Source organism: Stylophora pistillata, chromosome 13 (assembly GCF_964205215.1).
Source record: "Stylophora pistillata chromosome 13, jaStyPist1.2, whole genome shotgun sequence".
NCBI lineage: Eukaryota > Metazoa > Cnidaria > Anthozoa > Scleractinia > Pocilloporidae > Stylophora > Stylophora pistillata.
The window spans coordinates 15,974,183-16,035,130 of record NC_142531.1 but is presented as its reverse complement, the minus strand read 5'-3'; the positions used below and the strand labels follow the sequence as shown (position 1 = coordinate 16,035,130).

The 60,948-nt window shown below is 39.0% G+C and overlaps 1 protein-coding gene and 2 pseudogenes across 2 annotated transcripts; 2 read left to right on the top strand and 1 right to left on the bottom strand.

The window, feature by feature from the left end:
* Positions 1–20,131: 20,131 nt before the first annotated feature.
* LOC111327652 (uncharacterized) lies at positions 20,132–29,285 on the top strand. Of its 2 annotated transcripts, none has more exons than XM_088743010.1 (6): positions 20,132–22,185; positions 23,102–23,219; positions 24,985–25,134; positions 25,749–25,839; positions 26,871–27,146; positions 27,683–29,285. In XM_088743010.1, the coding sequence occupies exons 1-5, from the start codon at positions 21,850–21,852 to the stop codon at positions 27,115–27,117; spliced, it is 942 nt and encodes a 313-aa protein (XP_088599136.1). In that variant the 5' UTR covers positions 20,132–21,849; the 3' UTR covers positions 27,118–27,146; positions 27,683–29,285. The 2 variants fall into 2 exon arrangements, with proteins under 2 accessions (XP_088599136.1, XP_088599137.1); XM_088743011.1 differs by having other exon boundaries at positions 26,871–27,097; positions 27,683–29,282.
* Positions 29,286–34,354: 5,069 nt separating this feature from the next.
* Positions 34,355–36,139, bottom strand: LOC148717845 (uncharacterized; annotated as a pseudogene).
* A 3,285-nt stretch (positions 36,140–39,424) lies between these two features.
* LOC111327653 (uncharacterized) lies at positions 39,425–40,315 on the top strand (annotated as a pseudogene).
* The last annotated feature ends 20,633 nt before the right edge of the window (positions 40,316–60,948 follow it).

Genomic DNA, 60,948 nt, shown 5'->3' with positions numbered 1-60,948 from the left:
AACTGCAGAACTAAAGTTGCTTATTCATCCTTAAAATTGTCATTTCTTTTTCTGCGTTTGTCAGTCGAGCGGAGGCGAGCCTTAGGCTCGCCAAGTGGGGAGTCGCATGTATTGGGGAAGTTTGTTTCTAGGCGGGAGAGAACGAACTTACGACATCGTTCGTTAAGAGGACATTTGAATTCGCCTTTGCTTTCACTCACTTTACAAACGAGGAAAAAAGAAAACATATGTTCTTCAAGGTTTATGCATGATAGCCGGAAAACGTTGAAAATCTTTTTTGTCCTTGCAACCACTATCCGAACCTTTCGCGAGCGGATTGCGAGCGAGTGTCAAAATAAAACAAACAATATAAACAAGTGTCCCCCCCACCCCTACTTCAAGCTATTGTTCACTTTGTTTTATAAATAACAGAAGTTCGAAAAAATATGTAATAATATAATGCATTTTATGTACAGGTGCCTTCCTTGCAGCAAGAGCATTTGATACTCATGCAGATAGTTCGAGCGGCAATAATTTGAGAGACTACCTCAACGGCCTGAACGGCAAGTATGTTACAACCACATGTAATCAGTAACTGCATGTTGTTGTACGTAACACGCTTTAAGCTCCTTGAGCAGACATTGGGTGCTCCTGATCTGAAGACAATGCTATCCTCTACTATTCTTTTCGATCATCGTGCTGGAGTAGAAGGACATTCTTTTCTTCATTGTCTTTTACCCGCCACCGTTTTCTCACCACTGAAGCAAGGTCTGCTCTAGGAGGCTACCCTGCCAATCTATTATTTATGATGCCCTGTCAGAAACCTGTCAACGGGAGTTTCTATCTCCACTGATTCCTTTAGTCAAACCTTTCTCAAGTAGCTGTATTTTCGAACCAAAGCTTTTTTTCCTCAAAAATTATTACATTTCGTTGAATTCCGGCAACAGCGAATCGCTATTCGCTGTTCAATGTAAATGAGCGGATTTTTGAAGTGGAACAGTAGAATTGTCACAGCTATGTTTTGATTGGGTCTTAGAACACAAACTTCCCCAAGGAGACTTTCCATTAATAGACTTACTCATGAGAGGTTGACTTCAAGGCTTAGTATGGGGAATAAAGGCTCCTATTGAGGGAAAAGGGCTCTATTTGAAATAAGAAATAGATATATATGCATATCTTTTCTGAATGTCACGTGATATCCCCGACCCGGAACAGGCATCTCATCGAGGCTTTTTTATATTTTTGCTTCAGCTAAGGGGGTTTCATTTTGTTTCGCCTTTTCCTTCACCCTAAGTTTTGACTGATCTCACCACTTGCATTCGTTTCTTTACACTCGATACAGTAAGATCATTTTAGTTGCTATTCAAGATTCAGCCGCCACTTACATGTCACCAGCAATTTACGCTCTCGAGAGACTGGGTGCGACTGATCCTCTACAGGCAAACTTCCGAGATTCCTTTGCTTTTGCGGGATACGCAGGAGTGAACAAGCCACAATGGATTACACAAAAAAGAGCAGACAGATACCAAGGACCTAGTGAGATATTTCCGCAAATACCACTGTCAGTTAATCAATAGATTGGAACCACTTGAAAAAGCAAGGATGAAAACAGAACGTCTCCTAATGACTCAAAACTGTAACATAATCTACTCAAAAAAGCTGGAGATATTTTGGACACCATAGCAAATGTGCAGTATCACTCGCCATTTTGGAGACCTGTGATTGGTTGTAATGAAGCTTTTAACTTTTTTCATGTTTTTTTTTTTTTAGTTTAAAAATTGCAGGAAATACTGTCATTGTTGTGGCTTTTCTTCGATAACATATCCTTTTTCTCTCCTCGGTTCTCGAAGTATTAAACCTTTAAAGTTCGTGTGACTTCCAATAATGATTGCTACCATATTGCTTATTTTAAGAAATTTTCATTCAAGAGTTAATTTTATGCATTTAGGTCGCTCAAAAGGTGACTTGTAGAAACTTGCGCCAAGAGCCCTGTCACCGTCTTGGTTGCAGCGGTTGTACAGGTAGTTTGGACAGCTCGTCTGTTATCTCCTGCCCTACTGTTCGGGAAGCTTTTAAAATGAATGAGGACATGTGGTTCCAATCATTTAATTCTCTAGATTTATCATCGCAAAAGCAGGAAAAATCAAAACAGTCTCTTGTCTTTAAAATGGAACCTATACTCCACTGAAAATAGATATGAGTTGTTTTCCACTAGGTTAACATCACTAACTTTACATGATTTAAAGCTAACATGATCAAGATTTAAATTTAAACTCAAACATTACCTCACCAGAAAAAAAAATGTCAATACTTTGACATAATAAAACATCTCATCTTGATCATCCGATGCTCTGAATTGTATTAGTAGTTGTAGTAGTCTTTATTTCCTCACAAAAAAGCTACATGTCTTATGTTACAAAGTAAAAGGTTGAAAAGTAGTGAAAAGGTAAAAAAGAATAAAACAAGAAAAAGGTTATAAACTTACAATGCTAACTTGTGTTTAGAAATTAGGCAATATATGCAAGAATCTCTAAGAAGGTCTGTATTAAATAATTGATTATATGAATTTGTGTCCTTGTTCTTCGCGACTGATTTTCTAAGAGGATTGAAATCCAACTTTGCCACGTCTTCGAAAATATTTTTTCCTGTTTTTCCTGTACATGTAGTTTATACGTTCACTGCCATCCCCTGAAAAGTCATGAGAACTCTGACGACACGTACTTGTGACGATCCAATGTCAGTAATGGTCCAGTTGCCCCAGACCAGCATTTTTAGACAAAAGTGAGAAAATTTATTAACTTTACTGAGAGATATTTTCATTTGCCAGCCAGTAACTCTTTCAAGAAAGCAAGAAACAAATAGAGCGAAACTTTCTGAAAATCGGAATCTGCCAAACAATAATCCGGTGTTTGAAAGAAACAGCTTAAAAATACATTCCCCATGTTTCTTATCACGACATTAATGAATATTTACGTGAAATACGATCAGGCTTAAGTCAGTCCAAGCCACACATGACCATGGACCCGTTTCTCGAAAGTCCCGGTAACTTAACGGCCCGTAACGCAGTTCTGTTTTATTCAAGATAGGGATTTCTTATCATTTAAATTTGGATTTTAAAACATGACTTCGGGCCCCTGGATCGAATTATGTCACCTGCTGTCTGCTTCTTGCCAACTGAAAGACAAGGCCTTGTACAAATATTCAGATACGTGTGAAACAAATATTCAGATACGTGTGGAACAAATATTCAGATACGTGTACGATCATGATCAGGCCTAACTTTGAATTAAAAATTTACTCTAATTCGTAGACTTTTCCACTAGTTTTTGACACAGTTATTATTATGTTAAATGATTCAGCTCGTCTGACAGCTTTAAAAACTTCATACGTATGATGCACGATCCTCGCAGTAGAGAGCGCTATTTATGCAATAGCGAAAATCAGACCTGAAAAAAATCAGGCCTGTACGGGATTCGAGCCACTGACCTCTGCGATACTAGTGCAACGCTCTACCAACTGAGCTAACAACCCAACTGGGAGCAGGCCGTTAAGTTGATTCGTAATAAACCCGTGATGATAAATCAGATACGATAAATATATGAAATTCACATATTTTGAACTGAGGTTATAGATACGTATGATGCACGATCCTCGCGGTAAAGAGCGCTACTTATGCAATAGCGAAAATCAGACCTGAAAAAAATCAGGCCTGTACGGGATTCGAACCACTGACGTCTGCGATACTAGTGCAATGCTCTACCAATACATTAAAAACCAATACATTAACGCTCTACCAATACATTAAAAACTTCAATAAACTGGAAGATGAATTATGTAGGTTTAAAAATAAAATCCGTCACCTCAGGACATCCAAGGCAGATTTGATAAAGATTAAAAATAACTTGCCAAGCAAAAACGTGATCAAAGCTGCAGGGAGTGAATCGAATATTCTGGTTTTTCATAACTTAAAAGTTTGTGTCCAGCAGGTTATTAGTTTTGATTCTTTTCAACGTCATGACTCCAAATAGTCTAACTAACAAAGAAACTTCCCTGAAGCCTGTCGTTCCTATCACGTTAATTAAATTGTGGGGTTAGAAATTTCCTTCGTGATCTTTGATTATAAACCCTTATTGTAAAGACAAGTGTAGCTTACAACAAGTAGAGACCTTAAGCAAACCGCGACGACAACGCCAACGAGGACGAAACAAAATAAGGTCCCTATTAGAGGAAGCCTTCCTTATAATTTACACGCCTTACTAAAAATTAAAGGCATCGCGGCATGTATCAGATAACTTTAACTTTTCGCCGCCAACACTGCATAATCAGACGAGATGTTTAGTTTGGCTCGATGTTCTTTATTAACTGACGAGAATTAGCCGTTCGTTACAATAGCACAGTTGTTACAGAAGACTTGGATTTTTGACAAGAAATCCTTTCAAAAATTAGCTCGCCGTAGGTGCTCAATTCACTAGCTTTTTTTGGTACAGATGGAGAGAGAAGAACTGTATGCAACCCTGTTTCTTATATCACTCCTACGCGTACCTCAACCAAACAGCGCCAAGAACTTCAGACGGGGTGGGAAATACGGAATAGATTACGCTCATTTTATGAAGAATCCCTTTCAAAGACTAAATACCGCAGTCCTTGATAGTATAATAGTGTCGAACCCTGGAATGTACTTACCGCTATGTCAATCAACAAGAATGTTACTCAGTTAAATTGAATACTGTCTTTGATATTAACAGTGAACCATTCATGTATACGTTGTGGCCAGTGCGCTGGCTGCTTTCTTACGGTCCCAGCATGAAAGACCATTACGTTTCAGGCTTCACATTTTTTCCCACTGTAAAAATGTGGAATACAATATGCAATGTAGCTTTATAACATAACTAAAGCAAAGCGCGCGCTCTGATTAGTTAATTCAGCATCTACTATTTGCCCATGGGTGTATGCTACTGACGTGAGCAAATGCTAAGACTATTTTTCCACCCGCGCTTGTTTTTTTCTGATCCCGTAGGATTTGTTAAATAAAAGGGAACTCTTGTTACAATGTATCAATGTTATGTTATAAAACAAATGGTAAACACCACAGTTTGTTCATAGTTCTGCTGAACTCTTTCACCGGTTGTTGGATACAGACCTTATAAAGAGGATTTTGGTCGGTATTTCAGGAAGCATGATTAAACTTTATTGAGTTGCTTGTGTGCAGTCGGTTGTTATGAATGAATTTTCGCGCGCTTGTTTTCTCTTGTCATGTAAGACTACACGAACATTTTTTTGCGATGTAGCTCAATAAGTTATGTTATAAAACAAATGGTGAACGCCATAGCATGCACTATTGAGTTATGGATGCATTTGGGAGGTTTGCTAAGCACTCAAGAAGCTAGAGTCGCACTCTGCTATCGCCTAGTGCGACTCTTACGCTTCTTTCGTGCTTAGCAACCTCCCGCGTGCATCCATAACTCAATAGTACACGCTATGGCGTTTACCATTTGTTAATTCTTTTAATAATCTTGTCTCCTCAGGTTCTTCGGATCAGTTTTGCAAAATACTTCTACAGGTCTCTATTAACGTCATTTTTTTAATGTGGACTTGGTCTGTTCCTGGCTTATCTCACGGGATTGCATGTGCATGTCACTATCGTTAATATAATTTCTTAGTTTGTATATATGTAATCATAACCCACCCATTAATTTTCGCGCGACTCTATTGGCTTCTTTACATCCCGTCGTACAAATCACTTCACATAGAAATACAACGACTCGTTTTGAAGAGTCCACTGGTAGTGACGTTAAAAAGCTGATCTCAAATGCTGCTCCAACAACAAAAAATTTCTGTCCACGTGCGACACGAAAATTAATTGAGAGGGATATAGAATAAATAAACCCACTCCTAACTTGCTGGTATGACGCCTGATTATGCCTTGAGGTGAGAGATTGCCCTCAAAATTTCACAATTGCCCTCGGAGCTTAGCCTCTTGGTCAAATACTCATTTTTCAGACAATATCTCAGCCATGGACATTACCAGCCGACTTACAAGTCGCCTTACTAGACTTTAATTCATTTCCTTGGGTGGGCGCCTTGCATGGGTATGAATTTGCGCCTTTCCCTTTTTGGTTTTTAATCGCTTTGTTATCCTTTTTATCCTTCTTATCTTGTCACGATTAAATAAAAGATTAGTGAACAGAGTTATCAGAGGGAACGGCTGCCTGAGATTTCCACTTGAGACCTTTAATAATATTTGTCAAAAAAAAGCAAAAACCACAGGAGATTAAGAATGCAAATGCATCCACTTTCAGTCAGTAACATGGTAATCATGACCGTTATTTTTTTGAAAGAAATTGCTGATCGACTGTTTCTGCCCTGACTGTACATAAACCGTAATTATAACTAGTCTTTTACCGCCTCTTGAATGCGAAACTGGTTCTTATGAGAGGCATTTGTAAAAGTTGTAACTGTAATATATTCCTACATTTACGGCTACTGGGTCTGTCTAACCAAAAATTTATCCTTTTTCCTTTTCTTGCAGTTCGTGTTTTGGACATTTATATTCGAAGGGAAGGTCGCGACGACCCAGGAACAGTAGACGGTTGCGGCAAAGCTTACATTAAGGTGGATGGGACAGATTATTCTCTTCAAAGAAGAGGACATAACGTTGTTGTTGTGAATGGTGAAACAGATGATTGGTAGACTGCAGAACTGGAGTTGCTCATTCATCATTAAAATTATTATTTACTTTTGCTGCGTTTCTTAGTCGAGCGGAGGCAAGCCCTTGGCGTGCCAAGGGTGAGTCACGTGTAGTGCGGGGGAGGTTTTTTTCTCGGCGGAAGAGAACGAATTTACAAAATCGTTCATTAAGAGGCCACTTGAATTCGCCGGATCGCGAGCGTTAAAATAAAAAAAACGTATGGACAAGTGTCCCCCACTACCACTTCAAGCTGTTGTACACTTTGTTTTATAAATAACAGAGATTCGAAAAACTCTACATGACATTTTTTCGGATTTATAGAAAAGCCGAAAAGATATATAATAATATGGTGCACTAACATATTTTTTTTTATGTACAGTTGTCTTCCTTGCAGCAAGAGCATTTGATACTCATGCAGCTAGTTCGAGCGGCAATAATTTGAGAGAGAGACTACCTCAACAGTCTGAGCGACAAGTATGATACAACCACATGTAATCAGTAACTATTGTTGTACGTACAACGCTTTAATTAGCTTCTAACCTTGAGCAGACAATGGGTGCTCCTGACGTTAATGCTATCCTTCACTACTCTTTTCGATTACCTTGCTTAAGTAGAAGGACGCTCCTTTCTTTATTGTCCTTTATCCGCCACTCTTTTCTCACCACTGAAGGAAGGTCTGCTCTCGGGGGCCACCCTGGCAATCTATTATCTGGGGCAGATCCAGGATTTAATCAAGGAGGCGTTCGGAGACTTGCCCGAGGGCATGCTCTCCCGGGAGATTTTGAAAATTAGGTCTACGGAAACATGATCTCCAGCATTTTGAGGGATAATTTAGAGGGTTCGACCGCGCCACCCGAACCACCCCTGGATCCGCCTTAGATTATTTATGATGTCTCTGTCAGAAAACCATCAACGGGAGCTTCTACCTCCACTGATTCCTTGAGTCAAACCTTTCTCGAGTAGAAGCTTTTTTCCGCCAAAATTATTACACTCCGTTGAATCAGCAGCGAATCCCTATTTGCTGTTCAATGTAAATGAGCGGATGTTTGAAGCAAAACAATAGAATTGTAACAGGTATGTTTTGAATGGGTCCCAGAACTCAAAACTTCCCCTAAATGAGGAGCCTTTCTCTTAATAGACTTATTCGGAAAAGAGTTAACTCCAATGCCTAGTACAGTTTCCTCACCCTAACTTTTGACAGATCACCCCACCTTGCATCTGTGTCTTTACTCTTGACAGAGTAAAATCGTTTTGATTGCCGCTACTCAAGATTCAGCCTCAGAGTACATGTCACCTGTAATTTACGCACTCAAGAGACTGGGCGCTACTGATCCTCTACAGGCAAGCTACCGAGATTCCTTTGCTTTTGCTGGATATGCAGCAGTGAACAAACCCCAATGGATTTCACAAAAAAGAGCAGACAGATACCTGGGATCTAGTGAGATATTTCCGCGCATCACTCCGTCAGTTAATCAATAGATTGGATGTGCACTTAGAACAAAGAAGGAAACATAACGCAGCCTAGCCATCCCAAACTGTAACGTAATCCAATCAAAAAAGCTTGAGATATATTGGATGCTATAGCAGTTCTGCAGTATCAGTCGCCATTTTGGAGACCTGCGTTTTGATGTGTTAAGCTTTTAATCTTTTATTTGTTAGTATTACGTTGTTTCTGTTGTATAAGGCTAAAGCAGGACAAAAAATTGCAAGAAATGCTGTCACTGAATGTTGTGACTTTTTCTTCGATAAAATTTTCCTTTTCTCTTCTCGGTGTTCGGAATATGAAACCTTGAAATGTCGCGTGAATTCCAATAGCGATTGTTGCCATATTGCTTATTTTAAGAAATTTTCATTCAAGAGATAAATTCATGTATTTAGGTCGCCAAACGTGGCAGAAATGTGCGCCCAGAGCCCTGACACCGTTTTGGTTGCAGCGGTTGCACAGGTGATTTGGACAGCTCGTCTGTTATATCCCGCCCCACTGTTCAAGAAATATGAAAACAAATGAGAACATGCATTTGAGTTCATCTAATTCTCTAGAATTATTATCGCAAAGTCTAGAAAAATCAAAAACTTACTTTTCTGTAAAATTGAAACTATACTCCGCAGAAAATAGACATGTGCTGTTTTATACTAAGTTATCATCGCTAAATTTATACAATTTAATGTGATCAAGATCTAAATTCAATCTTAAACATTAGCTCAACGATAAAAATATATCTATGCTTTTACTTAATATCACATCCCATCCTATCCATCCCATGCTCTGCACAGTAATTGTAGCAGTCTTTGTTGCCCCCCCCCCAAAAATAAAAGCATATTTTATGTTCCAAAGTAAAACGTTAAATGGTAGTGAAAAGGAAAAACAAAATAGCAAAAATAATAAACTTAATAATTTGACGTTATATGTAAGAATCTTTGAAACAGTCTGTATGGATTACTTGATTTATAATAATTTAGTCTCCTTGTTCTTCGGGATAAAATTTTAATTCTAAGAGGATAGAAATCCAATATTTTCACTTCATCGAATAGTTGTTTTCCTGCTTTTCTGGCTCATGCAGCTCATATGCGTTTAGTGCCATCCCCTGAAAGGTCTTGAGAACTCTGACGACACGTGTAACGATCCCAATATCAGTGATGATCCAGCTGCTATAGACCAGTTTCTTTCAAAATTTGAGAAATTTCATTAACTTTACAGAGAGATATTTTCTTCCGCCGGCAAATAACTCTCTCAAGAAAGCAAGAAACAAATACAGCTTGAATTTATGAAATCTATCGGGTGCAGACGACAAGTTTAGTGTCTAAAAGTTACAGTTGAGAAAAACATTCCCCACGTTTCTTATCACAAAGTAAATAATCGCGTTAGGAAAATATACACAAAATAGGATGAGGCCTAAGTCAGTCCACGCCATATATAGTTAATTATTATCATGTCCTGAATCGAATTATGTCACATGCAGTCTGCTTCGCGCCCACCGAAGCACAAGACCTTCTACGACTTGTGAAAAAAAAAAACAAACACCGAAACAAAAAAATAAAAAAATAGATGTGTACGATCAACACGCCTAGCTCTTTATGGAAAGCTTCCTCTTATTTTTTTTACACTGGTCTTATTTTGTTCAAGGATTCAGGCTCTTCTGATAGCTTTAAAGACTTCAGTTACCTGGAAGATAGATAATAAAGGTCTATAATTAAATTTTTCGCTTCAGGGCATCAACAGCAGATTTGTTATGGTTTGAACATAACTTGCCTCGCAAAAAAGTGATGAAAGCTACAAGGAGTGAATCGAGTGTTCTTGTATTTCGCAACTAGAAAATTGTGTCCAGCGGATTATTTTTCAATTCAAAGTCATAATTCTAAAAGTATAATATCAAATTCTAACTAGCAAACTAAAGAAATTTCCTGGAGCCTGCCGTTGCCATCGAGTTAAGTATATTACTTATTGATGTGATCTTTCAAAGGAGAAAAATGAATTATTTCTTCTATGCTTAGTATGGGGAGTTACAACTTAGAAACTCCCTTTACGAACTTTCATTTTAAGCCCTAACTGTACAAAACAGTGTGGCTTAATTAGAGAGTTAATTGATAAGCAAACCACGACGGCAAGGCCAACGAAAACGTATCAAAACAATTATGGAGACTTAACAGCAAATTATTTAAGTTTCCGTCTGCAACTGAGCAGGTTTTTTTTACGTTATGCTGAAGCCGAGGTGTCGAGCAGTAGGAGACGGTGAACACATCAAGCTATTCGCGAAATTCTGACCAAAACTGTAAATTCACTTTTGAATCGACGTCTTCCCTAACTTTGCTTCACTGACTTCCTGAGGTCCCTTTTCAAAGGACGTCTTCATAATAATTTTCACGCAAAACTGAAAAGCCATCGCGGCATGTATCATAAATAAATTACCTTTTCGCCTCTAACACAACATAATTAAGTGGGATGTTTAGTTTGAGCCAGCCGGTTGGCTTCTTTAATCAATTACGGAGGACAATTAGTCGTTCGTTACATTGGCACAGTTGTTGCAGAAGGTTTGAATTTTTGACCAGCCATCCTCTAAAAAATTAACTTGCAATAGGTGCTCAATACATGTGCTCTGTATCGATTCCCTAGCCTTTTGGTACAGATCATGGAAAGAGAAAAAAAGCTTTATGCTACCCTATTTCTTACATCACTCCTGAGCGGCTTACCTCACTCGAACAGCGCCAAGAACTTCAGAAGGGATGGAAAATACGGAGTAAACTACGCTCATTTTGTGAAGAATCCCTTTCAAAGACTAAATACTGCAGTCCTTGATAGTTTAATAGTGTCTCGAACTCTGGAATGTACTTATCACTGTGTCAATCACCAAGAATGTTACTCAGTTAATTATGGCGTAGCTTCATTAACGTGTGAGCTGCTAAACGCAAATAAGTTTCAAAACTGGACCGATGTAGTTCATAGTGAAATCTGGGACCACTATAACATTAAGGTAAGTCGCAATCTATTTCCGTTTGTGACAGAAATTTGTTTTTATTTCCATATATTACGTAATGAAAGTCTTTGTGTACTGGCGAATGGAGGTAAACCGACAACTTTGGTTTTGTTTTGGAAAGGTAGCGGGTGCGACGAAGGTTGACCCGCACCACATTCCTTCGTAAAACGAACGATTCATGCTTTTCCTCTTACAATAATGTGTTAATAATACTTATAATATTTTGCCTCAATATCATGTTATAAATAAAAGAGACTGTTTAAAAAAAAAATACTCCTTCTAGGGACATTTATCCAGTTATTATAATTAATTATTGTATTTTCCACTTTGGCAGAGCCCGTGCATAAGCAATCCTTGTAAAAATGGAGCTTTATTTTGTCGGCCGAATTACAATCAAGACGATTCTCAGTGCGTTTGCAAACCAGGTTATGGTGGAATATTCTGTGAAACAGGTCGGTTACGATTTTTCCCGATAATCGATGTATAGGCCTGATTTTTTTCAGGTCTGATTTTCGCTATTGCATAAATAGCGCTCTCTACTGCGAGGATCGTGCATCATACATATCTAATACCGCAGTTCAAAATATATGACCTTCATATATTCATTGTATCTGATTTATCATCACGGGTTTACTACGAATCAACTTAACGGCCTGCTCCCAGTTGGCTTGTTAGCTCAATTGGTAGAGCGCTGCACCAGTATCGCAGAGGTCAGTGGTTCGAATCCCGTACAGGCCTGATTTTTTTCAGGTCTGATTTTCGCTATTGAATAAATAGCGCTCTCTACGGCGAGGATCGTGCATCATACGAATCGATGTATTCTTGGCCCATTTAACAAATAAAAATTTGGTCCAAACGTAGCTAATACATGCAGCATGTACTTGTTTACATGACAGTATAATTTCAATTTGTAACCGGCCTTTCATTCGTGATACTAGGCCACACACTCCACAGCAGATGTCAAAAGTTATGAAAACGATGAATGTGAGAATCAAAATAAACATTCTACCAAGCAAACGGAGTGTTCGTCATCATCGTCGTCATCATCATATTCACGTTCATTTTTTCTGTTGTTGTTGTTGTTGGTTGTTGTTGTTGTTGTTGTCGAAGTGATTATCATCAATCGTGCCTTTAATTTTGTTGCAGCATCCAGAAATATCTAAATTGTTCGAATATGTCACTAAATCACTGTATATTTACATATTTATGTTTTTGTATTGATTATCACTAAAACCAATTTACCACATGCAGATATCGATGAATGTTCCAGTTCTCCCTGTGATAACGAAGCCACTTGTATTGACAAAGTTGACGGATATATTTGTGTGTGTCAACCAGGATACGAAGGACTGCATTGCGAGACTGGCAAGTGTGACCTATCTTTTGCTTATGTATACGGATCTTTTGTCATACCTGGTGTTTTATGTAATGAATGTCAACTTTTATAGCTCACCACATGGTTGCATAACAATTTGATACATAAATAGCCTAATGGCTATCGTTTGTAAATCCTAGCAGCAAAAATTTGTCCCAAGTCAAATAATATAAATATATTTTAACTTTATATTGTAAATTGTCGCGGTAAGAAAAGTTCCTGAAGCTGACATTTTGAGCGTTAGTTTTTCGTCAGTTAATGAAACAAAATTGTCTTGTAAAAACCCTCCTAAGACGAAGCACCACAGTTTCTTTATTTAACTCCTAACTCATTTTTCTTCAAAAGACCTCTTTTCCATATGTTCTCCATAATACTTTTTCTCGCTCCGCGAAAGTGGTTGGCCTTTTTAAAGGGTCTTATTCCGACTCTAACGGGAATCGTTCATTTTGAAAATTTTAGGTGAATATTCGGACATTCAGCAATATTTCTCGATTATAAGCAGATAGCAACGAGTGCTTTAGCAACCCTTGCTAAAATAAGGCGACATATGAAATCTGAAAGAGCGTTAACTAAAAGAGATTAGAATTTCATTCAACTTCAAGTGTTTTTCTTTTCGTCTCTAGGAAAAAAATAGGGCTTATTATTTTATACCAAATTCAAAATCAACGAACTTCAATTAAATCTGTTTACACAGATATCAACGAAATTTATTGTGCATGGATGCGAAATTATTTAAGTTGTTATATGCTAAGTTAGTACTGAGGCAAATCTGAGCGTTCTGAATGGCTCGTAATTGATCGGCATATTTTGCAATGTTGACTGTTCACACGGAAACGGTCATAAGTTGTACATTTTTGTACGCGAAAGCAAGCAAATTTAAAGTAAAAAAGTTTCGTTCGAGTGCCAAGCAAGAATAAAAACTGTAAGGTTTTATAGTTTCCTCAATGCAAACCTTGTAAAGCTCGGGTCAAACAAAGCAGCTTAAGTGTATGTATACTTTTACTTTAAAAGATATCAACGAGTGTTCCAGTGATCCCTGTGTAAACGGTGGTAGTTGTACTGACCGAGTGAACAGTTACGTTTGTGCTTGTCAGCCTGGATTCGAAGGACTCCGTTGTGAGACGAGTAAGTATGAAATCTTTTCAAACAACTCCACCAAATTACCTCAGGCCCAGCCCTATCACTATTTCTTCAAATTGCCCTTTTCCTTATTTTCTCCATAAAACGTTTTTGACTCCCCGAAGGCATTCAGCTTTATAGGTATCTCATTTTTTTCCAACAGTATCAATATAAAAATGTACCTTATATATTTTGATATTTGACGTTTAAAGCAGCAGCTTGAAGCAAATAAGAGAAGTCTTAATTCCCGTACTACTGCGTCCACAGCCACAGGAAAATTGATTCATTTCATTTATCAACCTATATCACCTTCTCATTGATAATCAAATTATTAAATTTTTTTTATCAAACTCACTTACGACAAATGTCGTTTCTTCTTTTCACATTTATCGACACTGAATTCCATCCATCTCACTTCTGCGATGAAACATCTTACAACTGAGTAAACTCAACATATACACTTATCAAACAACAAATATATATGAAATACATATATATGAACTGCGGTTATGAAACGTATATGTGCACGATCCTTCGCAGTAAAGCACTATTTAAGCAATAGTGAAAATCAGACCTGAAAAAAAAAAAAAAAAAGGTAGAGCGCTGCACTAGTATCGCAGAGGTCAGTGGTTCGAATCCCGTACAGGCCTGAATTTTTTTCAGGTCTGATTTTCACTATTGCTTAAATAGTGCTTTACTGCGAAGGATCGTGCACATATACGTTTCATAACCGCAGTTCATATATATGTATTTCATATATATTTGTTGTTTGATTTATCATCTACGGGTTTATGTCGAATTAATTTGATGGCCTACTCCCAGTTGGCTTGTTAGCTCAATTGGTAGAGCGCTGCACTAGTATCGCAGAGGTCAGTGGTTCGAATCCCGTACAGGCCTGAATTTTTTTCAGGTCTGATTTTCACTATTGCTTAAATAGTGCTTTACTGCGAAGGATCGTGCACATATACATATACACTTATATATGTTAACGAATCCCTGATTAAATGGGGGAATAATATTTATCATCCAACTACACTCCGTAGAGTACAAATAACGCCCAAGGTGAGTACAAATACCGCGTGATATTTGTACTCCAGAGTACCGGTTAGACAGGTTTTCTCGCATCGCGCAAGCGACGAAATGGATCGAAGTTAAGAAAAAAAAATGGCGGACAATTTAAATCATTTTTCTGACGGCGAAGAGTCGGAATTGCTGGCGAATATTGATCCAAATTTATTAGATAAATCGAACGGTCAAAAGTGGTTAGATGACAATGAAATCTCACGATTTATTGAAGGAAATAGAAGCAGCAACACGGCAAACGCGCCAATTCCGTTCCGCTTCGCATACTTCTGTCATGCACTCCCCGTCAATAAATATCCACGAAATTCGCCCGCACTGAAATAAAAATTTGGCGTGTTGGATAATAAATAACTTATTGGAAGTTTTGTAGTTTCGTATCGCTGAGTGTTTTCACTTGTTACTTTTATTTTGACTCACCCTACGGGCGCGTCAAAATACGGCACAACTCGTAAAAATACTCAACGATACTACAAAACAAAGCGTCTAATAAGAGATATATATATATATATATACTGACCGAGTAAATAGTTACTTGTTAAGTAGCTAGCCTGGATTCGAAGGACTCCGCTGTAAAATAAGTTAGTGAGAAATCCACTGGAATAACTTCGACTAGATAAGGTCAGATTCCCAGTAACAGTATTTCGTCAAAAGAGCTTGCTTGGTTTCCTCTCCAAATAACGTTTCTTCAGCTCCCCGAAAGTGGTCAGCCTAAAAAATGTAAGGCATCTGATTCCGAAAATAAGATGCACTATTCGGAATTTACACTAACTATTTAAATATTCAACAACATATTTTTATTGATTCTACGCAGATATCAACGAATGCCTCAGCAGCCCTTGCTCAAACGGGGCGATATGTGTTGATCAAGTAAATAGTTACGTATGTAATTGTCAAGCTGGATTCGCAGGCATGCATTGTGAAACAGGTATATATGGTCATTAGATCAGACGTCTGTAACCTCAAAATCTGATTCCTTGCCTCTTTCTTTAATGTTATCATTCCCTGATTCTTTATTGTGTCAATCCCATTGCAACAAGTTCTGGAATCTAATTCCAACGTTTTTCTTGGGAAAAGAACGTTGGCGAAGGAGATAAAAATTTGACATTCAAGAGTTAATCTTCGGAAAGGTTTTTTTGTTTCTCTTATCATCTCTGAAAAAAGATATTCCAGCTATTACTAATTTTATTTTCTCTGACTGTCAATGAAACATTTTTACACAGATATCAACGAATGTTCCAGTAATCCGTGTTTAAATGGAGGAGTGTGCAATGACCAGGTTAATGGGTATGGTTGTGCCTGTTCCGCTAAATACACCGGAGCGCGCTGCGAAACGAGTAAGCACACACATTAGCAGTAATGTCGCTATCTGATTGGCCAATTGCTATTTTTCCTTGAGAAACGTTCAATGCAGCTGAGAGGAAATAAGACACGTTTTAACTTCTGTACAGCAGCGTCATCCTTATCACCGTCAAGTTAATGATCAAAATTTTTATGATCAACTTTCTTTTAAAGTCGCCAACGACAATAACTGTTTTCTTCGTTTCACATTCTCACTTCTATCAAAAAAATCTTAGAAATAAACCCTGCTGGCTCGCGAGATTTACACTCATAGTTACTAGTCTATTGATTGGTTCTGAAGCTTGGAAAACCAAAATCAGGGAGCTGGGGAGCCGATTTCGATAGATAAGTGTAAAGAATTCAGCAGTCTGAGTCACGCTCCTCCTGCCGTGTTACATTTCATAGATCTGGAAAAAACCTTGTTTATCATTAACCCTTTTTCCTGAGATATAAAGTTTAAATCCAGATCTAACGTCCCCTGCCTAACTAAATTAACTTGTAACTACATCCAGGAGACGGGACCTACGGTTTATTTGTCCTTATCCGAGAAGACTAGAATGTCTTTCCATTTCTTGATATTATAGAAAGGCAGCGCATTCTCCTCAGTTATATTAAGACCTTGAGTGTTTGTCCGGCCGTGGCTCGAACCACCGACCTCGACCTCCCGCACAACAGTCCAGCGCTCTAACCAATTGAGCTAACCGGGAGGCGGTTAGGAAGATAAACCTATTCGAGGAAGATAAACCATTCGAGGAAAAAAAACCGAAATCAAAGTAATATGCATTTTTTCTCGCTTATTTTCTCTCAGAGCGCTTTGTAAATATTTTCATCCGAAGTGAAGGTTGCAATGATCCAGGAGTACCTCCCAATACATGTGGTATTGCTTACATCAGGGTGGACGGCACAGAATATTCACCACAGAACCGCGGACACAACGTTGTTGTTGTGGACGGTGCAACAGGTAGTACTGACTATATGGCCTGCACGGCTCGCATCCTTGTGGCTCTATTCACAGGAATAAAGTGAATGAAAGAGTTAACTGCGGGATAGGCGGTTTCATAGGCGTTTGGTTGGTGAGGTGGCGCTGGATCCGTTCTGTGTATTACGTATGGAAAAATAATCATCAATTTTTACATCTTTTCGTCGCGTTAAATAGAAAGATTGTAATGTCTGTTTACCTTGCTATGTGGGACAAACCCGTTTCATCCAGGTAAAGGAAGGCCTTCTCCCCCCACACATCCAGAGTGGTCGTCTCTAAAAAAAGAAATTCTGCTGCCAAAAACTCTCACAAACCGGCAGGGTACAGAGGCAAAAGGGAGGGAGAAAAACTCCGCGACTCTCTCTCTGTGGATATCAGCTCTTGCTTAGCAAATGGCGTAGTAATGAGACCATATACCTTCTTCAAGTTTCATAATAGCTGGAAAACGTTCGAAAACATCCTTTTCTCGCAACCCCTGTAACCACTGTTCGAGCCTTTCGCGAACAGATTGCAAGCGTTAAAATAAAACAAACAATATGGATAAATGCCTCCCCCCCCCCACTCCCACTGCCACTTCAAGCAAGTGTCCACTTTGTTCTATAAATAAAAGAAATTTGAAACATTTTACATGATTAGACTAGAAGAAAAACGAAAAAATTATATAATAATAGGTACACTAACACATTTTTTTATGTACAGGTGTCTTCCTTGCAGCAAGAGCATTTGATACTCATGCAGATAGTTCGAGCGGAAATAATTTGAGAGACTACCTCAATAGCCTGAGCGGCAAGTATGTTACGACTAAATGTACTTAGTTGTACGCTTTTTCCGCAAAAATTATTATAATCTGTTGAAACAAAAGTGAAATGCAATTCGCTGCCCAATGCAAGCGAGTGGATGTTTAACGTAAAACAATAGGATTGTCACAGCTTTGTTTTGAACGGGTCTCAGAACTCGAAACTTCCCCTTTGAGCCTTTCGACTGGCGGACTTACTCAGGAAAGGGTTTGACTCCAAGGCTTAGTACGGAGGATAAAGGCTCCTATTGAGGGAAAAGGGCCGGGCTTTAGTTGTAATAACACATAGAAATGCATAACTTTGCTGAATGTCAAATAATATCCTCGGCCCAATTAAAGGCATCTCGTCGAGGCTTTTTTTATATATTACAGATAAGGGGGTTTCATTTTGTTACGCCTTTTCCTCTACCCTAATTTTTGACTGATCTCACCACTTGCAATCTTGTCTTTACTCTTCACACAGTAAGATCGTTTTGGTTGCTATTCAAGATTCAGCCTCCGAGTACATGTCACCTGCAACTGACGCACTCAAGAGACTGGGTGCCACTGATCCTCTACAGGCAAACTACCGAGATTCCTTTGCTTTTGCTGGATACGCGGGAGTGAACAAACCACAGTGGATTACGCAGAAAAGAGCAGACAGTTACCAGGGACCTAGTGAGATATTTCCGCAAATACCCTTGTCAGTTGATCAATAAATTAGATCTACTCTTGAGAACAAGGATGGAAACATAACGTGACATAACAATCCCAAACTGTAACGTAATCCACTTAAAAAAACCTTTCGCCATTTTGGAGACCTGCGTTTGGATGTAATTAAGCTTTTAACCTTTCATTTGTCAATATTGCGTCATTTCTGTTGTAGAAGGCCAAAGCAAGATAAGCAATTCCATGAAATGCTGTCAATGTTGGGATTTTTCGCGATAAAACATTTCCTTTCTCTCCTCGGTTTTCGGAGTATTAAACCTTGAAACGGTCGCGTGAATTCCAATGGCGATTGCTTCCATATCGCTTATTTTAGGAAATTTTCATTCAAAAGTTAATTTTATGTATTTAGGTCGCCAAATGGTGGCCTTTTAAAAACTTAAAACCCGAGCCCTGACACCGTCTTGGTTGCAGCGTTTGAATAGGTAGTTTGTAGAGCCCCGTCTGTTATCTAACGCCCCACTGTTCGAGAAGCTTTAAAAATAAATGAGGACATGCGTTTCAATTCATTTGATTCTCAAGACATATTATCGCCAAAGCTACAAAAATCAAAGTAGGTACTTTCTTTAAAATTTAAAGTAAACTCCACAGGAAATAGTTGGGCGTTGTTTTACATTGAGTTATCATCGCTAGTTTTATACAATATAAAGCTAACTTGATCAAGATTTAAATTCACTCTCAAACTTTACCTCACCGAAAAAAAATATATACATATCAATGCTTTGACATAATAAGACATCTCATCTTACTTATCTGATGCTCCGGCTGAATAGCAGTAGTAGTTGTAGCAGTCTCGCAAAAAAAATTACATAACTCATGTTACAAACTAAGTAAGATGTTATATGAAAGTAGTAAAAGGTAAAAAATAAAAATAACAAAATATGTAAAAGATTATAAACTTACAACGTTGCCTGGGTTTAAAAATCAAACTATTTATGCAAGAGTCTTTAAACTGCTCTGTATTGATTAAATGATTAATAATGATTTCGTCTTCATGTTCTTAGGGATAAAAATTCTTAGAAGACAGAAACTTGCCACTTCGTCCACAGGGGGCCCTAGCGTACTGTGCGTGATTTTGGCATAGGGTCTAAAGGTCGTTAACGGGAATACCGGTACCTAACATATTAATAGCGAATTTTTAGCGTAAGCATGGACCGTTAAAAAAAGAGGGAAATTATGAAAAAATAAAGAAAAATAAAAAAGGGTGATAAAAGCGAGGAATATAACGTGTCTAGTCTCCTTACCTTATTTCCGTAGCCGCTTTGCCGCTTACGGTCCTTTTAAAGCTCTTTTGGCGACTTTCTTTGTAACGCGTGTGCTACTTGTCAACTGTATATAGAAAACACAAGACTGATCCGCTTCCACCGGTCCCGAACACCAACCATCGCCACTTGAAGGCCGATGAATTCCGTTTTAGCATCCATTCTGGCTAAATCGCCTGTAGGCACGATTAATCCGTTTGGCCTTACTACTGGATTCAAATATCGAAGGGCATCTGACCAAATAAATGACTCTCCAGGGGATTGATAGGATGGTTGTTACGTTTTCCCTATTGCCAAACAACACTGTCTGGGGAGTCGTGCGTGTAATTCGACCGGATGCGCTTCGATATCTGAATCCCGTAAAAAAGGCAAACAGATTACGAGTACCTACAAAGCGAATTAGCCAAAATGGTTGGTAAAATGGAGCGTCTCTCGGATCGTTGCAGTGGAATTCGGAAAGCACTCTCCCGGGTGTAAATCTGAGGGAGGTCTGTCGACTTTTGAGGAATTTATCGGCCTTCCACACACGTCACAAAGAAAGTGGCTAAAACAGCGTTGAAACGACTGTTGGCGATAAAGCGGCTACGGAAACAAGGTAAGGAGACTTCACACGTTATATTCCTCGCTTTTATTATCCTTTTAAATTTTTCTTAACTTGTTTGAATAACTTTTCCTTATTTTTAACGGTCCACGCTTACGCTAAAAATTCGATATCAAAATGTTAGGTATTCCCGTTATGACCTTTAGACCCCAAAATCACGCACAGTACAGTTGGGCCGCCCATGCTTCGTCGAAAATCTTTTTCGTGATTTTCTATTACATGTAGTTCATATGCCATAGCCCAGCTTTTTTCAAAACAATTAGGAAATCTTAATAGCTTGGATGTGAGATACTTTCTTTTGCCAGAAAATAACTCTGAAAAAACCCCCTGTTTCAAGTTTGTCCGGATAGCTTTCAAACTAGCCTCAGTTAGCTGGAAGATGAATGACATACGTTTGAGAATTAAATCCTTCCCTTAAGGACATCAACAGCAGATTTGTTATGGTTTAAAAATAACTCGCCAAAAAAAAAATAATAAATAAAAAAACTGATAAAAGCTACAGGGAGTGAATCAAATGTTTTTGTTTTTCGACTAAAAATTTGTGACTAATAAATTAATTCCATTTCAAAGTCATGATTCCAGAAGTATAATATCAAATTCTAACTAACAAAGATACCTCCCTGGGACCTGCCGTCGTCATTGAGTTAAGTCATTAACTTTTGATATGGTCTTTCAAAGAAGAAAAAAATTATTTCTTCTATGTTAATATGTGGCATTAGAAATCTCCTTTATGAATTTTGATTATAAACCCTAACTGTACAAACAAGTGTAGCTTACAATAAGTAATTAAGGACCTTAAGAAAACCACGGTGGCAAAGGCAGCGAGGCCGAGACGAAACAAAAGTTCTAATGGGCAGAACAATAGCTCAGCACGTGTATTTTAAAACTTTGCACATTTCTTAGCCGTCCTCTGCAAAACACCAACGTGAAATCATCAAAATCCGCCTGGTCCGGGAACCAAAACCTTCACAGCAAAATATTTAAGTTTCCGTCTGCACCAAATCGCCACTAATATTTTTCACGTTAACATGAAGCGGAGGTTTCGTACAGTAAGAGACGGTGAAAACATCTAGCTATTCGTGAAATTCTGAAAATATATATAAATCAATTTTTTAATCGTCGTCTTCCTAGGCGTTGCCTTCCTGACTGCCTATGGTTCCTAATAAAGAGACGCCTTCCTAAAAATTTACGCGCCTGACTGAAACGTCATCGCGGCATGTATCATAAATAAATTAACTTTTTGGACAATGCAGGTGACTTAGGTGGGATGTTTAGTTTGACTCAATGTTGGCTTCTTTAATAAACTACTGACGACACATAGTCGTTCGTTACAGCGCGGCACAGTTGTGATATAAGGCTTGGATTTTTGACAAGCAATCCTTTAAAAAAATCAACTTGCTGTATGTGCTAAAGACATTTGCTCCTTTTCAATTTACTAACTTTTTGATACCGATGGAGAGAGAAAAACTGTATACAGCCCTATTTCTTGCCTCACTCTTACGCGTGCCTCAATCAAACAGCGCGGAGAACTTCAGACGGGATGGGCAATCCGGAGTGAATTACGCTCATTTTGTGAAGAATCCCTTTCAAAGACTAAATTCTGCAGTCCTTGATAGTTTAATAGTATCTCGAACTCTGGAATGTACTTACCGCTGTGTCAATCACCAAGAATGTTACTCAGTTAATTTTGCCACAGCTTCATTAAAGTGCGAGCTGCTAAATGCTGACAAGTTTCAAAACTGGGCTGATGTGGTTTATAGTGAAACCTGGGACCACTACAATATTAAGGTGAGTCAGTAAATCTATTTCTGTTTGTGGCAGAAATTTGTTTTTGTTTCAACGTTTTTACGTAACGAAAGTCTTTGTACGCCGACGGATGGAGGCAAACTGATAGCTTTGATATTGTTTTGGTAGTAGCGAGTGCTACGAATGTTGACTACAACACTTCTTTGTAAAACGAACGATTCATGCTTTCGCTCTTAAAATAATGTGTTAATAATACTTATAAAACTTTGACTCTAAATCAATATCATAGCATGATCAAAAAGACGTTTTAAAGAAGACTCAATTCTTCTTTGGGTATTTATCTAATTAACAATTGGTTCATGCTTTAGCGTGGTGCACTATCGAGTTATGGAGCACGCGGGAAGTTTGGAGAGCACGAAAGAAGCGTAAGAGTTGCCCGAGGCGATAGCCGAGGGCAACTCTAGCTTCTTGAGTGCTCTCCAAACTTCCCACGTGCTCCATAACTCGATAGTGCACAGCTGAAAGCATGAACCAATTGTTTTAGAACATAGCCGGTAGAATTGTGCATCAAATCCGACGGGAAAAATGGACAACAAATATCAGTTGAAGCGAATCGTGACGGCGCTGATGCCGAGTCTCCTTTTCTTTTGTTTTTCTCTTTTTCTGCCTCATTTAAGAACTCTAGCCCAAGGGAAAAGGTCGAAACATTGTCTTCGTTTTCGGACTAGTAGGCCGAGTTTCTGTTTGTATACATTATTGTCGCGAAATTTATTATTTTTCTCGCGCTAACAATAGGCCGCTCGCGCGAAAAAAAATTTTCTGGCGAAGCGATTTGCTGACGCTGTCAGCGTGCACTATCGGGATTTTGAGCACGCTTACAAATATTGAATTTCATTGCGCGGTTCTGCTAGCTATGTTCTAATAATCATTAGTGTTTTTGTATTTTCCACCTTGGCAGAGCCCGTGCATGAGCAATCCTTGCCAAAATGGAACTTTATTTTGTCGGCCTAACTACGATCAAGACGATTATCAATGTGTTGGCAAACCAGGTTATAGCGGAATATTCTATGAAACAGGTCGGTTTCGATTTTTCTCGGTAATTTTAATGCTCAACCGTCTTTTCAAGTCGCCTACGAGGAATGTTTCCTTCGTTTCACACTCGCACTTCCATAAAACATCTTCGAAATAAACCCAATATATATACATTTTCAGATATCAATGAGTGTTTCAGTAATTAACAATTATTGAATGAGGTTGAGCATGATAGCGATAATTATCAAGGCCAAAGTTTGTGTTATCTGCCGAAGCCGAAGGCTGAGTTGGATAGCACAAACTGAGGGCTTGATAATTATCGCTATCCTGCGAAAACCGAGTCCAATAATTGTTTTATTATGCATAATCCAGAGCTGCACTTGTAAAGACAAGAGCGCATAAAACTATTGCCTGTAGGTATGACGTCACTTCTACAAATATAAAATCTATTGTAAGTAGGTACGACGTAAAAGAATGTATCCTTGTTTTTTGTAACGGAGGTGTAGGAGTGAGTTATGCAAATCCAATACCTTTATTTTTTCTGTGAATGTAGAAATTAACTTTGAATTCGAATTTTTTCTTCAGAATCAAATTTTTTCTCTTTTTATTGTTTAGTTCTAGTCATCAATGCTTCGTTTGCTAGAGTGCTAGCCCGCTTTCAAGCGAGTCTGGAGGCTCCATCCAGAATAATAGATTCGAGCGATGAATCTCGGAAAGATAGTTATAATTAGATAGGCTTTCTTCCCGGTCCATGAACGTGATCAACTCGCTATTAGACTACTGCCAGTGTACTTCAATTTGCTAGGGAGCTGATTTCGAAAGATGAATGGAAAGAATTCAGCGGTCTGAGTCATGCTCTTCATACAGTTTTAAGTCCGTAGATCTGGCCTCGGTTGTTCAAAGGATGAATAAATTTATCCACTGGATAAGCTTATCCGGAGGATAAAAAGGCTATTCACTGGATAGTTATCCAGCGATGAAAAGTTGTTGCAGAATGCACGGATAGCGAGGCGTATAACTATCCGATGGATAACTCGCTATCCAGGCATTTGCCATGGTTATAATCCATGCATTTTGTGATCTATTCGCTCGCGCGTGCTTGTGGCGAGACAACATGGCAGAAAATGTCGCTCCTTCCCGGCCAAAGCGTGCTAGAAAGCTGAACTTTACACCTGCCGAATGTGCAGCGATTTTCGAAGAGGTGGAAGACAATATCAACATTATTAAGAGTAGATTTTCCTCGACACTTTCGAACAAAGACAAAACTCGAAAATGGGAGGAAATAACCGACAAAGTCAATGCCCTCGGAGTTTCCAAAAGAACTGTTATGGAGGTAAAAGAAAAGTGGAGAGAAATGCCTCTCAATTCAGCATCTGTATATGTTTGTAACGGATCGAGCTGGCGGCGATAAATTCTTCTCTTTCTTCGATATCGATTTTCGGGCAGGTTACAGCTAAGAAGATGTAACTGTCGAGCAGCCACTTTATTTGTGTTTACCCGGTGGATAAAAATTTATACTACCTACCTAACCATGGATAAGTTTATCCGCTGGATAGCGAGTGGATAGCGCTATTCATGCTTTGAACAACCGATATGACGCCATGGATAAAATTTATCCGCTGGATAGCGATTTATCCAGCGGATAAGAAGTTATCCATCCTTTGAACAATCGGGGCCAGGACGAAACCTTGTTTACTTTTAAACTATTTTCCTAAGATATAAGGTTTAAATCTATCAAGCCTATGAATTTTCTTTCATTAGGGAAGAAATCAAAGTTATACGTCTCTCTCCTTGCGTATTTGTTTTCAGAGCGCTTTGTAAATATTTTCATCCGAAGCGAAGGTTACGATGATCCAGGAAAAACTTCAAAGACAGGCGTTACTTACATCAGGGTGAATGGCACAGAATACTCACCAAAGAGACGTGGACATAATGTTGTTGTTGTGGATGGTGCAACAGGTAGCAATGACCGTATGCCGCCTGCATATCTCGCATCTTCTGGCTCTATTCACAAGAATTAAAGTGGAGAAAGAGTTAGACTGCGAGACGGGCGGTTTTCTAGGCGTTTGATTAGTTAGGTGGCGATGGATTCGTTCTGCGTTATACATATGGAAAAATTATCACCAATTTTCACATCTATACGTAGCGTTTAATAGGAGGATTGTAATGTATGTTTACCTTGCGATGTGAGACAAGCCCCACCCCCCTCCCCATATCCAAAGCGGTCGATTCTCAAACAAGAAATTCCACGGTACCAACTGCCGCTACAAACTCTAACAGACTGGCAGTGTACACAGGTAAAAGGAAGTGATAAAAATTCCGCGACTTTCTTTGTTTGGATATCAGCTGTTGCATAGCAACTGTCGTGGTAAAGAAACGCAAAAGAGCAGAAGTTGATCTCTTCTCCATGCCGCTAATGAAATATCATATATTGAGGCAGCAACCACAAATTAGAAAAGTGAATATGACAAAATTAGCTATGAATTAAATGTGACTAAGATGTGTTATGTTGCCTTGCGTAATTGGCATTTTGCATGATTCGATGATTTGATACTTTCTTTTACCCACTGCAGGTTCCTTTCTGAAGGCAACATCATTTGATACTCATGGAGATCGCTCGTCTGGTACTCGTATGCACGACTACCTTAACGGTCTAAGTGGAAAGTATGTCACCTTAAGTATTTTGAGTAACTTTTCCATAATTAAACTTTTGCAAGACAAATTTCGACAGAAACACCACTCCCTTTGAAGGGGTATTTTCAAATGAAGACTTCAGATCTTAGGTGAAGCGGTATGACAGCTTTTAGACGCGATATTCTTTTTGGTATTTCATTCCGGTCGAAAACTTATTTTTGATTGTAATTACAAAATGGCCGGAGCTATTATTTCCAAAAGCAAAAAGGAAAAGCTCATTACGATTCTACAGCGAAGTTATTTTATCAAATAAGGTCAAGAGAGCGCACAAAATGTGAGACCGCTATACAATGTAAAGTCCCAGTTAGGCCATTACGCAGATGTTAAAATGATAGAAAACGTAGAGGAAATGGCCGGACGAAACGAAAAAAAGAAGATGACCTTTCTTTCATGTGCCAATCACTTCTTGTTTATCTCTCCATATATATCCAATCAAGATGACACCCAAAAGCCCCCCCCCCCACCACCCCCACAGGGAGTGTTGATAAAGTTTGTATTGTAATTTATGGTATGAGGTTACTTTTTCCGAAGGGTTTTCTGAGTTTTTACGTCATAAGAATTCCCACCGTGCGCTGACCGAAATAATTTAAAGCAGAACTGACGGAATCTATCTGTAGTGTCTTCAGAAAGTTTTTTCCTCGCATTCTGATCAAAGATTTACAAATTCTCACACAGCTTCTTTAAAACTGAATTGTATCAAATAACCTCAACCACAAGTTAGACAGATGGTTACTGTACGGTAGTTAGATACACTTTGCTCTTTTCTAATGAATATCCTAGTCGCCATTGACAATAGATTTCGTGTTCTGGTACAGTAATAGATCACGAATGACTTCAAATGTATAGTACCAAGGAAAAGGTGGCACACGAAACTCGGGAAAACTTGTCATGCGATTTTTCGCTGAGGCAATATAACGTAGGATCTATTTGACGAGTGTTTTCTCTAACGATTGTGGTTTGGTCTGATTTTGACCAATATGTATTTCTCGTCCTTACTGTAGCAAAATCGTTTTGGTCGCCGTTCAAGATCAAGGCTCCCACCACATGTCCTCAGCGATTGCTGCTCTTAAGAGACTGGGCGCCCATGATCCTGTGCAGTTAAAGTACCGAGAATCATTTGCTCTCGCAGGATACGCAGGAGGAACCAAACCATCGTGGATAACACAAAAACAAGCCAGTAAAGGACGAGGCCCTTCTGAATTTACCCTGAAAATTTCTTTACCAACAGGTGAGTTAAGACAGTTCTGATCCTTCGTATCCATTCATGGGTCGGAAAGGTAGAGAGTACATTTCCACGAGATGCCATGTTCATCTTTTATTTTGCTTCTATCTCTCGTCTGGAAAAAAGACAGCGCGGGAGATATTTTCAATTTACATTTAGAAATACTGAAATAAATTGGAAAAAAAAGAAAAAACCATAACTGTTTCGCTGCAAAAAAGAATAATGAAAAGGTGATCACACCTGTGGAAAACGTGCACAAGATTTTAAAGAAACCAGAGCCCCATGGGACCGATGCACAGCCCCGAACGCAATTTTGCGAAATTTCTTTTAGAAACGTTCAGAGAACTGTCGTTAAAATGGTTTTGGACATTTAAGCCATTCCATCCTTCTACATGTAATTGGAACTCGACTTAAAAATTATACCAAAATGAAGAAAGGTATAAAGAGGAGACAGCTGAATTGAAACTTAGACTTACTTTTAGAATTAAGGCGTAATAATTGGCATGCTGCATTTTTGCTGATGACAACGAATGAAATAAGACGACAGACAGAAAATGAAATAAACTTATTACTAATTCGTTCCTTACGCAGTGTAATCGCAGGAAGCTGAATTACGATGCCTACGATTCATCAACAGTTGGACGTCTAAACTTTGATAATAACTATGAGGTAATATAATCATGATCAAGATAAAAAAGGACGCAAGATATGTACGACGCAGTCAGTTCCGGGAGACTTTAATGATTTATCACTTCAATTTCATGAAACCGCAGTACACATGTATGACTTTCATATATTCAAACCCATTGATACATCACTTCGACGGGTTTAATGAGAACCAACATAATGACCAGCTCCCAACTGGCTTGTTTGCTCAGTTGGTTATAGCACTGCACGGGTATCAAAGAGGTCATGAGTTTAAATCCCGTACGGGCCTGGATGTTTTTCAGGCCTTATCTCCACTACTACATAAGTAGGGTTCATTACTGCGAGGATCGCTTTCATACATTGATTGCACACGTATTTAACACGACATCCCGATTCTGAGCGATCCAAGTGATATTAAATAAAATATATTCGGGAAATTATTATAAGGTGAAGATAATTCTCCAAGGGCAACAAATGTAATACCTGGTACTGAACACATTAGACATTACATTAGCGATATCGTCTCTTACTCTTTATATTTTCACTCCTCAAACATTCATAAACAAGTATTTATAACCAGGGCCCGGTTATTCAGAGAACAGATGACGCTATCCGACGGATAAATCGCTATCCGGCGGTTAAGTTTTACCAAAACGTAGAGCACTATCCGTCGAATAGAGATCTATCCAGTAGATATCGTTATCCACCATTCGAACAACCGGGCCAGAACTCTTTGATGGACTGACAGTGCGATTCTGTTTAAGAGAGAAAGGGCTGTTGAAGGCCTAAATGTAACAACTGTCCTAAATGTAATAAAGTCCTAAATTCAATAACATTTGGTCCCAAATGTAATAAAACAAGGCTGTTATAGAAAAGTTTGCGAGCGTTTAAGGGAAACAAATGTTTGATCCTGTGTAAAAGACCGAGCCGTTGATTAACTTTAGAAATTACTTACTCTACATGATCTGACCATGTGAAGTCTGAGGCTAACATAACCCATAAATATATAAACCGTTATTTCCACTATCTAACTCACAAGCAAAAATAGATAGGGACAATGACGAAATATTAAATAGTTTTCTATTGCTTCCGATTAACATGGATTTGGTCTACGTTGTGGAGGTCTGCATTCAACTTGCTCTTCAGCTCGCAAAGTTCCTTATGTTACCTTTCTATAATATCAAGAAATGGTTAGATATTCTAGTCTTCTCGGATAGAGGCGATTAAATGGAGGTCACGTCTCCTGCAGGGTTAGGGGTAGGAGACGTTAATTTCCCACGCACGAGATTACTGTGTGATGAATGTCCTCCCCTGAGGTGGGATGGGAGGGTTAGTGCATTAATTGTAAAGCGCTGTTGATCTGTCATTGTAAATAGCGCTCTATAAGAAATCAATCATTATTATTATTATTATTATTATTATTACCCTTTCTAAGATCTTGCTGAGAGTGGGTTTGAGCTGGGCCTTTAATTTGGCTGCAACTTAGTTATTCCTATTTAACTATATATATCTATCTATCTGTTGTAACAATTGGTTTGTACCACGTATGGACCCTGTAAATGGAAAAAAAAAATTATAGAAGGTGTAAATTTCTTCGCTGTATCCAAATTCCAACTTTCAGTTTCCGCGAAGTCGCACTTTGGCACCCAGGGACAATAAGCCGTTCCTCAGGGCATCTGCGACCGCTTCCAATTTTTTGCTTAGTTTTGCAAGCGGACTTACAACTGCAATAACTTATATTGATGTATCCGCTTCTCGTCCACGGTCTGGCGCGGATTCTTCCTCTGGCTCTGTAATCTTTAGAATGAAGATGTAAATCATTCGGAAGTGAAAACTAAACCTACCAACCATTCTCAGTAGTGGTTGCTCTTCCGCCGATAACATAGAAATTTCAACGTGTGGCAAATCATTTGATTTGCGCTGTTTGGCCTCTTGCGCCGCTAATACTGCAAACTCTGGCCATTCCAACAATAACAACCACGAGCGTTGCATCATGGTAGACATAAACTCTTAAAACTCTTGACAAAAGAAATTAACAACGGTCTAAAAATGAGATTATCCAAGCCGACGTGACTCCCCAGTGCATGTTTTTTTACTTTTCATAGTTTGGCTCATACGAGTAAATTCCGACCTCCCTCTTTTGTACGAAATGAGGGACTGACCTTGGTAGATTTCACTGAGCAATGGCTGTTGTACTATTAGGGGCCAGTTTTACATAAGGATCTTTTTTATGTTCCTTTTTGTGTTAGTTGAAGAGCTCGCTTCCTGTCTTCAAAGCTGACTTCTGAGAGATGTTCTGGGTAACCTTCCTAGATCTCTGGTAAATGTGGGGAGTTGAAGTTTTTTAATTTTCTTCTGAAAAAAATTTGTACAAAAGTTTGTTTTAAAAAATTCCTAAAGTCTTTCCTTTTATGAAGTCAGTTTTAAGATCCGTTGGGTGAGACCAACTGAAATGTTTACATCAAGAGTACACACATCACGAAATGCGTTTTTTTCCGAAACTTTTGCCTTTGTACTTTAGTCCAGAAACATTACTACCTTGTCTGAAAGCCGACGTGACTCCCCAGTTTCCTTGTTCAATAAACTGTCTCCTTGATAAGGCTTCCGATCAGCAGTAGTACTTGGTTCATTTGTAACACCCTAAAAAAACCCACACATGAAAGCATGGGACCAAATCGCTGATACTGGTATCTTAATATTATTGTCTGTTATAACGTTTGGGTAGTGCATCGTGAACTTATCATTATGAGTCTTTCAAAAGGAACCAACATTAAATAAAGGTATGAAGCCATTAAAAAATGCAGTCGTAAAGTGAAAAAGAGAGTTCTAATTGTTTAACCGCCACCATGACCGAATAACTGCAATATCCTCCACAGGATATAATAGTTGACAAAGAAAACCAATTAATGCGTCAGTCACCGCTAAACAGGCCATCAAGATGTTGCTGTTGGTTCGCAGTCGTGGTATTGTTTTCACGGCCTTTATCACCAGCAAGTTAAGCAGAACTGTGAAGGGACAAATGATGCCATTGATGATGATTATGATGATAGAACTAACCTCCAGTGAAATATTCACTGTGCTGATCTTTGTAGAGTTGGTAAAGCGACTAAGCCCGAAAAAGTCTGATACGTGTAGGTTGAAATTGATACCTTAGGAAGATCAAGTCCTCTAATCAATTCATTGGGTCGTGGCATGTGGCTGTTTTTTCAGTTGCTTTTATTGACACGCTCCACTTTAGTGTTCACATGTGTTTACACTTGGTTTTTTTTCTCGCGCACGAATTACAGCAATTACCAACATGTATTTAAAGTAGCTGAAATTTTATTTTTAACCATGGCCCTGATCCAGATCAACTCAATCTCATAGAAGGACATGTTGAATTTCTGTCTCTTTTCGTTTAATTTGATCCACCGCAACTCTCATGTCTATGTAATTTCACTTGACTTTTTCTCGACAGGGCATAAACTATATATTGATTGCTGTTCTTATAATTTGGTTGGAAATTACAAAATGTAAGTTTGGCTAGATTAGCTATAGAAGGAAGATAAAATAAGAAAATTAAATTGAAAGGAATTGGAATGGACTAGTATAGAGTATATTGGCAAATGAGATGAATTGAATGAATCTCCAGGAATACTCAATTCAATACAGTTGTGCATTTTCTTTCTTTTCCTTTTCTACTAGATTTCCCATAACATGATGTAATCCATTTAAAAAAATGGTCAATAGCTTATGGATTGACGTCATCTGTAGTAGACGTCATATATCGACTCTTTTAACTCTATTTCGCACGATTATATTGAAGCGACCGCCACTTTCATGTTCATGTGCTTTCACTTGACTTTTACTCGCGGATGTATCAGTTGTATAATTGATGAAGTTCCATTTGGTCGGAATTAAAAAAAAACTTAAAGGATTGGGTGGATTAGAAGATAGCTAAAATTGGCAAATTAAGACAAAACGAACTGGAATGAGCGAATGTGGAGAAGTTGTCAACTAAAATGAATTGCACGAATCCCCCATCAACTCAATTGTGGAAACTTTTATTTTCGGTTTTCCAATGCCAATCTGTATTTCAATAGCTTGCAGCTATTAAAAAAGCTATAAACAATGGCCAATGGCTTTAGTTGACATCATTAGTAGAGGCACGTTGCATTCACGTGCCTGTTTCCTGGAGAATAACTTCTTCAAAAAAGTTCAAGGATACGAAGCCCTTTGACGAGCAATCACGTCGTCCTTTCGATTATGGAAGATAGAAGTAAATTTTGTCCATATCATCCTTTTTTTCGGCAAAAATATGATTGAGAGGCACTGTACAGGCATCCTGCTCTTACGTGCCAAAGCCTCATTTAAATGTAAAGGCACAACAAAAGAGAGGTGAGACTTTACATGTATTTTGGCCGTCTAGAAATTTTCAATGATCGTAAGTTTCATAAATATTTGGTAAAACTTTACAAGGAAGTCAATACAATTGAGCAAATATCTTCAGCTAGTTTTTCCCTACAAATTTAGATCCAGTGGCTCTTCCACACCAGACGGGCTTCATGATTTTGAAATCAACAGAAGCAAAGGCAACCGGAAAATATGAATAGACGAAATTATGAAACCACCAGCTATAGGATAGAAAAAGAGATATACTTTTGCCACTCTTACAGTGATTCGTCCGCAATTATACAAATAGTTCATTTGTTTATTCTATTGGGCATGGTGTGTTCAAAGCCTGATGAAAATAAATTCAAACTCATATATCGACATCGATTCGTTCAAATTACTTCAATCTACTTCATACGATCTGATCAAATGCCACTTTTGTTAAGCACTTTCACTTGACCTGTTCTCGCCGATGTATCAATTGTATCATTGATGAAGTTCTAGTTTGCCTGGAATGAAAATAAAATAGGCTTGAGTCGAATAGAAAGCACATTTAACCAAAAAGAGTTAAGACAAAGCGATTATGTAGAAGATTGTCAACAAAGATGAGTTTTGCGAATCTCCCCACTTGCACCAATTGAATTGTGCAAATGTTTTTTTTGTTATAGTTTTCCCTCACGAATCTTTCGTTCAACAACTCACAGCTATTTAAAATTGTTAAATAATGGCCAAAGGCCTCAACTGACATAATCAGTGAGAGCACGCTACATTTAGAAGAAGTATTGGCGTGTTCGCGTTTGAAAAGTGTCATCTCCCCCGAATGGTCGATTGGAAAAAGGTCCGAGGATACGAATCCCTTCGACAAGCATATCCGTCATCCTATTTATTATGGTATGAATATAAGTGAATGCTGTCAAAATTTTTTAATTTTTACCCAAGAAAATGTGAGTGAGAGCGAAATATGAGGCAATGTGCTTTATTTCAAATTCGTCAACTCAGGAAATAAGCTGCATTGGCAAGGCGAATGGGAGGTCAGACCTTATCTCTTTGAGGTCTTAAATTTTTGAAGATTTCTGGTATTATTTCCTTTATTGGCTGTGTGCATTTAATTACCACGTTCTTGAGTCTTTCCATCATATCCTCTTCCTTCACTGGAAGACTGAATGCATAACCTAGACTCAATATACGTTTTCCTCCAAACGGTTTAGCATTACGGATTCTGTCACTTTTGTGTCCAAACGTCATTTAAGCAATTGGCATGAGTTTTCTCTATACAAGCATTTTCTGTAATACTCTTCATTATTACATCATTACTATTCCAGACCCACATTTTGGTAAGAATCGTTTGAATGATCGCCAGTATCTTTATTGTGAAATCCCATACAATCATAAGTCTGAAGTTGGTACATTTGATAATAAGTTATTATATTTTCATACACGAATTAGAAATATCTGAAGTATAAGTTCCATCTATTTGATGTCGATTTAGACCTTCATAACTCTTTAATGAGGGAGCAGATACCGAAAAAGCTGAGTTTCGTTCAACTATCGCTACAGGAAAAGGTCTTGACACTTGATTCTAGTAAAGAGGACCACCTCAGTGGTCAATGCGTGGTATCTCTATACCCAGAACGCAGGCGTTGTGGGTTTCCCTCGTGGATACCTGAACGCGAAAGTGAGCTGAAGAGGCTAGGGAAAATGACATGGCGTTCAGTGTTGGCTTATATGACGCTTATATATGCTATAAGAAAATAAATGATTGCTTGTATTTCCTCATACCAAATTAAAGAGGAGGGAGTCCAAAGGCTTTTCAGCTTGATTTCTTAGACAAGTTTCGTACCTAGTGACTCTTTCAATAGCAGCCATCGAACTAAGTCCTCAGTTCGCCTCTTTAATCCTCATTCTGACGGAGCTATTTTTAAGAGATTATTTTGCAAATCCAGTTGCTGAAGTGAACTGTAGAAATGCTATCGGAAAATAACTGTTAATCAATTAGCAGTATATTAGTGTCGGAAATAACTGAAAGTCGCCAAGTGGTTTTATGAAAGATCCATTGCTAAAATTTCTAAAATAGATAAATAATAAGCTAAGGAAAACAAAATCATACCAAGCGACAAACTATTTCAACAATCTTTTTTTTTCTTAAAAGCAGATGATTAAATATATATATATATTATTATTCAAAAAGAAAGTTAAGTTTTTCTTACAGAGTATATTTTACAGTTTCGATCGATGTCTCGCGCGTTTTCTTTTTTTTTTTTTTTTATTTTCACCTTTTGTATTTCTTGACAATCGGGCTTCATTATTTACATGATGTTATTTCAGATTTTTACAGTGGATTACTTTACCTTTGTCTACTGTATGATTTTTCTTGATGGAGCCGCTCCAAATTTCTTAGGCTGATTGTTTAAAGGGAAGGATTCACGTTTATGTGCATGAGTGAGAGATGACGCGGCTTCACTATTTATCAAACAATCAGAGAATTAAGTAAAGACAGACCAGCAAGGACTCCCTATCTGGCTTTGTGGTCGCGTCGCATTATCGCCTTCCAATTGCATTTTTGCTTTCACAAGCGTGTCGTAAGGGACTTTCCCTTTTTGTAAGAGATGATTGGATGTTCTAGAAAAATTGTTTTCAGCATGTCATCGATGTGTTTTCACCGACGTATTTGGTAAATTATCTCACTCACCCTTTCCTACGGTTTTTTTTTTACTGTCGGCGCTTTGAAAGGTTTGTAGTGAACTCTGTTGTCGAGTTGCACTTTAACCTCTTCCTTTTTTTTTCTGTCTTATCCATAATGACTATCTGTCTTATTCATAATGACTATTGTTATATGATGCTTTTAGAGGGTTTAAAGCAACAATAAGCCCTGTCAGATCGTAGGAAGGCCAAATCTTACAGCGAGTTCAAGTTGATTGCTCATGCGATATCACAGATTGATTTAGTGTTGGCCCGACGAATTTAATCCGATGGCTGTTACGCCATGCATGCGCTTAACCGTGATTTCGTGCCTTAAATAAACAAACCTATATTGTAATGATCAATTCAGCATTCCTCTTAAGAATCAGATTTTGCATTCGGTTTACAAATCAAATCCCTTGATCAAGAACATAATTGTTACATAAAACAATAACTAAGTAATTTAGTTTATCCCATGGATCGAAAATGCGTAAGCAAAGAGTACAGTCATGAAAAATCTAAGTATCACCTTTCTCATTTCTTTCTGTCTCCAAAAGTAAATCAGCGGATTAACAAGCGAGTTTATCATGGCCCATGTTTGCATCAATGGTATGTTGATTGGGCAAATATCAAAAAGGTGAGTTACTCCGACGATGAAACAGAAGCCAAGTGGAAGGAAGTAAGCGACAACTGCACCAACTACAAACGTTGTCATAAGCGCCTTGCACTCTTCAATAAATCTTTCCACTTTTTCTTGGGGCAGTTGCTGTGCTTTTATTTTCCTTTGGTGGCGACGAGCTTCATGATACAGAATCATATAAGCGAGAGCAACGAAAACAAAACATGCACTTGCGATAAGGCTTCCTATGAACTTCAATGCTAAATGCACTTTTAACGCCACAAAAACCCCACACACAAAAGCAAAGGACCAAAATGCTGATACTGCTATCTTCAGGTTGTTGCCAGTTATGACGTTTGTGTAGTTCGTCGTAAATTTGATTACTATAAGCCTTTCAAAGTAACCAGCATTAGATGGAGCTGTGAGGCTATGAAAAATACATTCGTACTGATGAAATGGAAAGCTTCGACTGCTTGGCTGCCCGCCAACAAGACCGAATAATAGGAATATCCTCCACAGGATATACGACGGTTGGCAAAGAAGACCAGTTAATGCGTAAGTCACCGCTAAACAGGCAAGCAAGATGTTGCTGTTGGTTCGCAGTCGTGGTCTTGTTTTCACGGCCTTATCACCAGCACGTTAAGCAGAACTGTGAAGGAACAAGTGATGCCGTCAATGATGATAGTGATAATAAAACTAACATCCAGTGGGGCATTTACTGTACCTATCATCTTTGTAGAGTTGGTATATTATGTCCGAAAAAAAATCTGATACATGTAGGTTGAATTTGATACCTTGGGAAGATCAAACAAACCTTCTGATCATTACGTTTGATCTAAATATAGCTGTTTTTGGAAGCTTTTACCGACACGCTCTGCTCTAGTGTTCATGTGTTTCCACATGAATTTTTATCACTCATGAATTACAGCAATTCCAAGCTAATTCATCGTTAATGTGGTTGTCAATTTTTTTCATTGACCATGGTGACTTCAAAGCCTCAAAATTCGTGATTGGTTTATTAGTGACTTCAAGGCGAAAGAAAAGTCAGTTAATCTAGGAATTGGTATATTATAAAATATAAATATATGATTACTGATTTTGTCGGGAATATGACCTTTTGTTTCGGGAGTGTAGAAGCAGAATCCGTTTGACCTTCGAGGCTCGATATTCTTGCCTTATTTTAGTCCAATAATTCATATATTAATTGAATAACATGTTTTTTTTATATTCTCGATTTCCTGATTTTTTTTATCTTGTGATCCTGTTTTTTTATTTTTTTTATTTTGTGATACACGAGTCACAAGTTTTCACACGAAATTTAACGAGTCTCTCAAAGTATAAACGTTGTGATTCATGATTCTGCTCCAACCCCGGATTGTTTACCGAATAACCCTGAAAATCAGTTTATGCAGGTCCATTGATTCTATGTGCCTCTAATAACTAAACAAGTTAGTTTATATTTTGTCAGAATTTTAATCTTTATTTGCGTTAATTCATTAATCTGTTATGAACTGGTGTGAAATCCAGGTGTCCTCCTTAAAGGTTCATGGACGCACATGTCAATGGTGCCGTAGAATTACCGTCTCTGGCACAAATTGAAGTTTTTCGTTTACCAAATCATGACAAGATCGTTTTACTGCTAAGAAATCGGAAATGGAAAACTTTGAAAGGCTGAACACCATTCACAGAGCAGTCAAAGACGCTCACGCTGGAATAAATGATCTAGAATGTGACATGGACTTTTTTGTTATTCTGTATCTAATTAGATTATCACCAAGATGTAGGAGGAAAATTAAGAAGCCGCCAAGTGGTGAGGCGCCAATGCAGGACTTTAAGTCGGCACTGAAATGGATAAATGCTTCTATTTACCAAATCCGCTGAATACGCCACTATTCAGCGCGGTTTGGGCATCCATTTTAAGGATACTCGGAACGCTAAAAGTAAACTAAACAAGAGATTAGGGCAAGCAATATGGCGTTCGCTGTTGAATTGTATCGTCGTGTACTTACATACATAAATTTCTTTCTGAAATCAGACAAATTGCATTCCTAAGTTGAATCAGTAACAGACTAAATATCTGTATATAATCCGGTTTCTGTGGCTTTGATGTTCAATTATACTTCAAAATAATAGTGTCAATGACGACGGGAAAAGTAAAGCAAAATCCATATTTTTATCACCTCCCACTGTAGAATTTTTTTTAAATAAGCGTGACCTAGTAAACCACGTAAAACACAAGGGAAAATTGAAAAATTTAATGAAAATCACATGTTCACACTGACCTTGGGAGGAAAGGGATATTCATGTAGTGATATAGGTAATGTACAGTAATATGTGCGCAAACGTTGTTTTTCATTTGGGAGATGCTTGTAAAAGTGTTTGAGTTGGTTTATTAAAAACAAATGTTTCATCTTCCAAGTTGGCCAGCGCGCCCATTTATGCTTACTGATAGTGAATGCAATTTGTGTGTAACGAGTGAATGGAAAAGCGTAAAGTTCTAACCGCCTACAGAGCACATTCAGCAGAACTGTACATGTGAAGGGACTTGCAATGCTGTCGATGATGATGGTGATGAAGTAACTATCTTCCAATGGGATATTTGCTGTGTCATCAGTAACATTTTTGTAACGATTTGCAAATTAAGCCCGGAGAAGTTAGATGTGTAGAGTGTATACCAAATAGAGATCAATTATACCCTTTGGATCAATACGTCAAATCTTAGCTGTTTTTCAGAGGTTTCCATTGACTCACCGATTCTAAATTCCATTTCTTTCCGGTCGACTTTTCTGGCGCACCACAGTAACTCGTTACCGCTTATAATTGATGAAACGTTTTAATTTTTTTTTAGGAAACTACAAAAGTAATTAGTTTGCACATCATCACCACACAAATTATAAAACTTAATGGCATGCTCCAAAGACGAGGCAGATGTCCAAAAAAATTATATTTGTAATTAAAATTGTAGTTGACGAATCTAAAGTAGTGAGCTTTAAACCCACAATTGACATCCCTGACAATGGAAAAGCCGAAATGTGACAATGACAAAGCAAAATAAATGTTAAAAAAATCAAAAGACAATTTTCTTTTGATGCAGTTTTAGTTGACGGGCCACAAATAATAAGCTTTATAACCACGAAATATTTATCTATCGGTGGAAGGAGAAAAAATTTTCTCAAGTTAAGACATGATATGTGAAGAGACAAGCGAGCTATAACAGGTTCTAGCAACCATTAAGAGAGGCTGAAACCATTGACAAAACACATTTGTTGATAGCGAAAAATCTTAATTGATTTCAAATACGTACTTCGGAATGAAGATTAACAACTGAGCTAAGCTTGGGGCAAATCCATTTGATTAGGCGGCGAACAGCGTTACCATGGAAGCTTTCCTTCATAGTGCTGTTGGGAAAATGCGCAGAGGTCAGGCTTATGGGATCGGCTTAAACTACTTATTTCTTAAACCTGAGCTTTCCTCTGCCTTTTCCCTCTTTCTATTTTCGTAAAGGAATAAAATTCTGGTGGATATATTCGCTTATTACATTTAGCGGTGGAACAGAGTCCAAACAGCAACTAGAAATCAAAAGTTAAGTCAGAAGATATGGTTGACTTACATTAATTTTGTCCTTACCTCAATATGGTGAATTTCTCTTAGGCTAATTTTAGAAAAGCACAGAAACTTATAGACCGACCTCTCATATTCATGTCACAGTGAAAAATGTATCCTCTAAATTTTAATTACTTGTTTCGCTGAAACCTTAATTAAAAACAGTCAATATTTTAAGGAATTAAACATACAAAAACAGAATTAGGATGTTAGAAGCGAGTATTTTGCGCTATTGAACTAACTCTTCAGGATAACTTCACTGAATAATGACACAATGACATTATAGAAAAATTGAAAAATGAACTGAAACAGGTAAACTCCAACAAACTGATACCAAATATGCGTCTCGTCGGTATCCAACTCAACATATCAAACGTTAACTTCTCTGGGCTTAATTTGCAAACGGTACGAAAATGACCAGCACAGATAGCGACACAGAAAGTGTCCCACCACTGGAGGTTAGTTACATTATCAGTATTATCTTTAACAGCATCGCCTGTCCCTTCACAGTTCTGCTCAACGTGCGGGTTATAATGGCCGTGAAAGCAAGATCCCGACTCCGAACCAACAGCAACATCTTGCTTGCCTGTTTAGCGGTGACCGACGCATTAACTGGTCTCGTTTCCTAGCCCCTGTATATCCTGTGGAAGATATTCCAGTTATTCGGTCTCAAGAGCAGTCCAACAGTCAAACGTCCCCTTGTCAATTCTTTGTCCGTTTTTATGATGGCTTCATACCTTCATCTGATATTGGTTACTTTCGAGAGACTCATAGCTATCAAATTTACGATGCTATACTCAAAGATTGTAACTGATAAAAAAATGAAAATGGCAGTGTTAGTAGTCTGGATCATTGCCTTTATGTGCGGGGTATTCAGCGTGTTAAAAATGTTTCTAGTATTACTTCCTATTACAATCCTTATCACTGTTTCGTGTGTCGTTTTTGTTGCTTTTGCTTATGCGATATTGCTACATGAAACGCGTCGCCATCGAAAAAAGATAAAAGCACAACAACTGCTCCAAGAAGAAGTGGAAAGATTTACCAAAGAGAACAAGGCACTCAAGACAACTGTGTTTGTAGTTGGTGCTGTTCTTGTCTGCCTTCTCCCATTTTGTTTCTGTCAGATCGTGTGGGCAAATGGTAGTTATTGTCCCATCGACGAAGTATTGCTGCAGCCAATTGCTATGTTTAACTCCCTTGCTAATCCACTGATTTACTGCTGGAGACAAAAAGAAATGAGGAATTTCATATTTAGAAAAGGGTCCCAGGTCGTGCATCCAGTTACCAGTGAAAGTGGGACATGAGGTGAAGAGACGGAAAACTTGCTAATTATTTACGATACGATACTTTATTAACGTGGGTTTACGCTAAACTAATCGCCAAGTTTACAGGAAATCCACGGCCCTAGTATATTCTAAGAATTAAAACTTAAAAATGTACGATAATTGATCGTATAAAACTATATATAAACGTAGGGGACGAAAAATCTCGAGAATCAAATTACCATAAATTCCTATATCAGTCAAACTTAAGCGATCGAATTTTGTTCTTCACTTCATTAGTGCCTGCTTTAGTTCTAGTTAGTTCGTTTCATTTCTTTGCGGCAAAATATCTCCATGATTTGAGACCGCATTTAGTCGTGTTAATTTGCGGCAAAGAAAGGACATAGTCATGTCGAAGATTATAATTGGAACCTGAGCGTAAGGTGATAAGATCTCTAATTGATGGATGGAGCATTGTCCGATATACAACTGTTCATTGTCAAGAACATGTCTTGGGTTCTTCGAGATTCCATGGATGGGAGTCTCATTCTTTGCAATGCATCTTGATAAAGTGCACTTTTATCTCTGAAGATGTAACTGAGGGCCCTTTCACGGACTTTCTCCATTTTAGCAGTGATTCTTCTACCGCAGTGGCGCCAGACTTGGTAAATGCAGTACTTAGTTTTTAGTGGTAAAATATTCTTCAGTCTGTCCAGAGCGCATATATGAGAACTTACTTTGCCACAAATACAAGGATTGTGATCGTCAAATTTTAATATGTCAAGAACAACTCCAAGGAGACAAGTCCTTTTTGTGGTTTTAATGTCGATATCAGATGATTTAAAGTTCAGTTTGTCTTCCGTTTTTCCAAGTACCATAGCCTGGTATTTATCTGGGTTTAGTTTCATGCCATTGTGAATAAATCCTGAGGTGGCATTCCGGCACGAGATCGATATTAAGGTTGTTTTGAATAAGCACAAACATATATTAAGCAATGTATGTCCTAAAATAGATCCCTGAGGGACCCCTCTAGACACTACCTGCAAGCCATGTGGGGAAAGCAGCACTAAGATTTACTCATAAAGCGAGGAGAGATAGCTACGTGCTAGTGAATGCGTGATCGCCCAGACCATAGAATTTCAGTTTCTCTAAAGCAGTATCGCGATCTTCTTATAGTTTTCGCTATGCGCGAGCCGTCAATATTTCGTGGTATTGCCGTCTCACTTTTGCGGCCTGTGATTGGTTCTAATTTTGAAATTGACGTCGTTGCACTAAATTGGGTTGCTGACGTACACAAACAAATTACCGCCGCGTTCAAATGATTGCACAAATATTTCACTTCAAGTTCAACAGTATTTATTGAAAATTCGACTTTTACAGCCATAAACATTGTAATAATGTGACAAAGTCACTTGCCAGTTGGAAAATGAATATTAATCTGGCAAGAATTCAAAGTGTTATTATCTTCTGCTCATTTTCTGTACTTTTCCGCCCACTATTTTCGCTCGAGGCGGCTGTTTCGGTTTTCGCATCGGCGTCTAGTACATCGATGTCCTTAAATAACTCTTCAAAAACGGTCCCACAAATATCAAAATTTGGTATTTCATTACCAAATGGCTCTTCGGACTCCATTCCTGCGTAATTTTCAACACTTTTCGGTTTCAATCAACTCATTTTATGATAACAAAGGCTATAAACTTGCGGGGAATTTCAAATTACCCGCGACAAAGTTATTTGCGTGCGAAATAGTGTTACCATGGATACGTTTCGCAGGTAGAAAGAATTGATATTTCGATCAGGCGCGGGTTGATTATTTTACAGTTTTATTTATCCTTATAAATGATGGATCGCGATACAAAACTAATTGCGATTTTGAGACGAAAATACCACATTATATTGACGGCTTGTTGGGAGAAAATATATTTCGTATTGGGCGGAGTCGCAAAGCTCGAAACGTCAGCTTTTGTAATCGTTACGGTGGCCAATTTACCATTTCAACTTTGTTGATATATCCAGATTATTTCGTTACTCCCACCGACGCAGCCCCAAACAGTTTCTTTCGAAACTATCAGCCTTTATTCATTTGTAATCAACAAACCTGTATAAGGTAACTGCTTAGAAGCTAACTGGTGTGAAGTGCTATTGTTATCCAAATCGACCGTATTTTAACAGCATAACAAAAGAAGCGGCAGAGATCTCTTTGAAGTTTAACGAAAACTACTTAAACATTCCCAACTGTTTCTACGATGAAAGAATTTCAAATTAAAAGGACGGATGCGATCAACTCGAGGTCATTACTAATAGGAAACTCAGGTGGGAATTTGCAGCTCTGTTATAGAAAATATACCTATCTTAATTGCAGTAGCGCAGCTCAGGAAATAAGAGTGGAAAGTAATTAAAAGTTTCTGCTTATCTATGTAAGGTTGGTGTGGAAACTATTGATCGTATGAAAGGAAATTAAAATAACGAGAATAAACTCAGCTGCCAACCACCATGAGAACTAATCTTTTTCCTGAAAGACCTTTAACGCTTATATTTACCTAAATTTTCACTAGAATTGAACAACAAAAGTACCGAGATGCAGCTGTGCAATTTAACTAGTTCAAAATGTACTTGTGGCTTTATATCTTTTTAAAACATCACAATGAAAAAAACTCGCATGAATTGAGAACGCTAAAATTCTGAAAACAGCGAATAAATCATGATGCTTAAACATCCACAGGGAAAGGTCACTAAATTTTCCCGTGACACCAGCTATCTTAGGGGCGCTCAAGAATTAACTTCCTTCTTCCCTTTGCAATCAAGTGATTCTCACCCATATGTTGACAAAGGATTTAAGTTTGATGATCGCTATCAGGGGCGTAGCCAGGATTTTTCAAAGGGGGGGTCACAGAGGCTACTCACCATTTACACCGCTGCTCTCCCGCGTGTATCAGCGGGCTCAGTCGTATTATCGCGGCACGAAGGCCCATATCAATGGCTTTTACGGCCAAGATATTGTGAAGGCGTTTTCGCCACCTGAATATTGTAGGTTGTTTGCTCTAGAGAAGACCTACCAAGGGGGGGTCTCGGGCACCCCAGGACCCTCCTACCCCCCTGGCTACGCCCTTGGCTATTAATGTAGTGGGGAAATCCTATTAAGCAGCCTCTGGAGATGGTCTTGGAAAATCTTCGGCAAATGTTCTCACAACTTCAGCATTTACATGTGCAGAATAGGACCTTGCTGCTGAGAGAATTTAAACCAATTAGGTTTAGCTGTTTCAATTTATAATGCCTTTACGTGATACGAGGAAATAGTTTCAAATTTAGGACAAAAGCTAAGAACGTGTTGAAAGTTTGTCTCTTCAATAGAAATGCAATTTCCCCGAAGGATAACTTACCTAAAGGGGAGATGTAGTTCTCTGAGTACCTTCGGAGACTGATAGGAGCAATACTGATGCATAGATCCCTTTCCGTGAAAAGTTTCCCCACAACATTATAATTAACGTAATAATAGCAACGGACATGTCTCGCCAACTATTTAGAACTTTAACCTTTGCTCAACACACGTATAAACTTTGGCATGCTACGCATGAAAGAGTTTTTTTTTTTTGGATGTGTGGGTTGACTTTGTCGACGACGGTCGACCACGACTGTTGGATGAGTGTCACGCAACATTTCACACTATTGAAATGTCACCGTTAGAGCTCCGGGACGGTGCGTTTTCCCACGGTTTCTAGCTAGTCGTGGTGAAGGCATGGGTTTTTCTTGACGTTGAAATTAACACCCCTGGAAAATTTCTTTTTTGTGCGACAAAACAAGGTTGGAAATTTGATTTACAGTAATGTCGTCAAAAGGCTAAGCTTATATCTTGTCGTTTTATTCAGCTTGTTGATCATGGCAGCTAAAGAAACCTCAGCTGAGAAGTAAGGCTCAGTTCAGACGCCATACTTCAAGCCGAGCCGAATCGAATTCAACTTAAGACCGACCTAAATTAGTTAATCCCGGCTGAATTGATTTTAATTAGATTTTAATTTATTAGATTCGCTGACAGGCAGGGACACCGCAACAGCTTGCGCCAATTACTGCGGGCCCAGTAAACCCACCCATCCCACCCCAGGGGAGGACATCCACCACACAGTAATCTTGTGCGTGGGAAATTAACGTCTCCTACCCCTAGCCCTGCAGGAGACGGGGCCTACGGTTTATTCGTCCTCATCCGAGAAGACTAGAATATCTATCCATTTCTAGATATTATAGTAAGGTAGCAAATTCTCCTCAGTTATTTTAAGACCCTGAGTGTTGGTCCGGCCGGGGATTGAACCCTCAACCTCCCGCACAACAGTCCGGCGCTCTACCAATTGAGCTAACCAGGAAGCCGAAATTAATAACTAAGTGAAGAAAATTTGTGGCCGGGACCGGCACGGTTTAAAGTAGCAAATTTGATAAGTGTTGTAAAGAACGAAAGTTATTTGTATGGCATGGTCGTTGTAAGGAAGTTTTAAGTATTTCATTTGGTCACTTCTTTAAGGTTACTTCCCACCTTCGTGGGTGTCCTTCGGGAAAAAAATTCGTATGCGTGATAGTTTGTAGAAAACTCTAACAAACTATACGTCAAAAGAAAGCTTAATACATGCAGTTTACGATAGAAATAAAATTTAATTTAGGCGATTCTTTTATTTAGGGAGTATCAGGAACCGGTAAGGCGTGAAACGACCGAGGGTCCTTGTATTGAATTAATCGGGTATCGGATCTCGCTCCACGAGCTAAATACCTGCACAGTCTCATTCACAATCTATTGTTGATTGCATCATGCAATCAACAACTGAGTGTCAGGCTTTTGCGACATTCTGATTGGTTGTCTAGATATCCACGTCAAAGTTAGAGTAGCGTAAGGTGTTGAGTAAATGGACACAACGTGAAAAATATTTCAAACATCAAATTTCCTGACACACCTTCGTTTGTCATTATCCGTGGAATGTTTTGGCAAAATTTCACGAAAATTGGTCAAATCTACATACCTTATAAATTCGCTCAAAGTGGATGTATTCCTCTCAATTAAAATCAAATGCGAGATTTTAGCTCCTAAAGGTTTGTAAACAACTAGCGCCACACCAAGAGATTATCTCGCCTCCTGAAACCGCGAACCAATGGGAATACGGGACCTCCTGGCGTCAATGACAATGCATCAAGATTTTCCCGGGAAAAGTATCGCATAGCAGACGCGTTTTTTGATCTCGCTCTGTTAAACGTCGAGTAATGGGAAATATTGGCAAAGAAAAAACCCGCGGAAAAAAGGGTAAGGCTGGAGAAACTCCTGCAAATCCAAACAGCTAGTATTTGCTTAAGTAATACCCTTATCGCTGAAATGAGTTTCCTCGGTTAGGTTTATTCATGATTTCATACGATTCGAGGCGATTGGGTCTGTTCTGTATCAAGACCGGTACATGCTTATTGAAAGGAAACTTCTTTTTTAACCTTATAGCTTATGTAAGGAAAAAATAGATTTGATTGCAACTTCTTTGTTCGTAATTTGGATGCCAGCGTGGTGAGGAGTGCCAGGACTAGTTTTTATCCTGATAAGATGGTGTCATTTTTCTCCTCTTTGGGCCTGTTTTGTTTTTTATCTTTCTTTTTCTTTGCCCAGGGACTCCTCTCTAATTTTAATTGCAGTTTTTTATCCATCAGAAAATACTTTCCACAAGCAGAGAACTTTCACGTGCGAATTTTGTCAAGTGCACGATGTAAAAAAAATATACCAATATGAAATTGCCGCGAATATTCACCCAGGAGGTTCGCCCATTTACGAGATTATGACACTCTCCAGATTTAAATGAGTTGGACGCTTTTTTAGATTTCAAAATTTTTCTTTTTGTAAACGTTAGGTAAAATGTCTAACTTCAATCTAGTCCAATAAAGAAAAAACGAATTTTTCGGCCTCTGAAGGTGGGACCTAAATAAAGTCCGGCCGTTGATCAGTAAGCGTTTCGGCGCCACCAAATATGCTTGCTTGAGACGTGAAGTTCCAATATGCAATAAATGTTCAATTTTTGAAGAAAACAAAGATTACCACACTGGTAAAAGCGTCACTTTTGGCGAGCGATACACAAAAGAGGCGGGAGGGGATTGGTTGTTGCTGACGAAGAGGACAACTACATTATGCCCAAAGAACCGACCGAGCGAAGAATCAGTGTCAGTTCGAAAGGCGTAGAATAGGGCGCCCATTCAATATCTGTCAGCACCCGGTTTTGCTCGGTCCTTCAAGCCGCCATTTTTCTTCTGCAACACTTCTTTGCACATGCTCCCATTTAAAAACGGTAAGAAAAATAAATTAGAATAATTCATGCATTTTATTTGGCTCATGTGAAGTACGGCGTCTGAATCAAAGCGGTCTACAGCCGTTCTGAGTCAGGCGGGATTAATTGACCGAGCCGATCTAAATTAAATTAGCCGTCCCGAATTGATTTAGACGCCGTACTTCACATGAACTTAATACGTTGAATTCGATTCCGTACGGCTGAAGTACGGCGTCTGAACCGGGTCTAAGTAAATTTTTCCTAATTCTTGTTTTAGAAATGTTGATTTGCAAACGTTTTTGTGTCTATATATCCGGCAGCCGAACAGTCCGAACAGGTTTTAGTAAATACTCCGTGTCTGGCAGTCAGAAAGTTCAACAGAACAGTCCTGAATTGTTTTTTCAAATGTGTTAAGCGTATATAGATGTTCTATTTCAAATGTCCAGGATTTCAAAATTTAATTTGGGTTTTTAAGTGGAGGAATTTTCTAAGCTAGTGTATACTGTAAAATCGCTATCTTTTCGTCACTTTAGAAAGCATTTCTAACCATTAATTTGATGTCTTTTTTAGAAACGCTATTCAAAAATTTACGATACTTTTTTTAATAGTGGAAAGTGTTTCTAAAGGAAGTTTGTAAAAAAGTATGGTTGCCGGACACGTATTTTAAAAACCCTGTTCGGCTGTTGGACGTAGAGACACTTCTAGCGAGTGGTACATTTATCACACTTTCGGCGATGTTTATTTGTTTACATGTTATTCTTTTAGGTTGGTAACAGAGATTACATCCAAAGATGTCGGAAAAAAGTTGTGACTCATAAACATTTTCATCATAGAATTTTTGTCGATTATTTTTATTCTTAGGATAAGATGTATTGGTTATCAGATTTGCTGATGTCTTAAACGTCCGCACAAGCACACCTAATAGGCCATTTTATAGTTGTGTACTTAGTTGCCAAGCCATTGATTCAGAGTGAGGCTTAAGGTGACCTTGTCGTGATTGAGACCAGTATCTTGTTGGTATGATAACAAAGTGATTTACATTTGAAAGGCAGCGAGGTTTGTATCATGACAAGGTCACCCCTAGCCTCACTCCCGTTCAAAGGCTTGGCAACCAAGCACACAACTGTAAAAGAGACTATTAATTAATGAATTTTTCTCGTCTAATTTACTGGGACTTTTCGATAACCGCCTGAAAAAGACATACTTCTCCTCAGAGAAGTTCGATACGTTGAGCCCAATAAATTCAAACACGGTGCAAAGGAATCTGGCCAAGCATGGAATGAGGTGGCTGGTGGTGTGAACCAACATGATGCATTTAAAGTTATGGCCAAGGACCAGAGAAGTGTGAGAGACGGGTTTAATAAACAGTTCTCTGATTTTAAAGCTAAAATGAGAAAGGAGAAAGGATAGTCAGGGACAAATCCCGAGCCCTTGTCTGAAGCAGAAACTATCCTAGAACATATTGTGGAACTCATTGTGCCCGATAAGAACTGGCTTTACCGCACAAGCGACAAGAGCAATTTGAGGCTCAAATAGCTCAACAGCATCAGCACTTGCGGCAGCAAGCACTGCAACAATACATTCAATTCAATCTGCAGCAACAGCAATTTAACTCAAAATCTTATCCTTTGCTTTATTACAAAAGATGTCGAAAGACTAAAATATTGACTGATTATTGATGATCAAGTTCGTTTAAGTTGCCTCCAGGGAAGGTTTAGTTTCTTGAAAACAATTTTTACTGAAAAAAATGCGTGGTTTAATTTGCCCCTTTGGAATTTCCTCTGACCCTCTTGAGAACCGGGGTATGAATGTTATGTCTGGAACCTCTACAATGCATTCTTTGCTTCAAATTCCGTTAGTGTCTCATTTTTTTTCGGAACGGATATAAAATGATGGCCACAACCATTGGTCATTAAAATTCCCCGATTATTCTTTGAAAAAGCAAACTTTCCCTCACCAAATAGTTAACAACCATACGAATTTATTCATTCACCAAGTCATATCCAGGGTCCATAAATTGATAGTTTAATGTAACGTGGAAAAGGATTTTTTCTTGGAACTGAACCCATGCCCAAAATCAACTTGTCGTTCAATTCCACCACGAATTATGTCTGTGAAATTCCCCAAAGAATTTGAGATGTTCGAAAAAAACTGAAAGAAAGCGTGTATTTCATTCGAAAACCAACTTCAACTTACACTACAAGGGGAAACCGTATGTTTTCAGGAGTCCGCTATATAATTTACTTAAATGAATATACTTGAGTTATATCTACATTGCAGAAGGTGAAGTTTTATCATCTCATAACAGGATGATAAGCTTTCACTCTTCCTTGACATCTTTCAAAGACATAAATTTTTCCTGACTGACTTTTCCCTGACATCGAAGATAGTAAATTGACCTTTCAACGATGCCGCATTTTGTTGATTATTTATCAAAACACAGACAACACCATAAACCAGGAAAGATTTATTACTCGACGTTTCGGGGTCATCGTGACTCCATTATCAAGAGACTAGTTTAAAAACATGCAAATAAGGAAAGGTACAAGAATAGCATAAATTAGACTGAACGGCTTAAACAAACACCTTGGCGCGGATGGAATCCGTTTGCACGTTCAGTGTTGGCTTACGCATGCGAATATACAACATTTCATTAACAAGGCAATCAAATTTGCCGTTACATTTCGTGATGACGTTGAATTGCTCGATCAAGCGTTCAGGCATTTCACTATTGTGCTGGAGGTGGTAGTGTTTGTAGATAGAAGATGATTTCCTTGCAGCCTAGTTAACACCATGGTGGATCGCGCTTATCGATTATCTTCTAACTGGTCTTTCTTCTCGGAGGAATGTGACCGCCTTAGAGGGGTTTTTCATAACTTGAAATACCCAAAGCCACTGGTTGAGACTACAATCAAGCGGTTCGTTGAGAGAAGGATTTCATCTGCAGAACCCTGTCCATCACCAGACGTACCATCGGAGACTGTGAGATTAGTGTTACCCTTCAAGGACCAGTCGTCAGCTAATCATGTTAAACAACAACTGAACAGTCTAAGCTCGAAGTTAAGCGTGACTGTCCAACCAGTGTTCGTTAGCCCTAAGCTCGATCAACAGCTTAAGCAACACGAAATTAAGCCCCCTATTGTTAACCAACAATGTGTCGTTTATGAATTTAAATGTAACCTGTGTGATGCAGGGTATGTGGGCTATACTCGTGGTCACTTACACGAGCGCGTAGAAGGGCACACAAGGAAATCATCTTCTATCTACAAACACTACCACCTCCAGCACAATAGTGAAATGCCTGAACGCTTGATCGAGCAATTCAACGTCATCACGAAATGTAACGGCAAATTTGATTGCCTTGTTAATGAAATGTTGTATATTCGCATGCGTAAGCCAACACTGAACGTGCAAACGGATTCCATCCGCGCCAAGGTGTTTGTTTAAGCCGTTCAGTCTAATTTATGCTATTCTTGTACCTTTCCTTATTTGCATGTTTTTAAACTAGTCTCTTGATAATGGAGTCACGATGACCCCGAAACGTCGAGTAATAAATCTTTCCTGGTTTTTTCTATGCCTTTGCTTTAGCAAATCCCTGCTGATCAAACACCATAAACATAATTGGAATTCAAACATGGGAAGCATCGAACACTCCGAGGCAGATATCAAAACAAAAGTGGCGGATTATTACTGCTCGATTGGGGGTAATCAAAACCAGTAGCACCGTCCATTTCAATCATTATAAAAGTTGCCTATGATATCTTTAAGAACGTAGTTACATTTCACGCAGTTGGTATTTCACTTACTTCATCGTGTCTCTGCGAAACCGTGACAATGTACACAATGAATTACAAGAGTAGCGTGCTGACATCAAGTTTGCCAGATTAAGACGCCAAAGGGAATCAAAAATTTTTGTCTCACCTTAAATGCTATTAGTATCGTTGGGTGTGCACACTTTCTGCGCGAAAAACTTCAAACGAGATAGCCACTCGCACGGACTAAATACCACTGTTTTTGGCCGAATTGAAGCTAACTGGCCCCGGGGGTACACTTAATTTTGTATTATATACGAAGAATGTTACTCGGTTAATTTTGCGACAGTTTCATATAGAGGAATACATGTGTGTGAGCTGCTGAAAGAGGACAAGTTTTACCAGGCAGGTGACTTCGTTCAAAGCCAAATCTCCGACCATTAATTATCACATTTAAACAACATGATGCTGTTGGTTCGGTGTCGAGGTCTCACTCATCTTGGCCTTTATCACCAGCACGTTGAGCAGGACTGTGATGGGACTTGGAATGCTGTCGATAATGAAAGTGATAAGGTAACTATCCTCCAGTGGGACAATTGCCGTGTCATCAGTAACATTCATCATTGTAACGTTTTGCAAATTAATCCCGGAGAAGTTTTGGTTCAATGCGTCAAATCTTAGCTGCTTCTCAGAGGTTTACATCAACTCACTGATTCTAAATTCCATTTATTTCCAGTTGACTTTTTCTCGCGTTCCAAAGTAATACCGACTTTTATAATTGATGAAACGCCGATTTAATTTTTTAAGGAAACTACAAAAATAAGTTTGGTTAGACTAAGCAAATGATCATAAGGAAAAAAAAAAAACAGATAGAATTGGACGAGGCGGATATGGAGAAGATAAGTAGCGATTGCAATATCTTCCATATTTAGACAAATTTAGTCAAGCAAAATGAACTAAATATCATTAGGGACCATTTAGATGAATCATGGGACAAAAGACCATTATGGTTTATGTCGCTATTTTGATTTAAATCTTTCACAAACGTCAACTGAGGAAGAATAACCTGCGGATTTCTCTTTATAAATATGTTTGATTTCTATCCGTACCACATGGTTACTTTCTAAAAGAGGAAGGGCAAGTCTTTTTTTTAATCGCGTTGATAAGACCAAGCATAATCAGTTCCATTTACCAGCCGATAGACGCGAGACCAATTCAGAGCAAAGATATACACTTGATATTTTATGAAATTTACTTCAAAAATGCACATATCATATTTTTAGATTTTGGAAACTGAAATAGTGACAGAATAGTAATTAAACAAATAACTTACCAGATTAAAAGCCTTCTGTCCGAAATCTGATTTTCTTAACTTTTCGTGCAGTTCATTTTTACCAAGCAAAACATCCTAAATCTATTTTCAGCGCGGGAGGCGTCAATGAACAGTATGTAAACCCTTCATCTAGGGTCCCGAATCCCGCCAGTTGTATCCCTTATCCCGGTTCCTTGTTGCCTTTAACAATGGAAAAACTTGGAAAATGTGCTTGTCGCTGTTTTACACTGCAAACGGATTGCCGAAGACAAACGTTCAAGAGATTTTCCTACATTTTTCCCCAGCTTCCATTAATTTTTACAATTCGGAATGGTTAAAGAATCAGTTGGCAAACTACTTTCTATTGAGAAAGTTACATTGGCCACATCCGGTCCTATTTTGAGAACCATGCATTTTCCTTTTTCGATCTTTCAAGCAGGTGACCAAAAGAAAGGGTTTCTTTAAAGATGCCACATTAAATTCATTCCTCAAATATTTAAGGTTCTGTTAACTATATCCATGAAATGGCTTTGGGAAAAACCCTACCGGACTTAGGTAGCTCGTTTATGATTATACTTTACAAAAAAGCCTCATGTCAACAATGTTCCGTGGAAATGGTGTAATGTAATCTTTTGTGTCAGGCGTTGTGTGAATCCCAGACTAACCGGATATACCGGGTAATTCAAGTTGTTATTAAGTCGATGACGGTGTAAACACATTTTTGTTTCATTACTAGAAAATTGCAGAATAAATCACTGTGACACTTCTAGAAATGGCCTCGTTTTCTCGTTGAGAATTTTAACCTACGAGACTAATGGACCAGGACATAATTTGTAATTTTAAAACAAAACATGTACGTCCTTTTGAGGAATATTGGAAAAGAAAAGGTAAAATATTCAAGATGCCGAATACCTAGATTATTCTCAATATATGTTAATGACTTGCCTGAATCCATATCTTATGGAGACCTCTATATGTTTGCTGATGACACCACAGTTTATACCATTGGTAGGGATACAGACATGATCCTTTCTTCACTTCGATGTATTCTATCCCAGCTACACGTATGGTGCACAGCCAACAGACTAATTGTACATGAATGAAAGACTGAAGCAATGATAATATCTAGATCCATCTTTATAGGCCCTCTGCCAGCTTTAAGATATGGCACCAAGACCATCGAGCTCAAGTCTTCATCTAAATGTCTTGGCTTAACTATAGACAATAAGTTATCTTGGCAGGATCGTATTAGGAATGTTTGTATTTTATTTAACAAGAAATTAGCTGTTTTGAAGCAAATCAAATTCCTGCCTCAGTCCATCTTGGAATCTATTTATTTAAATTCAATTATTCCTAGTGTTGTATTGTTGTTTGGGGCTCTGCTTCCTCATCACTTATGGAGGAAATTGAACGTATTCATATGAGAGCAATTAGGATTGTTTCCAAGCTACCTATGACCACTCCAGCTGATGAGGTCAAGAAATTGAGGCAATGGAATCCCATTTCTTTGTATTATGTTAAAAGACTGCTGGTTCTGACCTATCAATCCTATCACAGCTTAAATACAGAGGTTCCAAATATTTTAATTTCTAAGGCAAAAACGATTTACAGCTTAAGAAATTCATTATATTTAGAAGTGCCAAGACCAAGATCTGAAATTGTCAGGTCTTCTTTCAAACATAGGGCCGCCTTGGCATGGAATCTTCTCCCCCATCATATCAAGAACTGTGCTAACTTAAGATTGTTTAAGATTAAGCTTAAGGCTAACAAGTATTTTCTCAATAGCATAGCCACCTTCAAAAGTAATATAACTAATACCTGTGAAGGTGTAGTCTGATCGTCCGGGTGAGTGTAGTCCTGAGAAGGACTGTTGTCGGTGGCAGTGACTGACGTTTCGACAACCTGTGCGGAAGTCATCATCAGAGTCAAGTGAGTGATTGTTGTCAGTAGAATGTTCTTATTCCAGTTCGTGTGAAATGATCGGTTGGTTTTGCCGTGATGTTATTGGCTGTAAGACTCAAGTGACGTAAGTCGTTCGTGATTGGTCTGTTTCGGTCTGTCGGTAAAGCTAGGTTGTTCTTTTTCGGTCGTTTGTGATGTTTATGTCGTGAATGAGTCGTTTGTATGGGGCGGGTAGTTGTTGACATCTGTTTAGGGGAGTCTGTTCTAAGTTAGTAAACCAGCTTTCCAGAGTCAGTCGTTGAAAATAGTCAGTGCTGTAGGTTAGGCATTGCGCAGAGTCCCAGTCAATGTTGTGGTTGGTAAGTCGATGGTGTTCAGCAATGTGATTGCTGACATCACCTTTCCTCGTCGCCCGTCTGTGTTCAGTCAGTCTTGTTGTGAGGTTTCTGCCAGTCTCACCGATGTAGGAGGCTTGGCAGTCGGAACAATTGATCTTATAAATCGTTCCCTGTCTGTTCCTCGGTTCGTCTTTGTCTTTAACGTTGGTTAGTAACTGACGTAGTGTGGTGATGGGTCTGTGGGCGACGCGGATATTGAAGGGTAGTAAGATGCGCGAGATGTTTTCAGACATACCTTTTATGTACGGTATGGTTGCTGTAGTCGTAGGGGTTGCGGTGTCGTTTGTTTCGGTAGTGGTAGTGGGTCGGTGAGTGTTTCGTCGGATGAAGTCGTTGTTGTAGTTGTTCTTCGTAAAAACACGGTGAAGGTATTTGTTCTCGTCGGATAAGCTGTCTGTCGAGTCACATACTAGTTGTGCGCGTCGTGTTAGAGTTCTGATAGTTGTGGCTTTGTGTGATGTAGGGTTGTAGGATGACTCGTCTAGTAATCTGTCGGTGTGTGTCGGTTTCCTGTAAACTGTCGTTCGTAATGAGTTGTCGTTGTGGCTTACCAGGCAGTCTAGAAAAGGAAGTTTGCCATTTTCTTCGACTTCTCTGGTAAACTGTATGTCAGTGTTTTGTTCGTTAAGGTGGTTGTGGAATGCGTCAATTTCGTCGTGTCGAACGGCGGTGAATGTGTCGTCAACGTAACGTAACCAAAGCGGTATCGTTTGTCGGCAAGTCGAAAGGGCGCGTTCCTCGATGTTCTGCATCACAATTTCTGCTATAACAACAGAAACTGGAGACCCCATGGCAGTGCCGTGTAACTGTTTGTAGTGTTTACCGTTGTACTGAAAGTAAGTAGACGTTAGGCAAATGTTTAGCAAGTCCATGATGTCGTCTGTCGGTAGCGGTAGTGGTTCGGTAGATTTTCGGATTGCAGTTTCAGTGCATTGTAATGCTAATTGAAGTGGAATACTTGTGAACAGTGATTTCACATCAAATGACACTAGTTTGTAGTCGTCAGGTATCTGAACAGTCTTGGTAGCGTTAATGAAGTCTTCAGTGGATTGTAGTTTATGTCTGGATTTGTCGGTTAGCGGTTGTAGTATTGTCGTCAGGTACTTGGATAGTTGGTATGTGGGAGAGCCACAGAAAGAAACAATAGGTCGCATCGGGAAACCAGGTTTGTGTAGTTTCGGCAAACCGTAGAGTTTCGGTGGCTGTGGTACCGAGCACCTCAGTCGATAGTACCGTTGGTTGTCAAAGGCGTTCGTTTTCTTGAGTGTCAGTAGTTTACTGTTGAGTTTACGTTGAAGGGCAGGAGTTGGGTCACGTTTGAGTTCTTCGTAGGTTCGTTTGTCGTTAACTAGTGCGTCCATTTTGTCGTGATAGTCAGTTTTGTCCATAACAACAGTAACTCGTCCTTTGTCGGCTGGTAGGATAACTATGTTCTGGTCGTTTCTCAGTCGTTTCAGTGCGCGTTGTTCGTCTTTAGTCAAGTTGCTGTCATGTAGTGACGTCACTAGTTAACGACAAACGAACCTACGAAGAACTCAAACGTGACCCAACTCCTGCCCTTCAACGTAAACTCAACAGTAAACTACTGACACTCAAGAAAACGAACGCCTTTGACAACCAACGGTACTATCGACTGAGGTGCTCGGTACCACAGCCACCGAAACTCTACGGTTTGCCGAAACTACACAAACCTGGTTTCCCGATGCGACCTATTGTTTCTTTCTGTGGCTCTCCCACATACCAACTATCCAAGTACCTGACGACAATACTACAACCGCTAACCGACAAATCCAGACATAAACTACAATCCACTGAAGACTTCATTAACGCTACCAAGACTGTTCAGATACCTGACGACTACAAACTAGTGTCATTTGATGTGAAATCACTGTTCACAAGTATTCCACTTCAATTAGCATTACAATGCACTGAGACTGCAATCCGAAAATCTACCGAACCACTACCGCTACCGACAGACGACATCATGGACTTGCTAAACATTTGCCTAACGTCTACTTACTTTCAGTACAACGGTAAACACTACAAACAGTTACACGGCACTGCCATGGGGTCTCCAGTTTCTGTTGTTATAGCAGAAATTGTGATGCAGAACATCGAGGAACGCGCCCTTTCGACTTGCCGACAAACGATACCGCTTTGGTTACGTTACGTTGACGACACATTCACCGCCGTTCGACACGACGAAATTGACGCATTCCACAACCACCTTAACGAACAAAACACTGACATACAGTTTACCAGAGAAGTCGAAGAAAATGGCAAACTTCCTTTTCTAGACTGCCTGGTAAGCCACAACGACAACTCATTACGAACGACAGTTTACAGGAAACCGACACACACCGACAGATTACTAGACGAGTCATCCTACAACCCTACATCACACAAAGCCACAACTATCAGAACTCTAACACGACGCGCACAACTAGTATGTGACTCGACAGACAGCTTATCCGACGAGAACAAATACCTTCACCGTGTTTTTACGAAGAACAACTACAACAACGACTTCATCCGACGAAACACTCACCGACCCACTACCACTACCGAAACAAACGACACCGCAACCCCTACGACTACAGCAACCATACCGTACATAAAAGGTATGTCTGAAAACATCTCGCGCATCTTACTACCCTTCAATATCCGCGTCGCCCACAGACCCATCACCACACTACGTCAGTTACTAACCAACGTTAAAGACAAAGACGAACCGAGGAACAGACAGGGAACGATTTATAAGATCAATTGTTCCGACTGCCAAGCCTCCTACATCGGTGAGACTGGCAGAAACCTCACAACAAGACTGACTGAACACAGACGGGCGACGAGGAAAGGTGATGTCAGCAATCACATTGCTGAACACCATCGACTTACCAACCACAACATTGACTGGGACTCTGCGCAATGCCTAACCTACAGCACTGACTATTTTCAACGACTGACTCTGGAAAGCTGGTTTACTAACTTAGAACAGACTCCCCTAAACAGATGTCAACAACTACCCGCCCCATACAAACGACTCATTCACGACATAAACATCACAAACGACCGAAAAAGAACAACCTAGCTTTACCGACAGACCGAAACAGACCAATCACGAACGACTTACGTCACTTGAGTCTTACAGCCAATAACATCACGGCAAAACCAACCGATCATTTCACACGAACTGGAATAAGAACATTCTACTGACAACAATCACTCACTTGACTCTGATGATGACTTCCGCACAGGTTGTCGAAACGTCAGTCACTGCCACCGACAACAGTCCTTCTCAGGACTACACTCACCCGGACGATCAGACTACACCTTCACATGTAACCCCTGGGTTCAAACCATTTACTGCATAACTAATACCTTTTATGACTGAATCTTACCTCTGCTTGCCAAAATCGAGTCTCGTGTCATCTTCGATTAGCGTAAACGAAGCCCACTCAGACACTTTGGTAAAGCCGTTATTTCTCATCCACCTCATGGCCTGGTGAAGAGATTCACTAGCACTCTTTCCACTGAAAAGGTGTTCGTAGAATCGACTCATCAGCTGCTCTGTTGCTGAGTCTGGAATGGCCCAAAGTGCAACTAATATCGAGCGAGCACCAGATCCTAAGAACACATGGGCAATTCCTATAACTCCCTCGGCTTTTACCTGTCCACTTCCACTATGAAAACAGCTGAGTACCACCAATTTAGCTCTGACTTTTACTCGTCAGCCATCGTCAACATATAAGCACCCCTTGGTGGGAGAGTGTTCAGAGTATTGGATGTAAGAATGGGGGCGAGAGCAATTTCTCATCTTTCGGCGTTACCATAGGCAGCAAACTAAATCAGGCTCATTGAATTTATCCTTTCAAATACCGCCTGCTTCGTTGCTTCCTCTTCTACCAGGGCCGGAACACCCACCAGTCGTCCAACCATCTGCGCGTCCTCTCTAGCACCTGGCAATGGCAGCAGCCAATCAACCTTGGGATTGCTTATTATCAAGGCACCAGTGTTGCTGTGATAGTCCTCTGGACTGTCCTGAATGGTCTTGAGTGTCGTCAAAGTAGGAACGACACGGATCCTATGAGTGCGCGAGAGGTATTTGGCTCCCTCCTTTTCACTTAGGGCAGCAAAGGGACCTTCGTACAAAGTGCGGTCAAGAACAATAATGACTTCCAGCTCCTCCAGAAAATAATAAACTGAGGCAATAAAGATTTTTTTAGCACAAATGTAGACTTGAAATGACTTCCTCGTTCTTTTCCAAGAGTCCCAATCTTTTGGGGCTCTTTTTCTCTGGGGAAACAGGTTGCAGTTCAAGTATATTTAAGGTCCGATCTTCGCATTCTTCAATGGGTAAAATGCCAAGACTCCGGAAATTATCAGCCAAAAATGTACTCAAGGGCAAATCTTTGGGCAGCCCAACCTGAACGAAATTCTCCTCTGCTGACATTCCTCTATAATGAATGGTTCCGCTTGATTTCAAGATCCACAAATGCACGCCATTTCGAAAATAAGAAATTTAAAGGCAAGTACAGTTATTTTTCTTTCTCAAAATGAGTTTCAATGCCAAACCAAAATTTTGGATTTGCAGAGATGTGCGTTTCAACCAAGTACTTCTCTGCCATCAAGTCAGATGGGCCTCTTCCTCGACTTAACTCCTCGACATAAAGAGCATGATGGACATTTCCGGTGACACAAAGCAAACTACTTAGCAGCTTGCAGGGAAATTTTCCTGAGTCTTCAAGAAATTATATTTTGAACCGATCATTGACGCCTAAGAAATATCTCAACTCCTCATACTTTTCAATGCATAGATGAAGACGCGAAAGGGAGTCTCTGATTTTACGCTGAAATAAATACAAAATAGCGCATTCTTGAAGTATTTGGGACTCTTTCCTTCTATCTCCAATATCTCTGGATATGGATAATGCTTTCTCCAAGCGTACCTCCGAAGCTTCAAAATCTCCGATAATTCTAGACAAATTTCCAAGGTATGCAAGTGCTGCTGCTTCTCTTTCTTTATGACCAATTTCAATACTGATAGCGAGCGCTCTTTGGTAGTACTCTTCAGCTTTGTCGTATTTATCGAGCGAACGAAACACAGTACCGACCTAGGTTTCCGTAATCGGCTCCCTCTGCTGTCATGTCTCCAATTCCAGTTCTGATGGCAAGCGCTTTCTCGTAATACTCTTTGGCCTGGTCGTATTGCCCGGCCGCGTGTAATACAGTACCTAGGTTTCCGTAGTCGTCTGCCTCTCCTTCTTTGTCGCCAATTTCGCTCAGTTCTGAAGACAAGCGTTTTTTTGTAATAACTTGCGGCTAAATACAGGAATCGATCCGACTTCTGATTGCTCGATATGAAATGTGTTTTGTCTGTGTAAACGTCACTAAAGTGTAGCCTAGTAAGCAATGTATGGAAAAGTAACTATTCCTGTCGCCGATCGCCAAAGTCTCTATGCGATCGAATCTCCAGCCCATGATGTATGGACAGCGAGTGTAATTTGGAATATTAATGCTTTTTTTTCAGTCATTGTTATTGAACGTTCTTCACGACTTCAAAGGTTCGGGGTTAGGGTTAACGTTGATATGGCACTTACTCTTGAACAAAAGCTCATCTTTCAAATCGGTAGTCTAAATCGCACAGGTATTAACGAACGCTTTTCATTCCACTAATTTATTCGCGTTTTTTCGTTGCCGTGTTCCCATCAATAACGTAGCTCCATTTTCTGCCTTTAAAAGCACACACAACCCACAATTCCTCTATTCGCTCCGACGAAGGGCTAACGCTCGAAACGTCAGCTTTTATAATGGTAACCGTGGCCAGTTTTCCATTTCAACTTTGTTGATATATTCAAATTATTTCGTTACCCCCACTGACGCAGCCCCAAACGGTTTCTTTAGAAACTATCAGCCTTTATTCACTTATTCAGCTGGATCGATTCCTGCAATTAGCATGGAAAGAGCCCCCGGCTAAATACAGGAATCGATTCGACCTCTCATTGGACGAGAGAACAAAGAGAGACCATTTTCTTTGCAGGTTCGTGAACGACTCCGTGGTTTCGTTGCGTTGCTGTTTTTTTTTTTTTTTTAGTAAAAAGCAGTTATTCAGCTGATAAGGTACTCTCCTAATACAACAAAAATTGATCAGAGGTTGAAAGAAGTGGAGAGGAAGAAATGAAGGTAAGATGGCTTCATTCGTACAGGATAATTATTGTAAGTATTAGTAAAACTGTATCCCTGGAAATAAGTTTAAAAAAGGCAATTGGTGGAGATTGTATGTTTAGGGGAATCAATGACTAATCAATGGATAATCATCAGATAATCGATGAGTAATCGAATGCATCAATTATTCATCGATGACAACAATGAGTACTCAATTGGCCAGAAAATTCTTGCCCATCAATTAGTCATCGATTTCCTACCTACTAGTTAATGACTTATCAGTTTTTACCCGATGAGTACTCATTGATTATTCATTAATTTCATTCATCATTGATTTGTTACATCTGCTAAAATGCATGGTTGATATTAACGTCACCATCTGCTTATTACTTATGAAAACTGGATTATTAAACAAATTGATAGAACCCAAGAGGATTTTTAATGAATGAATCAATGTTTGTACAGGTTGCTGATATTCATTGCTTTTCATTCCTTTACGTTTTTGTTTAAATCTCTAGTTTTTGCTATATACATGCCTTGGTTACTTCAGAAATTATCGGTAAGGGTCAGTAATAGGATGTTTAAAATGATTTGATTTGAACAGAAAAAGTTGGACAAATTTTCATAAAAGAGATCAACATTTGAGTTGTCAGACTTCTAGAAAATAAATATATCTTATTAACCAAGCGCGAGGGCCGTACAGGGAGAATATCGGCCCGAGGTCTTGGCAGTACGGGCCGAGCGCAGCGAGGTCCGTACAAAAAAGACCGAGGGCCGATATTCTTCCAGTACGGTCCCGAGCAAGCTTGGTTAATAAGAGATTTATTATACGACTGAAGTTCAAAGGGACACAAGTGCGGTATCATTCGGGACC

Bases quoted from the DNA above. Each gene is read 5' to 3' on its own strand.
- LOC111327652 (XM_088743010.1), top strand. From the start codon at position 21,850: ATGGAGAGAGAAAAACTGTATACAGCCCTATTTCTTGCCTCACTCTTA. The intron at 23,220-24,984 runs GTCGGTTTCGAT...ATTTGTTTTCAG, and splicing joins CGGAATATTCTATGAAACAG to AGCGCTTTGTAAATATTTTC. The intron at 25,135-25,748 runs GTAGCAATGACC...TACCCACTGCAG, and splicing joins TGTTGTGGATGGTGCAACAG to GTTCCTTTCTGAAGGCAACA.